The sequence below is a fragment of the Apteryx mantelli genome, chromosome 4, assembly GCF_036417845.1.
Source record: "Apteryx mantelli isolate bAptMan1 chromosome 4, bAptMan1.hap1, whole genome shotgun sequence".
In the NCBI taxonomy this organism is placed as follows: domain Eukaryota; kingdom Metazoa; phylum Chordata; class Aves; order Apterygiformes; family Apterygidae; genus Apteryx; species Apteryx mantelli.
In genome coordinates this window covers 59,894,544-59,966,632 of record NC_089981.1, presented here as the reverse complement: position 1 = coordinate 59,966,632, position 72,089 = coordinate 59,894,544, and the positions used below count along the sequence as shown (strand labels likewise).

General features: G+C 36.3%; 1 protein-coding gene across 2 annotated transcripts; it reads right to left on the bottom strand.

Annotated features, from left to right (window-relative positions):
- Positions 1-22,104: 22,104 nt before the first annotated feature.
- Positions 22,105-71,519, bottom strand: ARHGAP5 (Rho GTPase activating protein 5). 2 transcript variants are annotated; one of them, XM_067296716.1, is made up of 8 exons: positions 71,306-71,519; positions 63,932-64,038; positions 56,872-60,770; positions 46,159-46,306; positions 34,496-34,573; positions 32,785-32,916; positions 30,385-30,490; positions 22,105-24,103 (listed from the first exon to the last, which is right to left on the bottom strand). In XM_067296716.1, the coding sequence occupies exons 3-8, from the start codon at positions 60,592-60,594 to the stop codon at positions 23,773-23,775; spliced, it is 4,518 nt and encodes a 1,505-aa protein (XP_067152817.1). In that variant the 5' UTR covers positions 60,595-60,770; positions 63,932-64,038; positions 71,306-71,519; the 3' UTR covers positions 22,105-23,772. The 2 variants fall into 2 exon arrangements, with proteins under 2 accessions (XP_067152817.1, XP_067152818.1); XM_067296717.1 differs by having other exon boundaries at positions 46,159-46,303.
- Between the last annotated feature and the right edge of the window lie 570 nt (positions 71,520-72,089).

Genomic DNA, 72,089 nt, shown 5'->3' with positions numbered 1-72,089 from the left:
TAAAGAAACAGCGATCAAGATGAGAGAAAGTAAACAGGAAAACATTAATTCTGAAGAATAATGTACTCAGATAAATGGTATGTTCAGTGAAAGCACTAAGTTTAACTGGACTAAAGAACTAAGTATTGTCAGTAAAAAACAAAGTATTCTTATATTAATGGAAAGATCCTGAAAAGCCAAATAGAAAAAAACAATCTATTATTGCAGATCACAAAGCAAGATATCCTCTGTAAAGCAGAAACACAGTGAAGTAATAATCCTGAGTAGAATACAGGTATTGAAATGCTGTCCAGGAAAGTAAGAAGTAAAGGTGTTGGATAGCTTCTTCATTAATGGTGTGCTAGATGCAAAAGAAAGAAGAAAGGAAGGCTCAGTATAGGCCGAGAGGTGGATAGTCAGGTCTGAAATTTATTCAGAGAAATAACAGCTACCAGGAGTTGCCTTACCATTGACAAAGATTATAAAATAAATCTATTAACATAACTGAAGACACATTTATTGCTGGATGAGATAGTGGTCAGACTTTATAACTAAACAGTCACTTTCTCTCAGTAAGAGCAGAGAAAAGCTAGAGGAACTGATTGTAGGAGATGATTTTGAATTGAATAACCATGAGTTAATTCAATACATTGAATAAAAGTATAATTCAAGAACTGCTGGAGTTTGAAATTTTCTATTTCCACAGGGCACACTTAGGAAGTACTTAGTTAAATCTATTGGACAGGAAATGTTAGGGACTTAGATAAAGGTGGCATTTGGAATTTCTTTACATCAAAGATGGACAACTTTTCTATAACTTGTGTGTGAGTCGGGGGGGAAAATCTCCTATGGGACAAAGGATACCAGAGCCAGCTAGATAAACAGCAACTATTGCTGGAAGGCTGGGAAGGAAATGGATACCTGGGAAAAATAAAGGCCAGGCTGCCAGTCTACATCATCTTGTCTGGACAGCTCAGAAAGCAAAATTGACCGGATCCTTGCCAGCAAGTAACCTGGAGGCAAATATTCATTTTCAGGCAGCTTCGAACTGAGTTTTTTTTGTCTGGAAAGCTCCTCCCAGTGAAAATTTTCATGGAACGGAATTTCCTTTCCTGGCCTCCTCTGCTTCCACTTTAGGTCCTGAATTCAATTTGTCATTTAGCTTCTCTGCCTCATTCTCCCTATATATATTGTATTGATAATAAGGCTTAATAAGGCTTATTGTATATGCTTTTTGTGAAGACCTGTCACTTAATTAAACCATGCTTCTCATTCATTAAACATTATTACTAGCTAAATCAGTTGCTGTTTCTCTCTTTTTTTTTTTTTTCCCTACAGAGAAAAAGGAGGAGATGTTCTCTCATCTCTACCTTTTTCAGGCAGCTTGGGGTTATTTGACTTTTGTGTGCTATGAACAGTTTGCTCCAGAGGACCTTTGAGAGTGACATTCTGATGAAAGAGCATGTGGAAACCTCACTTCTCTTAATGGATGATCCTATGTTTGAATTTTGGAGAACACAGTGCCATTCTGGCAAGAATATCTCATTACACATAGAGTTGAGGAAAGCAGAGAAATAAACAAGGATCCAGTTAAATCCTATTTACTGCAATGATCTCCCTGGGTATTTGGCAGTAAGAATGAAGGATGTCCACCTGGCATCCAACATGAATTTGCAATGACTGGAGTTGTTTCTCAGATCACTTCCAGTACATCTTTTGGAAAGGCAAGGATCACATGTTCGTGTTCTTCATCAAACTCTTAAGCTCAATGAGGTAGCAACTACGTCTTCCTTCTCGTCTCTTTGAGCTTGCTGCTGTTGCTGCCAGTACTGCAGAAGCTGGGCGCGTGGAGCGCAGCTGCTCTGCCTAGTTGGATGACCGGAGCGCGTTCGCAGGCGGCCTCGGCCGGCAGCGCTTTGTGAACCGTTTGCTCCTCTATGCCCCTGCCAGCCACGCAACCAAAGAGGAGGGCAGGGAGAAAAGTAAAACTCCAGGAAGGAGCCTGAGAGAAGCTGCAATTAAAAAAGGACTGGCCAAATGCCAACCCTGAATACTTCTAGATACAATGGGTCCTAAACCTAAATTAGGCCGACTGCCAGGCTTGGGGACCCATGCACAACCATGATCTCCCAAGAAGAGGCTGAGACAGCAGAAACAGTGTAATTAGGTGTTCTCAGTTCACCAGTCGCTTCGAGCAATCCTCGGGCATTGCAACACTTGCCAAACATTTTCCACGTAGAACATGACTAGCACAAAATAAAAGATTTGATTCAATTCCTATCACTTAGGAGAAAAATAAAGAGAAAAATCTGAGATCCGTGAAGGAAAATATTAATAACTATGTTTGGACAGAACTGGAAAAGAAAACATATATCACAGAAAAGCAAGATTTTAAAGCTATTCTTTGCATGGACGCATAACTATGCATGAGTGGCATCGATTTACTTTTCAGGAACAAGGACAGTTTCCAAAATGTTTGTGAGGAGACAATGTCATACAAACAAACAAACCACACACACACACACCCCTGAATAGTATATTTTGGCTATTGGCTACAATTTGTCGGTGGCTTGCAGGAGACAGACTTCCCCTCTTTGACACTACCACCATGATCCAGCTTATTCCCCTCATTAGGCTCAGTTATTCACCATCTATCTGTGCAAAAAAAATAAAATTAAATTAAAAAAACCTCATCTGAATATTATTTCTTCATCATAATGTGGAAGCAATAATGAAAAACATCACATGAAAAGCAAGCTGGAATTAGGATACTTCTCAGTTGGGGTGAAAAAGGACCAGGCTCCACGCTAAGGCTGCCAGAGTCCGAGGCTGCTCCAGTCTTGTGCGGTAGCCAGCTGGCGGGAACGCCAGGGAGGGAGGAAGCGTTAATGATGGCCAGCATTGGTTAGGTCAAGAGTCACAAAAAAAGAAAGTTTTAGTCATGAACATTGCGGCTGTAAGGAAAACAAACTCCGCAGGCATACACACACGCAGGAGCCGAAATCGGTCCCTGTGAAAAGGGGGTGCGCCGGGCCCCACCGCCTGCCGCCGTGCCGGGCTGTCCCTCTCGCCCCCGCCACCCAGAGCCGCAGCACAGCCGCAAGGTCTGGATGCCCGGGCTTGGCGTCCTTCCCCTGCCACCGCAGACGTGCACTGGGATGGTCGGAGCGAGGCGGCCCTGGCCCGTGGGGCAGCTGCCACCGCCCAGGGCACCAAACGGCTGGAGGCAAGGAGGCGCCCGGCCCGCCAGCGCAGCTGGGCACCGTCGGGGCAGCCGGAGGCAGGTTGGAGCTGGAGCCCCCGGCAGCCGCGGAGGCTGCGCTTCCTGCGGTACTGAGCAATCCCAGCCCCGCACGCGCCACGCATTGTTTTAGGGAGCTTCATTCCCCTAAGAACTCTACTAAAATACAGAGAAAAGTTGTTCAAACAGTTCGTGGCTTCCAGTTCTCAAGCTGAAAAACCTGACCTAACCAGCAAAGCTTTGAAATAATAAAATCAGTCTTGCCCTCCTCTCCCGATACTCATTTCAGTTCCAGTAACTAATACTCTTGTGCTTTCTTCTATACACAGCAAGTGTGTGGAGAACCTCATAAATAAACCTGAGGGTAAATATTGACTCTCACTAGCTAGTAGCTGAAAAATTAATCACTATGCAAAACTGTTTAGCTACTCATCACGAACGTTTTTAGGGAGTCAGAGATACCAAGAGAAAGAAAGAATTACACAAAGATTCCTGTATACCCTTTCTCCCTTCTTGCTAAAAAAAGAACCACAGGATATTGATTGGCTCTTTTTTTTTTTTCTTTTTTTTTAATGATTGACAGGAATGAAAAAAGTCTCCCATAGGATCTTATAAATAATTTAAATAACACATGCAGTGGTTGTCAGTACCCAGCCAAATTCATCCCGGCTATAATTTTGCTTGGGTCTACGACTTTCCATCTGCAAAGCAGATAAAATAAATGTGTAAAAGAGAATAAGGAAAGAATAAAAAAATACCAGTAATCCTCTCTAGCAGCAGTTAAAATATGTCTTGCTGTAGAATTAAAATCTAAACTGTATTTTCAGAAAGGTTATAAGGAAATTATGCCTTGAACTGCTTTGGGATCTTTGGATGGAAGACGCTACATATATTGAAATTTGCTGGTAAGCTAGCAGGACCTGCATACTATTACTTTGAACACAGCTAATCCAAAGTATGTGTAAAAGAGATGTTATAGGAGTATTTTAAATCAGGGAACCAATCCAGAAAATATTAAAGTATATGAGCCGCCTCCTTGTCCTTATTGTTTTTAATGTGACAAATGTTTGAACTCCTGTTAGCCTGGTTACAAGAATTATGACATAGTTACTATTCATCTGAGCACACTCCATCCATTGTAAAGCTAAGTAAAATTGCTGCTACCTTCAGTGAAAACTAAGCTTTGTTTGCCCCTCCTTTGCTTTGTTTTCTGTTTCTTCCTTATAAAAAACATTTGAGTTAAACTTTTCATTTCAACTCTACAAAGAAGTTAGAAGATCTTGGTTCACCTACTGTTTTAGACTAGGAGACTACATCTTATAAATTACTCAAAATGGAATATTTTCTTATATTGAGGGAGTTAAGGGGGACTTTCTTGCTCCTGTAAATATTCATTTCAATAGGGAACCAACTATCTACACAGATTAATTTGGAAGCTGAAATAAATTTCATTACTTTATGGAAATCATGGTTTGCTACAGAAGCCCAAGGAAAACCTATGATATTGATTTTTTCCTTTGAACATCATACCAGCTACTATCTGAAATAAGCTTGTGCTGGGGGAGGAGGGATAGATACAATTTTGTCTATCAAAGTCAAAGCACAAAGCACAAACATCAGAGTTCTCAACACCTTTGTCTGAGCAGGAAAAGAATAAAAGAAAGAAAAATTACTCCCGTTTAAATTTCTTTTATGGGATTTTAAGTCTTTTAAAACTCCCTCCTAATCCACCGTTATAGAGGCATTTCAAACAACAGAACTCAAGGACTAAATGCTCTTGCGACTTATTTTACATAGGTAATCATTTACTTAACAACCAAATTGCTTTTGGTATTAAGAAATTATTGCATGTTTTCTCAACACTTAGGTGTCAAGAAGGTTTTTTTTTTTTTCATGGAAAAGTATTGCAACCCATAATATAGTTCCCCGCTGTGGGTCTGTATAAAGTTAGCCAGATTTAAGTGTCACTCCTGAACTTGAATGAGATCTGCGTGTACAAATCAATGGGCAGTCCTTAGCCATGTTATCTATAGAAAACTGGGTTTCAGAAAGTGCCAAAGAGCGCGGCTGCTTCTGGAGCGGTCACTGCTAGTGGTCTAATTTCCTCCGGCTGTTTGGGGAGAATTGCATTCTTCTCATACGGATACATCTATACCGCTGTCTTAAACAGGAGAGAGAGAAATCACATCAGATTCGAATCATCTTTGCTGATTGTGCAGTTGAATGAGATCTCGCCTAGGTCTTAACTGTTGTGTAATTATTTCTGTCACATGCACTGTCTGAATACGTATTTGGTCTGATCTATGGTTGCTCAAGCTCTTCGTGTATTTGCATGTGTGTGTCTGTGTGTAAACTATAAAAAAAGGATCAAATGAGTGACAATCACCTTCTGCAAGTGCAGTGACACAATTAAACACACACATATGGTAAAAATTTACAGTTATGTACTAAACCCTGTCAAAAATGAAATCTAGCACAGATAAAAATCACCAATGACTTTAGTGGGGAATGTTAACCCAGAAAACTCTGCAGAATTTGCTCCCATTGAAAATCCAATAAAATGAAAACTACATGAAACAAAAGTGATTTTGCAGAATTTACAGAATCTGGTTTACAAGTATAAAGAACAAGTATTATTTATCTGCATGTGAAAGTAATTAAAATTCAAAGCATTAACATGAATAGTAAGAATAACAAGAATTATAATAGGCCCCTGCGGAACACGGGCTAAGCTGGTTTGTTTGGTTAAACTCTGTTTCATAAATATAACTGCAGTGGAATTATGCACACAAGAACAATAAAACTAATTGCCTTCAAAGGAGAACCAAATAAAGGTGAACACAGCAAAAGTACAAATGAAGGTAAATTCAGTGTACCAAATATAAATAAGAAATAAAGACAACTGTGTCAGCATGCAGCGAGGAAGGCAGCTAGACACTGCTCTCACTCATCCGCTACTTCAATCTCCTACTGCCTGCCTGCTTCTTGTCACAAAACCAACACCAAAGCAGTAAAAATAACTTGTGAAAAATATAAGATACATTCCTAGCGTTGTACTGACATGTCAGCATATACAAACTGCTTTTGCCAGATGACAGCTGAACAGAGAGTAAAAGTTTCCCCGCAGTCCATCTCTCCTGACTCTGTAACACACCAGAGGTGGCTGTTTGCGAGGCAATTAGTTTGCTTCAAAGCAAGCAGTACTCTCCAAAAGGAGCACCTTTTAACAACGATTTAGTCTTTAAATGGACAATTTTCCAAATGTGCTGCAAGTACACAAGGGAACACATGCACCACAATCCTTACTTTAACTGAAGGATTTGATCATCCATGGAGAACGTGTTACTTGGCTCAAATGACAAGCTTACATCTCTCTATCTCCACTGCATGGATTTTCAGGCTGTTTGTGAATCAGCTCCCAAAGGGCTGTGGATTACAATATGGTTTTAAAGCATATGGAAATGAGTGATAGTTCTCCTTAAAATGTTACATTTTAACCTAAAGCGTAAGCCCCTGAATCACAAACAACTTAGACACGTGGATGGAGCAGGACAGGAAGAGTTACAGCGACAGTTGTCCCAAAGTAAACCTTCACGCTTATTTTCAGAGGCCTGAAAAAAGCCCTTCATTAACCAAAGTTAGATCCACAGCCAGCTGTCAGAGCACCTATTTTTAGGCACTTCACAGTCTAGTTCAATGCACAGCCTTTAACTGGGATTTAGACTTCCATTATGGTGCCTGGAGAGATTTGGTAATTAAAAGGAGATCTACAAAAAACACAACACTGGCAGAAAAAATACAGACTAAATTGAAGTGTTGTCTCTACCTGGAGGTCACAGGCTTGAGCCCATTCCTGGATTTTGGTGTCTCCGACAGCTATTGCTCATAAAGCACAACCAGGAGGCCAAGTTGTTTTTTTTCAATTTTGCCTAGTAATTAAATGACTAAATGCTTATTTAGGACACAGAGGAGTTGTGTCCGGATCTGTTCTCCTCTTGAGACAATTTGGAACTTTCTTGTCCTACCTCCAGTAGTGCTCCTAGTGCAGGCTGCTTTAATCACTCCTTTTAAAATTAGACTTTGAATCTATACTGCCATTAATATTTATGTACATAACATGCATTAGAGCAGGGACAGAAAGGAAAACAGCAATGACTTGGTAATTTTTTAGATGTTAAATATTTTAACCTATTGGAAGTCGAAATATTCAAATCATTTCAACGTGTAGCAAATATGTACACGTAGACACAAAGCAGCAGTAACTAAATGTCTGCAACAACAAAACAAAAACAATAATATTAATTTCAATTACCTGTGGTGAATTGCACTTAGGCAACATTGGAAATCTTCTAAACAGAAATAATGTGGTCAGACGTATCAGTTAGGCTTCTCTTTATAAACAGTTTTCTGCAGTATTTACTTTCATCAGCATCAGCCTGTCTACTTACACTTTTGAATCACAGCAGGTTCCTGCAGGGTAAGAGCCTTAAGAATAATAAAACAAACGGCTTTCTGATTCTAGAGATTAGCCTCCAGCACATGTGACCATTATTCTAGCCATAATACAATTCACATCTGGTTAAAAGAGATGTAATGGGCAGAGACAGTCTGTCCATCATGCAGGCCTGATGCATTAAGCCTTTATTTTTCTGTTCCTATATATTTGCTGTGCTGTAAGGTTCAATGGTGAACTTGAATGCTTTCCGATAGCTCACAACACTTTTTTTTTTTTTTTTTTTAAGCAGAAAGGTCAAACCTACTGTATGAAATATAGAAATAAAACCTTTCCCAAGACTTTTCCAAGATAAAGATTATTATTTGTTATGTAGTCTATTGAACAGGGATAGTCAGGGCTTACAGTAGGGCCGCTACTCAACCCAGCGTACAAAATAGCCAGAGATATTTTGGTAAAGTATGTGCCTCCACTGCTTTGCAGACAGAATAAAGTAGCAGTAGCAAGTTAATATTTGTTTTCATAAAGGTAATTATTTAAAGTATCAGTAGCAAATTTCCCACAATATCTGTAAGCTACTAGTAGAAGAGTTGCTTTCTTTACAATGTATACCTGAAGAACTATAGGCACGGTAAGGATGCCTAGAGACAACAGCAAACACAGGAATCAGTATTAATGCTGTGAGTTCTGTGTTTTATGTCCTAATCACTATATATGCTCATTTTCTGACCATGAACAGATAGACTTTAAAAAGACAGCTTTGCTCAAGCAAAGACTTTTGTTTGCCAGAGAAGAGCAATTATTTTGAAAACATGAAAATATTTAATTCTCTGGCTTTACCCACATTCAAAAATAATGCTTAGAATAAAACTCAGGAACAAGGGAAAATCTGGAAGAGGATAGAGCTGGATGAAGTTCCATATGTTGTTTTAGAAGAAGGGTAGAAATGCTACTGCTCTGAGAAGTGAAAGTACAGTACTAAGTTCCTACATTGTTTGAAGGATTAGACTTTGCCTAGCTATGTTAATGGCAAGAAAAAGTTATTTTAGTGTGAGCAGGACTATTGCCCATCCTTCCATAAAAGTGAATGAATTAACTCTAAATTCTAGATAGGATCGTTGATCTAGAGTAGCTAAATGGGATCTCACAAGAACATCAAATCATGATTAAAAACTGAAAATATGCTGAACACCAATGAAATATGAGAATCAAAGAAGTGAACCCCACCAAAATTGTTCATTAATACCCATAAAATAGTGCCATGTTATCCGGTATTTTACTGGGTTTATTGATGGTAAAGGGAGAAATCAGTACAACTTCACTTAATGACAGGGCTCTGTACACTGGCTGCGCAGAAATTGCCCACACTGGGAGACAGAGTCGCTCAATAGTAAATCTGAGATGATGCCATGTTAGCAGGTTTTTTCTACAAATGAACATCAGAGATGAAGAGAATGCTATAAATGTCTCTGATGAAATATTAATAAAACATTCAATACAGTCATTCTGGAGTCTTTAATTGAGGGCTGGTTTAGCTATGCAAGTCACACAAATGACCAGTGTGGAAGCATAAACAAAGGATAATGATAAATGACAACATCAAACTGAATACTTTATCACAAGAAGGCGTCCCAGAGACTTGTATTAGTCCAATTCTGTTAAACAGCTATATTGATTAATTGAAAGAGCTCACCAAGAAGAGAGCAGCATGTTGGTCAAATTTGCAGGTGATAATAAATCTCATGAACTTCACCATAACTGAGAAAAGAGATTCAGAAACGTTACAATATTGGCCAAATAGAGATTTCTAGTCAGGAAAAATACAAAAAGTAACCCATCTGTGAGAAAGTAATCCAAAGCACAGAGATAAAATATGAGCGAAATATTCAGTAAAGTGTTATGACCACAGGGGAAAAGTGAAGAAAGGGATTTAGGTGCGCGAACCCTGCCAAGGTCAGTTCTCTGGAGGCACTCTCGCAGCCCTCTGCCGCTCTGCTGACAGGGGCTGGCAGCATGCCAGAGCCCAGATGTTCACCTGGAAATTTGAGTGATGATATTGAACCTTCGAGAGAAGGCATCCTACCTGCCTTCCTATACAACGTATGCAATTGGGGCTATGTGACCTCCTGGTCCTTAGCTGTCTCTGGTGAACTTCTCGGCTGTCTTCTTGCACACTTCTCTCCTGAAGCACAGACTCAGGTGTAGCCTGTCCCCTAGCAAATATTTTACAGCTGGCGGCTGGCAGCCAATACAAATCTTCACCTCAAAAGAGTGACAGTTGAGTGCCTGCAAGAAAAGGAATTTGTATGATGTGGCAAACATCATACGTGCGAAAAGTCTGCAAGAGCTCTGCTTCATTTGCTGTTGCCGTTGTCAATCGGCATTGCTAAGCAGAAGAACCAATTTCAATAGGTACTCGCCACTTGTGCTCCCCCAAAAATGCAGCAAGATGGAAGGAGAACAAGCAGGCAGGCGTCTGGATTGAAAAGATAGTGTGAGGATCACTCCAACGTATAATTCAGTGTCAGAAGAGAAGCTGGTGGTAGGGATGGTATGCACAAGATTTGGATCAATGCACAGAATTTGCAAACATGGCAGTTTCAGGAAATGTCTCAGGGACTTCCAAGCTCTCTACACTTCCTTGGTGCATTTATAGGGAAGAGCAAACAGTATTTTTAACTGCATGTAGCAGAGTAGCCTATCAGAGTTAGAAGATAGTGTCCCGGTGGTGAGGCAGAGTAACTAGGACACACTTGAATATGCTAAAGGAATTTGACAATTTGTAGAGAATATGGAGAAAAACAACAAAACAATATGATTTAAGGTCTGGAACTATTGATTGTCCTGACACGAAGTGCAAAGTCAAAATATGCAAAAGTCTCGTTAAGAGAAGGAACGTCAAAACTGGCTGAAGTATTTTAAACAAGCACGAAAATAAGTGATAAACAACTAGTAAGTGACCAGGAGAGTAAAGAAAGTCAGGAAGGAGAGGTTCAGACAGGTATGTTTTTTAAAAATAATAAATTAAAGGGAGAAAATCTCATAGATCAACAATCAAGCAAGTATTTTAAAGAAATTAACATTTCCCTTTGAAAGCATTATAATGAAAGGCCGTGTAGTGAAATATTTGCAAAATCTTATTGTTCCATTGAAAAAGTTATGATATTTTCTAAAGAAAAGTAGGCTAAAACAAAAGAGAAGTCATCTCCTATCTTTCAACAGGAACATTGTGGGGTTTGGTTTTTGCTTGCCTAGTTATTTGCATTCTTTTTGGCTGTTTCATTATTAAAAAGAAACTTTTACCGAGCCCCGAAGCCCAGCTGTGACTCCCTCGGTGAAGCACCAGCTTCCTCGCATGCCGCACGCAGGACTGTGCCTGCAGATGGAAACCCAGCAGCCCTCACAGTGCCTTGTCCCGTGTCCCCACAGAGTGCACATTAACCCACACTGGCTCAGGGCCACCTTGCTGCTGAGACCCAGCAGGGAACAGCTGGTGAGAATAGGATAACCTGGCCAAATGAATAATATTATGTCCATATTTCTAGTCAACAGCTCCCCAAAACCATTCATCATGAAAGAAGGGGGAACCCTTACGAGTTCAGCTTATGCAAACCACATTCGCAGCAAGGCCTTTGCTAGCCAAAAGCATTCACATGTCACTATTACAATGAAATTATTTGAGTTCTTACTCAAAGCTGTGTGATGGAAGTAAATGGTCTAACCCTGAGTGCACTGGTGACCCTGCTGTACCAGTCCAACCTCAGAAACACATGTGTGGGTGATATCCAATCCCGAGCGGGGACTAGGCGAACGGAAGATCACGCGATGTGACAAGCAGGCAGGGGGCATAGACGAAGCGTTGCGGTATATAAGGACACGTGCAGCATACAATAAACGCCATCTTAGTATCCCTCATATTGAAGTCTGTGCTTCATGGCCCTGGGATCTGAGGGTCCCGGTGCACCCTTAGGTGGTAACACAGAGTTGCTAGATTGACAGCAACACACATGGTCTTTGATAACATGGTCAATACCCTAATAAATTCCCTCTTGCTTCTCAGACATACCTTAATAATGTTTTTCTTGAATACTCATGACATAATTTGGGTAGAAAGAGAACAAACACACCTTGCATTAGTACCTCAACAACACCCACACCTGCTAGCTTGGGAAAAATAAATCTATTTCTACATTGTGTATGGTGTACACATTATTGTTTTCAGCAGCATGTTTGCAACCAATAGTCCTGTGGTTATCTCAAACTTTTGTCAATAAAACCCTCACGTTCATGCCACAATGTACTGCATTTCTAGAACAGTATACAGTGTATTCTATGTCATATCATATATGTGTACCTGTATCTATAAATATATCATGAAGAACATTAGAGAAATATGCTTCCTAATAAGATTGTTTTAAGAAAAATATCCTATGTTACTACCTTTTACAGATTTACTATAAGTTGATTGCTTTGTCATTTAAGAAACTGCTGCTTCAATATTTTGGAATACACTGTCAACAATAAAGCCTGAAGGGAAGGATATTGATATTGCAGTCAGAAATCAGCTGAACTTGATTAATGGTCTCTATTGCTCAGAACTGCAACAGCAAGTCATGCTGCAGTGCTGTGGATTTAGCTTCCTATGAATGTAATGAAGAGCAGAGTGGAAAGTGAGAAGAATGAAAGCAAGAGAGCTTTGTGTTTGAAAAGCCAGATCACATACCTTCAGACAGTGGTATTTCTGTCATGAATTAAAGGGTTTTTTTTTAATCTAGCCTTTGGAACTAAGGAAGGCAGCCATAAATTTAATAGTCAACAAACCTCTGGAAACATCACATTAAATCTTAAATTAGCATGTACTAAATGAGATCTTTATTACAGGATTCACTGCCAAAGATATTTGCATTATTTATAGAACAGCAAAAATCTCATTGCAGACAAAGTCAAAAATGCTGCAAGAAAATCTTCATTTCTTTCAATTTTAGAATAAAGAGTTATAAAGTGTTAACTAGGTACTCTGAATAACAGGAAGTATTTTAACATTTTGAATACATCAGAGTAATACAGAAGCCAGTGAAGATGTCTAACTTATGTCACCAACTATATTGCTCCTGTGTATGTTAGAAGCACCCACTAAAGAAAAAAAAAATCTTAATCCTAGAATCCTCACTGAAAGAAGCCATTTTAATATTTTTTAAGAAGCAAGCATGATAATTGAGGAAAACAGCACATCTGCATGAAGTATATATGCTTTGAAAAGAGCATTTTATGTTCTTCACCACTTAATGCAGTAACCATTTTGAAAGACTGTCTTTCCTTTTATCCAAGTTCATTGTGCCTTTTGTTTTCCCTATCATCCTTCTGCAATGACAATGTTGGATCACAGAGCTCTAGTATGATTTAATAGCTAGTATCTCAGGAGTGACTAACGATAACAATGAATGCTTCTTGACTTCTTTGAAGGACAGAATCCCAGAGCTCCTAATGCAGCAGGTTCCCCTTGTCACCCCAGCATGCCCTGAGAAGGTGCCCGTTACTCCCCGAGGAGCTGAAGTGGTGGGTCCCAAGCGCATGGAAACACACACTGATCTGCCTAATAGAAGCACTTGGCTCTTGTGAGCTTCAGCTCTGTAAATCACTTTCACAGTTTGAGTGGTACCATTTTAAAAGTATGCGCTGGTAATAAAGTTTGGAATTTATAGTGTAGAGGCCATGGAACTAATCAGCCTTATGCATTATTTATAAGATATAGAAGATTTTGTACTGTTATACTCTGCACTAGTAGAGTGGTCAAGACTGTGTCCAGGTTGGACCACCAACATTACAGTATATTCCTATAAAAGAAAGACCACAAAAAGCAACAAAAATCCTGAAAGGTTTATAAATACAACCTGTAAAAAAAAAAGCTTCAAATAATGTTTTACCTAGTCAAGGAAAGGACAACTGTGGAAAGCAGTGGGAAAGGAATGGGACATAACAGTCTGCCAACATCTAAAGGACAGTGATCAAATATTCACCATGTCCACTTGCAATAGAACTAGAAGAAATCAGTTTATCTTGCAGTAAAGAAGATTTAGCTTAGTTATCAGGAAAGTCTTTCTTCCAGTACAGATACTGAACAACTGAAATAAGATACTGAGAAAGCTGTGGAATGTGTTTCATAGGTTTTGAAGAACAGTATAGAAAAATACGCAGAGATACAAGAATGGCCAAGGCCAACATTCTTATGTTCCAGGATAATATTTATCTTTCTAATACCTCTTGCAGGCCAAGACTTGTTATATCTCAATACCTGTGTAAATTTTAAAACCTAATGAGCATTTGTTTTGATTAAACAAGCACAAAAATTTAAATACAGAAGTCAGCTATAGACAGAAGTCAAGAAAACCCACTTGCATATTGCAGTATCTTGAGCTAGAACCCCTATGTTAACACCTGCAGACATTTCCCTCTCTGAAGTGGTTCACATTTGCAACTTTAGGTGGATCTTCACGTTATTTAAAAACTAAGCTCTTTTTCCTTTTAAGACTTTTACCTTAATTCTAATTCTTATCCATTTCCATATTTGGTCTCTATTTTATATTTATTTATTTCTCTATTATTATTCTCAATGTTATACAACTTTCCTTTTTGTTTTCTCTGGATTTTTTTTTGTTGTTGTTTTTTGTTTTTTAAACCATAAAACATACTCATACATTTCAGAAGTATCAAGGAAAATTTGCAGGATTTGCAGGTCTTCCTCGACTCCTTGAAGTCCCTTGATGTAAAGGACAAATACAAACATTGCTGATGTAAAACAAGAGGATTGTTTTCTAAACTGATAGACATAAAGAAAGAATTTAATAGGGATATAAGACCAGGTTTAAAATATTCTCAAAAACAGAGGGGAAGGAGTTATGTAAGCAAAATCATCTTTCTCTCTACAGTATTTAAAGACGACAATACACAGCAACGTACCACACTCCAGTTTTCAGGGATACTGCTGCATTCGAGCCTCTGCCCTGCCTAGAAACAAGGCACCAGCTACCCACAGTGCATTTGCAAGAACTGCACAGCAGGATGTCTTTTACAGAGAGCAAGTAGGGGCCAGTTCACAATACAGAAACTCCCAGCGCTTTCTCAATTTCACAGAGGTAAATACTAGAAAAGACTTCTTGTAAGCAGACATTTCTTCAAAAGCTCTTAATTTTTTCATTGCAAGGAAAAGACTGGTGCAAAGTATCTCCAGTGTCTCCTCGTCAAGGATATGACTGGATGGCACTTAAGACTGCTGCAACACTAGAAATAATGTGTTGGAAATATCTTCATATTATGACAATGCAGTAGTCAAGACAGACTGAACAAGCAGGCTAGGCTGCAACTGCACTTCTGCTCAGCCACTGAAAGCACTGGAAGGGAAGAAACCACTCATCATAAATATTTCCTTCAATTTAGTTTAAATTTTCTAAGCTCTTAAAATTCCCATTCTTTCTTAGTTTCCTACTGATGAGCTAAACTAGTCTCATGTCCTGCGTGTTGATATTTGGCACACTTTCTAGCAGTCCTCCACTTCAGTTGATAATTATGCATGCAACATTTATCTGCAAGAAAGCAATTGCTTATATGTTGCTTTTTTAGTGGACAATTCAGTATAGAGAGACATTTATCATCCAAATGAGCTGGGAACATACTTTGTACTAGTGCTCAGTGCAAGAATAGCTGTAGGCTTCCTTAACTAGTGCATCAGAAGAAGAGGAGGGGGGAGGGTGAAAGGGGAGAGACAAATCAGCCTCAGAAATTGTAAGCTAGTTTTTTCCTTTATATTTCTGAAGAAATTTTGCCATTCTAGGGCTCTGGCACCTGTCCCATAAATTAATGAACAAAGACAAATGCCTGTAGAAATTCACTTCAGGCCACTCCTATATGTAGGTTAACAAACCTACATTCTTGTAGTGCAAAGGATAAGAGGTGAGATCTAAAGCCAGCTACTGCCACCCGAGAACGCCCTGCAGCAGAATCCCTTCATTCATATCGAGGGAACTCTAATTTCGCAGCTCTGCTGTGTCCCACAAGAGTTAAAAACAAAAAACAACAGCAAAAAAACACAACCAAAAAAAACAACCCTCAGGAAATCAGACTCTGGTTAATAGTTATTTACAGATCAGTAGCTTTAAAAAACATGTTACAGCCAATGTTTCAGGTGGAAAGCCAGTATTGGGGCAGACATCTAAGTTCAAGAGGAGTTGTAAGGCCCTGCCTCTCAGTTTATGGGAGGAGAAGCACATGGTCTCGTGAGAAAAGCAGAAGCACCTAGTTCCTCCAGATACTTTGAAGACTAGAATATGAATAGATCTCTACAAGCTCTTTTAGTGTGTCGCTAGTGTTAAATTGTTTGCTCATTTTCCTGCTGGGTCCTGAGCTCTGACAGACTGCACTACGTGCACACCAGTTTGCCTCACTTCTGGAGAAAAACAAATTAGTTCCCTTCAAAGAGGAAACACAGCCATGATTAAGGGGATAATTTGTTCCACAATTCAATTACTCTGCCAGAGACAATCTTTCCAACTATTCCAGCAGGATTCATGTCTTTACACATCCTCATACAATGATCTGGGCATTCACTGCACTGTCCCACTATCAAGCTATAAAAACACACCTCTGACAGATGATAGTGCAGCTCTCATTTTCCTTGGTAACTACCTCTTTGAAAGAGGAGAGGAGAAAAAAAAAAAAAACACACAAAGCCTTGATAGCACCATGTACAAGCCCAAGGAGAACAGAGCTTGGTTTCTACTTGCCTAGAAGTACCTTAGGCTAGGGAGGCTTTGTATCCTGGTAAACAAACCTGGCCATGTACGAAGAGGCGGAAGGATGGCCTAGAACTGCAGATTATGGGAGTAATATTAATTAAAACCATTTATATTAAAAAAATCCACAACAGAAGAAAAAGGCTCTCAGGGCAATATGCTTAAGAGACAGGCATGCCGATGAGTAGTCTGAAGACACTTGGCATGTATGTCTCTGTTGTTTAGCTGTACCAATTGCTGTTGAAGGCCGCATACTAATCCACAACCCCCCTCTCACAGGATGAAACTCCACATCAGACATAAGCCATTTTGAGCCTCAGCCTCTGCAAGAGCAGAGCTGGCCCTTGACATTAAAGAGAAGGAAATAGGGAAGAGCTTGCCCATCTCCTCCTTCCTCTACACCATCACTGGAAGGCAAACTCTAAAACAAACCCCTAGCATGGGAAGGAAGCCCAATCCAGGTGTCTTCACCTCACTGACACGCTAAGAACTCTTCACGCTTATCCTTCACCATTTTTACACAGGCTCCTAACTGCTCTTTCCAACAATCCTTTTTAAAATGAGACCTCAATTTACAGGTTAGGGTATGGAAAAAGGATCACAATGATTTCTGTGACCTAGCAATTCCAATCTCCAGACACAGAAAAGGGTCACACTGCCCTAGGTCCTGCATACACATAGACCAAAAAGACTACTTCCAACCAAAAGAGAAGATAAGTGCATACAAAAAAGTGCAGACTAAATGGGACATAGGAATACTGACAGACTTATAAATTTTTTGTGGGTCCCAGGATGCTTTACAAGAAACTAGTACTATGATCATGTTACAAATTGTATGTTTTGACTTTAAGACTAATTAAGTCAAACAGAAATATCAAGAGAAGAAGCAATGCAGCAAGCTGTCATATGTGAAAGGATAAGGAAGCTTTTTTACCTCTAACAGAGCTAAATAAAGGACATAAAGCAGTCTTATTCCAGTGACCACACAGCATAACAAAATTAGACTAGACAATGCAGAGATGGGATAACAAAATTAGCTACATTTGCTTACATTCAGTTTTCAAAACTTAAAATCTTGACTGTAAGTACCAATTATCTGTAGCAGGCTGGCCACCTGTTACAATTTTACTATCTTAGAAGCACTACTGTCAACATCTAATTTACTGAAGAATATGTATGGATATTATATGTGTGTGTGTGTATAGATAGATAGATATGTGATACTTCAATTATGAACTATGGATATTTCATTCTTTGTAATTTGTTTGCTACATTCCATCTTTAATAATTTCATCCAAGTACTTCAAAAGGCAGTTGTTCAAAGTACATTACTTCTCCGAGGTAAGTCTCTTGATGTCTTCTTCATTTCTAATGCTTGCCCGGTATTCGTATGATTCAGTAAAGGCAGTCACTGCAGAAACACAGTTATCACTGCCAAGTACCAACAGTAGAACCTTAAAGGAGAAACCATGCTACCTGTAATTTAATAGCAACTCGATTTTTTCCACAGATGCTTCACCAGCTCATCTCTCTTGGTGTCATCTGACCAAACAATTTCAACTCATATAACTTACCACTCCATACATTTTCTTTTTTTAATTCCATAAAACCCTGCAAGAGTGACTCAGGAGTCCCTGACAATTCTCTCATGAATGGCAAAGCTGAGAACACTGCAGGAAAAGATGAGAATGGCTAGTTTGCTTTCTGCTTCATAAATGAAAAACTGAAGAGAGATATCTTACAGGGATATAGTGTAAAAACACATACATTGTGATACTATAAATGCTGGAGAAAATACAAGCTACACTATTTAAGTCTGCTGGTCCCTTGAGCAGCCAGAAGTGCTCTTCAACTCAGTGCATCTGTCCCCACAGCAGTAACAAGGCCTTCTTAAGGAAGGCTCAACCATCTTGATCGCTCAATAGTTGTCACAAGTCGCACCAAAGGCAGATAAAATACACAGAGAAAACCAGGGCAAGTATAACATGACAAGACTTGCACACTCCAAACAGGCAGACCTCTGCATCTCAAAGATCTACGTGGAGTGTCCTAGAGATCAAATACAGAGACTGTTTTAAAATATCACAAAGACATGGCTAGAGGTACCATCAAGAGATTCCCTTCCCATCTTTTCTCCATTCAAAGCAGCCTGTAAGTAGAAGTAATAGTGGCTTTTCATTGTTACCATGCTCATAAGATTGAAAAAAACCAAAAAAGTTATTGCTGTAGGCATTCAGTGAAAGTATTTAATTCTTCGTATTTTCTAAATCACATCAAATGAAAAACAGTAAAGGACAAATTATTAATAATGTACTCAGGTGTATTAAACCCTATTCTGCAATATAAGATCACCAGAATTTTGGCTAGGCATCAGTAACACTCAACTCAGCACGAAAAATGGCAACTCCAAGCACAAATGCATTGTATCTTAAAAGATGAGAAACATATGGGTAAGAACCATAACATGCACCATCTACACACCTGCAAAAAGAATGTGTTGATAAGAAAAGGAAGTGTTCTCTTTCAGTAGTCATGATGACAGATCAAATTCATCCTTTCTGATTCCCTGGAAACTCTATGAATTAGCTGAAGGAATAAATTTGACCCAGTGAATATTAATTTTACACTTTGATGGTCTAGGAACAGTTATTCATCATGAAATAATATGTTGTAGAGGCCAAACACTGCCATATACTTCAGATTTAGTAAAGAAAATGGTTTTTCATAAGGCAGTCTAAAAAATTCAGATTATCATGCTAGGATATAGACAAAGATGCATTCCATTTGAGATGAAAGTGACCAACAGCTGAATGCATTGATTTATAATAAAACCTAACAGTGTTCAGATTTGAAGGCTCCCAGAAGTTTCTGCAGTTATTTCTACATTAGGTATATAACCCAAGACACTTTGAAGAAACTCTAAGCATAGATGTTGCATGCACAAGAACTAAAACCAGGACGAGTATCAAGTCCTGAACTGATAGCTGGGTTTATCCCATACAGTCAGCAGAAAATCAATAATATACAACTCTCAGAATTGAAAACTGCCCTCAAAACACAAAGTTTTTATTTCAGGTTTAAAAATTCTGGGGGGCAGGAGATGGGGGGAAGGAGGAGGGAAGGAGGAAAACAAACAAACATGCAAGCAAGCAAAAAAAATAAAAATAAAATAAAAATAAAATCTTTTCACTTTCAAACCATTCCTCTAGCAGGGAAAAAAATCTGAAAAAAATAATTTCTGTAATTATAGCCTATTTCTGGCTGAGCGGCTCAATCAAGTGAAAAAGGTAAGAGATCTTAGGAGTCACAGAACATAGCATGCAGTGCATAGTTTAATACAGAACATCGTACAGTGCGTCACTTTTGAGGTCTGTTCTCCAGTGTATGCATGTATCCATCTTGAGGGAGGGGTACAATACCTGCAGAAGTCTTCACCATTGTGCGAGTCAAACGTTTACCCCATATTAACATGCTTTTGTTCCTAAATATTCAGGCAACTGAGTAACTTCCAGAATTCAGCAATCTAAAAGAAGTATGAGATCCAAAAAGAGAGACGCCCCTTCCACCCCAAATGAATTCCTAAAGCATTTGGTGTACTCAGTTTAGCAAAATTTACTGCTAAATTTCATTTCTGTGTATGTGAAAGAGACAACAGGCTGCTTTTGCCTTTAAAAATTTAGCAGGCAACTAAACTGAACATTATACACAATAAGCATCTTAGTATTTTATTCATTGCATCTTTTATACAGAATAAGCTTCACTGATATTTAATTCACTGCAGTATTCTGTTGGTGTAGCAACAGAGGATTACATCATAAACAAAGAACAAATAAGTTTGACTTTAAGAATTGTGTATATATATATATATATATATATATATATATATATGTAATTCTTCAGTTGACAAACAGCATCACAATTACCATAAAAAAAATGAAATAAGAATGGAAGCTAAGGGCAATTTTTGCTTCTAGTCTCCAATTGATAATTTTTCTATGATTATCATAAATATTAGCAGCTAAATTCCAGCAACTAAAAATAGACATATCTATAATTTTCTAGCCACCAGTATTCAAATAATGGAGAAAACATACAATTGAAAAAAAAAAAAAAGGTTATTTTCACTTAAGTTGACATCTGTGACCTATTTACACTATATAGGTTAAAAATCCACAAAATCATGGGAGGTAAGGAATTTTAAAATAACCAGTTAAACATTACTTGAAATGGCACTTTTATAACTCAAGTGGGGGATTTTAAAATCATTGAAACAACACTGAAAAACAATACACTACAGTATGTCTATAACAAAATTACATTTAAAAAAAGGCAAAAAAACTGCTCCATAAAGTGTCACTGAGATGCTCAAGCCAAATATACATCTGTATTTTTATCAAGATAGTTATTACTGTAAAAATGCTCACATTTAAAAATAGAGTTATTATCGTTTGGATTTTCATTAAAACAAAACTATAAGGGACTACATTAGCCAAAGTATGAGGAATCTGTACATAACAACATGCTTCCTCATTTTATAGCACTAATAAAAATAGTAATAGAGAAAGCTCTATTATAAATCTTTAATATGGATGGCATAATTTCCTAGGTTTTTTTGTTTTTTTTTTTAAACTTTTACTACATGGGTGTATGTGCATGCAAGTCTGTGCACATGTGCTTGTGTACAGGAACACACAAACACTCAAAAATTTCAAAGTGTATAATATATAGCTATAAACACACACATCCACATTCCTGCATATAACACTTCTATAATGCGAACAGTATGCAGGAATTCTTACACATGACAGTCAAGTGTCACATGCTGTGCTTACTTCTTAAAATTTTTCTTTCAATGTTTTATCCAGTAAATGTAACAACACTTTCACATTTGGCCAAATGCAAGTACTGAATTTTAACAATTCATAAAATAAGCGATTTAGTCATAACAGTATTCACATGAAGTAAATGATACTGCAAATATTTTTGAACATATGAGTTCAACATGGAAGTTCATGATGAAATGGAATGTAGAAAATTATTCTAAAAATTTTTAATCAAAGATTAGTTAAATATTATGGCAAACGACTTGGAATTTGTAGAAAGTTTAAAAGGTAATTCACATTACAAAGACTGGAGATACTTTACTAGGTAGAACTTTTAAATATGGATATGACTGGCATTTATTTTTAAGCTTACTTCTATAAGAAATAGGCTTGTTTCCTGTACAGGTGATACTTTGTCTATACCATTTATAGTAGAAAAATAAATTCTTTAGCAACCTAGAAATAAGTTTATAAAACTCTTGAAGTTTAATATTCTTTGCTAAACATGCCAATGTTAGACTGACAACTATAAATAAAAGCTATATAGACAACAGATGTAAAGTAGAACAAGTTAGGAATACTACAGTTTTACAGGACAGACTTTATTGTACTATCAATTCCTGTGTGCTTTGCAACAGGAATAGGGTTGGCTTCTCTTTTTTTGTTTTGTGTTTTCTTAGAAAAGATAATTACTTGCAAGAATATAACACAATATCAAGAATTTATAATATACATGTACTTCAAACAGCAGCCGGGTTTACGGTATCATAGTAATCTAGAATGATAATCCAAGACATAATTAGAAGTACAATACCTAGGACATTAAGTGGGAAAGGCAATTTTTATTTTAGGAAAATGGAGCAAATCAAACTCTTAAGAGCCTTAATTCTCAAAACCATCTATTTACTATAATACATACAAGACGATCTTAAATCTTGTTATAAGTGAAGATTACAACAGTGACCATCATAAAGCCTTTTTTTTTTTTTAAACTACACAAAACATTCTAGCAGCTGTATGAGCCAAAATTGTTTTTTCTTTGCAGACCTAAAAAGGCAGATTTTGAGCATGAAAGAAAAAAAGCTGCTATGAGAAGTCTCACAAATAGTCTTCATCTATGGTCTCCCCTTTGCTACAATTTGTAACCTTCTAAAATTTTTTTTTTTTTAACCACTAACAAAATATTTAACCAAAAGATTCGTTTAAATTAAGCAGCATTGTTTTACAGCAAAATTGGTACCAACATAAAAGGAAAATAAAAGAAAAAAGAGATCATTAAAAAAATGGTGCAAAAACAAAATCAGTCATTTGAATTTTTAGTACAACATACCACAGGAAAAAAAATACGAATACAAGTTTATGTGATTTTATATATACACACTCCAAAGAGGTTAATTGTCAGTACCCAAAGTATTTATTGCTATGTATTAGCAATGCATTTTTGTATATCTTTAAAGGGTCACACAAAAATAGATTTAAAGAATAGATTAATTGAAGTCCTAGATTAAAACGTTGTTTGGTTTAGAGAATTTTACTACAACAAAGTTCATGTTTATGTATGAAAAGTTATATAACCTTATATGAAAATGTCATGAACTATTTTCTAAACACTAAATGTATTCCCAAGTGGGAAAAATTAAAATATCTAAAATATATTAGATTAAGTTTACAAGACCATCAATGATCTTTTAAACATGCAGCTGTTTACAGAATTAACAGTTTTACAAAATGTTTAGTTCAGTAATGGAACATAAAAGAAATAAGTAGGCAACATCAAAATTTTTGTACAATATTTGAAACTCACTTTTACAACAAGCATGTCCTTGGTATTGTGCTGTAAGAAATAATAAGCAAGTTTATCCACCCTTAAACTCTCCACAGGTTTACTTACAAGTAAAGATGGAAGGTGAGGGATTGTAAAGTTCTCAACAGTGCATTTTGCATTCTTCCATAAATCATCCTAAGCATACCATCACATAAGTAACCAGGAGATTACAAAATAAACTATAGCTGGGCTTTAGTTGTTTACACAGAATGCTTGAATGTGAATAAAATTGCCAAAAATAGCATGTTAAATAACAAAAACAGCCACAAAGCCGGCTGTAAGCATTGAATGTTTCATAAATGTAATTTTTTTTAAATCATTAAATTTCTATAGAAAAATTTTATTCACAATATATTGTGACAAACTGTCACAGGAATGATATAGTGATTGCAATAAGGTATCATGCAGCAGCAGCTTTGTACTTTATAGCTATTTTTGCTTTTAAAAATTAAACCTCTCCAGTCATGCTTATCTTTTTTTTTTTTTAAATCATCTGCAGCATGTACAAATGAGGAACACAGTACAGGATATAACAAAAACATGTCCGATCAGTTGGATGTGAATTATTTTTCATAAATATGAAGTACATTACTGTATCCTGAAACATGCATGTCTATAGCTTTTCCTTACTGTCCAATGCCAGGCTGCCTGCAATCATCTTCTATTTATATAATACCAAGAGGGTCTGCTGGTAATTGTGGCTGTATCAGCTGAGGCTGCAGTGGTGGCGGTAACTGAAGAGGTACCATTGGTTCCACCATCTGCACTGTGTTGGAAGGTGGCAGCTGACACGCCACTGTGTTAGGTGCTTCTACAATCTCTCCGTTGTAGAAAAAAAATTGACATTGTTGAATGAAGGTCTCTATTACAGACTGGTGGATCTTGGTGGTAGACAAAAACGCTCTGTTTTCAAAATCAGGTCTCATCAAAGTAGGCCAGAAACAAATTGATAAGTTATCAGCAGTCATAAAGTTGGTTTTATATTGCTGACTAACCCTGGAACAAGAACAACATGCATATAATTAATTTAAAATGGTATACAACCAGCTAAAATTTAACATGTTTTCATAACTCCCTAACTGTAAATGTTATTATTAAACCTCAAGAGTTTTGTTACTTGTCTCCAACTATCCATTAAAACAATAATCCTTGTTTCCTTTAAGCAATTATACAGAAGAAAATCTAGAAACCATAAGCTTTTTCAGATTTTTGATAGCTAACAAATGAAAATCTGATTACATTTTGAATCGAGAGAAATACAAAAACATTCCACCAATGTTTTTGAAGTGACAATAATAAATACACTTCAAATTCCTCAACCAGCTACAGAACTTCATATTTTACTAAGTTAAGCCCATTAAAACATCCAGAAGAAAAATGAATGAAACTGCTTCTTCCTACAGGACAGACAGATATTAACTGACATTTATGGTACTCAAAGGAAAAAAAGGGATCATATTTGATCATATGTTAAAAATAAACACAAAACTTAAAAAAAAAAATCAAATATTGATTAAAATACATCTCTGCAGATTTTTGTACTGGCTAGCAATAGAATTTGGCCAAACCATAAAGGACGTTATCAGTGGAAATTCCACTAACATCAAGACACAGAAGTTGAAGCAGATGCCCCTTCCTGAGTCATTTTGAGACCAAAAAAAACAAAACAAACAAACAAAAAAACCCCCAACACACTAGTAAACTATGTAAAGCTAGGTCATTTTATTGCGTTCCTACTAGTTAATATGAAAAAAATACAAACAGAAGAGTTCAAATGAATCTTTAAAATAGCTTTAATGCAGAATGGAAGTTCTCTGGCAAAGGGCTTCAGCAATCATTTCGGAATAATAAAAAGAAAGGAACAGGATGCTTTAATGACTGAATATTCAGGTGTTTTAATTTATACAGTAATACAGTTATTACTGTTTATTGAATCACTATCTTGCAAACAAAAAAAGAAACAGGTTTTTTTGCTCCTCATTTGTTACCATGTTACTTTTTGCCACTGTAGCTGTGCAGTCAGAAGTGTCATAGATTGTGCAAAAGAAGCAGAAGGAACAAGCTCAACATCCAGCTTTTTCTCCCCTCCTAACTTGCAGCTTTGACCTTATTCTTCATTGCTGACTCTTCCACTGAAATGGCACTTCCTCCTTCTATATTTCTTTTTCCCCATTCTACCTCCTGTGGTATTTAATCCTTCTGTGACTATGACTTACCACTGTCAGAGACTTCTGTGCTTCAAAAAAATCTCTATTTTGCCTTTATGGTGTAAGCAGTTAACAATGCAACTCCCATAATTAACGTGGTATTCTCCCAATGCAATATCTAACCAAAGCACAACCTTGGTATACTCATTGGCTGCTTATTAAAATAAGCACAGATGGGTTAACTTTTGATTTCTATGCTTACTTTCCTCCTCTATTCACTTGCTGTCTTTTCAACATACTAAGTTGAGACAAGAGAACTGGGTTTTTATACCTATATTTACTAGGCAGCAGCAACTATTGCAAATGTTACCAAAATCCAATCGGGAACTTCATGAATAGAACATACATTAATTAAGAAGGGCAGAACAAAACAAATCAACTGAAAGAATTTTTGCAAGTATTTTAATCAAGATTAACTACTAATATTCATCCATGAGGATTTTGCTTTTCATGTTCATATCAGCTTTTAAGCAAATTTTTCTTTTGATTTTTAAAAAGTAAAAGAATATTAAGTATATAAACTATTAAAGTAAATTCATTCCCTGTGAGACCACAGATTTGCCAATACAAGACTTAAACAGTTCCATAAGACAGAATTAACATAATACTGCCCATTACCATCAAAAGGAGGATTTCTCTCTCTATTCTCTCACTTCTCTAGGTACATGCTCCTCTGCTTACACTGGTTAGCTTTGGCCAATTTGTTTCATTAAACAGCAGAAAACGCTCCTAGCAAAGAAGGTGGGGTGTTGTTTGTTTGTTTGTTTTTGGGGGGGGAAGGGGGGAAGCATTTTAGTAAACTAAATCACTTCAGCAACGGTTCCAGAACCTCAGAGGACCAACTGCAAGGGAGATTGGGTAACTAAGAGGTGGAAGGCAGGGAAAGAAATGACAAGTTGTTACTTTGTGTCAACTGTCAATTAATCCACAGGTTTATACACTGGATTTAGTACTACCTTTTCATGAAAAAACGTTATTCAATACCAAAACAGTAAGTTAATCAGTAAGTTGTAGTCAGTAGGGTGTTGCAGCGATCAATTCCTGATTCAATGCTGTTCATTATCAGATACCTTAGGAAAACATGAAGCCACTCCTGGGGAGTTTTATTACAATTATTTCATGCATTAGATAAAATTTTGGAATAGTAGAAAAGATGTAAAGTCTACAGAGCAATAAATTTTTTGCTCAAGCTAATTCGTTAGAATCAAGTAAAATGCTTTGATATAAACACCCCAAACCCAAAATCCTGGAAACAAAAATACCAGTTCCTCTTACAGCCTGGGGAACTGGTGTTTGGAAAACAGTTAGCTCAGGAAAGAACTGACACTGTTTGAGGAGCTAATAAAATACAAGTTCCCCAAAAGAGACGTGTATCAGAAGTTAAAAGTGATCTTGAGACATAGAAGCAGAGCAATTTCAAAGTTACAGCACAGGTACTAGATTCCTCTGATAAGCTCTTGTGTTCAAACTTTAAACATTATATTGACAACTAAAAAAGTTCATATAAAGAACAAGTGTAGTTCTGGAAAGCCTATCTTTCTGCAAGAGAAAAAAGTGGAATTTATTTAAATTATCAAAGCAAGGATTAAGATGAAAGTTCATCATAGAGTATAAATAACTACCCGGACAGATTTTTTTTTTTTTTTTTTTTTTTTTAATAGAAGGCCCTTTAACATAGGAAAGGCAACAACATTTGAAACCAGTCAGATTCAGGACTAGGTTTGAAAAGCAAATGTAATTGTTCATTGAAATTATTTTCATAGGTCAGTGCTGCATGAACAACCAGGAAAAAAAAGAAAAATCAGGCCATGGGTTTGTTGGTTGTTTTTTGAGTTGGGGGGGGGGGTTGTTTTCTTCATATTTTCCTCACTGAAACAAGCAGCAAAGCATTTTGCTCAAACTAGAGAGAGAAGGCTCCTTTCAGCTTTGGCATTTTGAAACAAAAGCAGGCAAATCAATTAAAAGGCTAGTCTTAGGCATGATTTGTAATATTAGTAGTACCGCCATTATTAAACATTAATAATATTTATTTAATATAATGTAATATTATTATTTTAATAATAAGAGAATCTAACCACTAGGACACAGCCATCCCCTCTCTCTCTTATCCAAAGAATATTTAAGCATTATATAGTACACAGAATATCCTAAAGAGAGAGAACAAAGTGACCTATCCCAGAATGCTTGTAAGCATGATGGTATGGTTGCTCTCCTATCAAGTGAATGATGTGGATTCTTCTCAGGCAGAGGAGTTATTTGAACTTGGCTTTCCCATAGCTCCCCAGAGCAGTTTAATATGTCTGTTGGGTAGAGCGCAGGTCATGCATTCTTCTCTTCTTTACTCACATTACAATTCTGCTACGACTTTTTCCCCTCCCAATAAACCTTGCAAAAACCTCTGCTAAAACTATCTGCAAGTAAATAAGATGTCCCACACCTGAAGAAAGTTGAGCTGCTTCTATAAACTTCATTAAACTTGAGTGATATATTGTAAAAGACATGCTCTTTGAAATTCTGCAGGACCTGTGTTAAACATAAAATCAGTCTATGGATCACTGTGACATTCTAGGTTATCATTTCCTACCATAGAATCTATGAAGCTCACTGACACATTTAGCATTTAACCTTCATGTTTTATTGTCCAACAATGCTAGTTTTTTATTTTTCACAAAATTATTGTAATGTAAGCTCTCGAGGGCAAAACAGAATGCTATTTAAAATATAAAACTTTCCTAAGTATTTTTCCTTCAGTTGCTAGGGACTGAAATAATAATATATTAAGACCTCTAAAATAATTAAACTCACTACTGACATGAGAAATGCTTGTGATCTATATCTAGTAACTTTCTAATGAAAGCAGAAACTAATTTTCTATATTGTCAAGTTCTAATTTAATTTTCTGTTTCTACATGTGTTTCTGTAATTGTCCCTATATAGTATTACTACATAATTTAAGATTTTTAATCTTTGTTTTATTTTTCTTTGTTTTATGACATATGTCTCCAATCACGTTTGTTGACTTTAATGTTTCTTGGTTTTTAGCAGGTGCTGACACAGGTTCTTCACTTATCATCTAAATTCATTATTATAATACCATTGTAAGAAAACATGATTAAAAAAACAGCAATACTGTTATCATCTACAATTAAATGCCTCCTCACAATCTCCATTGCTTTTTACAATAATAGTCTAGAAAGAGTCAGAATATTTTGTTTTCCAAAAATATTTTGGTTTTTAAATTAACATCACAATTTTATCTAGCAGTAACTAGTGAGATATACATTAGAAATTACATATAAATATTAATAAATCTAAGAGAGAAAGATTCCCAGCTAAGATACTCAGCTGGGAGTATGTGATTCCTATATTACACTAGACAGGACAAAGGTAACTGAGCTACAGTTGTCCTGCAGAAAGAGGGGGGGAGAGGGGAGAGGGGAGAGGGGAGAGGGGAGAGGGGAGAGGGGAGAGGGGAGAGGGGAGAGGGGAGAGGGGAGAGGGGAGAGGGGAGAGGGGAGAGGGGAGAGGGGAGAGGGGAGAGGGGAGAGGGGAGAGGGGAGAGGGGAGAGGGGAGAGGGGAGAGGGGAGAGGGGAGAGGGGAGAGGGGAGAGGGGAGAGGGGAGAGGGGAGAGGGGAGAGGGGAGAGGGGAGAGGGGAGAGGGGAGAGGGGAGAGGGGTAAAATTACAATACAGATTTTGCTCAATAATTTTACCAAAGAGTTTTTCTTCCTCTATCAAATTTTCTATGTATAATTTCCCTCTAGACTATACGCTAGAGATAAAGCAATGAATAAGACTGTTACCAAGAATTAGATAAAATTTAATAATAGCGTAGAACATTGTGATTCAGTGGTGTAGAAGAGCTATGTTTTTCACTAAAAAAACAGCTTCTCATCATGCATGAATTATGACAAGCTGCAATGGAGGGCACCTAAATTTGCACTCTAATTTCTCTTTGTTGACTGAATAGGAAAGTTAAAGGCCATATTTCAGCACGTACATTAAATGTCCAAAGTTAAATTATTACAAATACTACAAAAACACTAGTCTGGAACAATTTAACAACTTAAACATCATGAATAGCTTATTGAAATATTATACAAAATTGTTCAAAATGCATAGAAAAAACACTAAGTACTTTTTAAGTGGTAGGTTACTGGATAACAATGCTTTTCCTAAACAAGTTTACATTTGTTTTAGCATTGGTGATACTAATTCTGTTATTAAAGTTTGTTAGGAATCTGATCCAGTGGATTTCAGAGAATAATCCTGTTTCAGCTGAATAAGAAACATGAGTAAACTGGTCTTTTTATTGATTTTTATGATCTAATATTGTACACTTGTGCACATAAAGGCTCAGGTTATGAGATAGTATACATCTACTAATAAGAGATTATAGTAAATTTAGAAACAATCTTTAAAGTGTGAACCATTAGATTCCCATGTGACAGATAAGATTTTGGAAGCAAACAGAAGATGTTTACTCCAAGCAACATATTTACATACATATTTTCAATTAGCTTTTCTTAAAACAGTTCTTAGAAATAAAAGGCAAGTAGTAAATTCAGAACTTTCCTTATTTTACTGTTATGTATAGCTTTGTGCTACATTTTAGCCATTCAGCACAGTTTTTGGTGCTGTATTTAGATGCTGACTTAAGCTGGCCCTACTTTGATTGGGGGGCGGGGGGGGAATGACCTCCAGAGGTCAATTCAAGCCTATATTAATCTATGACTTTAACACCTACCTCCTCAAAGAAATCTGCAAACATGGTGTACATTTATCCTTTCAACGTTTTTATTAGGTATAGCAGAGATTCTTACATCTATGCAGTAGTGATGATACTAGATATTTACACTTCAATAAAATCAGAGAACAGAATATGCAGTATTTTCTTGTGAGACCTTTCTGATCAGCCTTTTTAACTACTAGTTTCAACATCTATACTAACAGATGAACAATGCAAAATGAAATTTTCAGTTTTGATAGTCCATTAATTGTTACTAATATAAATATTTGTTTGCAATTGTTACAAATTAAGTAAAATTTTAATAGAAAAAAATACTAAACCTGTTTAGATGTGTTATTATATATTTGAAGACATCATAGTTCACAGGATGGAATTTCTTCACAATTTCTTTTAATTCATGTAGTCGTTCTGTTTTATCCAGGATCTCTACAGAGATAAGTGACATTTTATCATACATTTAGAAAGAAAGACTGAATAAAGTGTTACTAAATCTTTTTGCTAGTATAAAGGTACATATAAAATAACCTCAGAGAAATATCAGTGAGAAAATATTCTATAAAATTCCTAACTACATATTGTTGTATAGATTAAGTTCTCCATCATAAAGAGGTAACGATACATGCAAAGATTTTTCTGTATTTAAATAGAATTATTTATCTGTGTTTAACAGCAGAAAATAATTTCACTCGCTCACTGCTGGCTTGTAGAATGATAAATAACAATGTGACAGGGTCATTTCCTGTTAGATTTTCGTCTGTTTGCAAAACATTGCTACTTAAAATATCCTGTAAGATTTATCCAAAGTGAAGTTCTATAAACAACTTGGGGAAGGAAGGCATTCTCATGAACTTAGAATATCTTAAGCTTGTCAATTAGTCAAATAATAAAAAACATGAATGAGCCTGATGCAGCTATTTTAAATACTTTTTAAAGGAGAAGAAAGATTTTCACAGACCTAAGGGATATTATTTATGTCTCAAAGAGTAATTAAGCCACACACAAAGAAAAGGACTATGGAATAAAATACCACATTATAAAAAATTACAGCAAATATAGCTACTTGTGATATCAAGTTATATATAATGAGAAGCTGATACCATTTTGTAACTTGAAATGAAACAACTGAGTTCAGATCCTGAGTTCAGGATCTGTCAACAAAAACAAAATTCTAGAACTTAGGAGCTTTACAGTGGAAAAAAAAAAAAGGGGGGAAAAACAGGACTCTCCTGCAACCAAGCTGTAGGCATAGGTATAAGGATTTGATGAATCCATATTATCCTAACAAATATTCATATATAGAGGAACATTATAGCTCACTCTCTCAAAATTATCTTCCATAAATTCCTCTTGTACATAATTACATTTTTGACCTATCCTACTGAGAAGAAAAGCTTGTTTCAATGGAAGGACTTCAATTCTTATTTAAGCTCAGTATATTACACTTAAGTAATATGTAACCATTAAAGCCTTTCCCACTCATCTCTGAAAACCTGAAACCTAAACGAGTAAAACGAATTATTACAGAAAACTAATGCTACTATTATATCACTTGTGGAAAATACCACTAAAACATTGACAAACTATATATACATTCTGCAGTTTGCACTTCTATTCCATGATGATTCGTATTGTAGAAGAAATACAAGCTCATCTCTATTTTACTAAAAATTATTTGCACGACTGCATTACTAAAAAGATATCTGGTGTATGAGGGCATAAAGTGACATTAGATATGCTCCAATACGTCCCAAATAGAAATGTAAAGCAATACTAATGGCATTTTAAAACATTAATATCCCACTTATATTCTACAGAAATTAAGTTATTGTATGTTTTGACTAAAATTCAACCAATATGCTTTTAAAAAAAAAACCCAAATTTAACTGTAATTGTAATAAACAAGAGATCTGCTTGAAGAGTATCTCAGAAGTATCACAAATACATTTTTATGGAGATCAACCACAAATATACAATTTCTAATAGAATATATATTAGTCATGTATGTTCATGGCCCAACCCTCAGATTTACACTGATATAGTCATGTTTTGAACAAAAAAGGATAACATTGTATTACTGTAAGTCACAGTTGTATCCTACAAAAATGCGTAGCTGTTCTTCTGAAACAGTTTGCTGCAAATGCAATTGCCTGAAATGATCCCAAGGAAAAAAAAAAAAAAGATACTCTTAAAAAAAAAAAAAAGGGACCAATTAAGTCATCTTTTCAGTTGAAGTGTCTGAAAAATATTTGTAAGAAACAGAATTAACCATTTCATCTTATAAGGAGTTTGAAAAGAATTTGAAAAAAATCCAAAGACAAACATTATAATATTCCACAGACACATCTAATTACTAAAGCCTACTTTGAAAGTAAGATTTCATGAATGCAAAATCGTTTTTCTTATTAACAACTGAAACACAGTTCCAAGAGCTTTCATCATATGCAGAGCAAATACATAATGGAACAAAGCAGATTTCTCCAATTAAATCTTCTGGGAGAATGGGAAATAATAAACTATAACTTAGAAAAAATAATGCCATAAGCTTATTTTGTCATATAGTTCTATTAATTTTAAGGATATCAATAAAATGCACATGCCTAAGCAATTAAAAAAACCTATTTCAATGCAACTAGTTATTTCAACTTACAATGAATTAAAAATTATAGTAAGCGCTATCAATACAACATAAGCAGACAATGACAAAATTGTTTATTACTTACTTGATGTTTCTAACAACTCTTGATGTAAAGAGTAAGGAATTAATGGATCTGGCAGATCTGCAAAAAAAGCTTTAAGAGCCCCAGCCACAGCATTTACTGTCACTTCCATAGACTCTAGACTGATACTACGATCTGTAAAACAGAATTAAACAGCACTGTAAGCAAAACCTACAGCTGCCATTCCTCACAGTATTTTATAAAAATAAGAATTTACTGAAAATACCAAAAATGAAAATTGCCAAACTTTTTTTTTTTTTTTTTTAAGAAGCACACAAAAAGGTGCATCAGTGGATCGACTGCCATCACTTTGATCCACGTGTAATCAAACAGGAGAAAATCTGACAGAGAAAGAAAACCCACACAGCACAAGATTAGGAAGTAAAGGTTGTTTAACTCTCTATGTGGACTTTAAGGATTTTCTATTTGACTTTAACTGGCTTCTGACTGATCAGTTTTGCCCAATAATAAGTTTTAAATTGCATTTCCCCAATTTTTAAAAAATAACTGGTGCAAAGTACATCAGTTTGAAGAATTAATGTGATCTTTCTTGTTCATGTGGCCATATTTGAAGCCTCTTAAGCACCGATAACAAAACATGCCAGTAATTGCACATGGCCATATAATTTACTGCTAGATTCCCAAATACCAGAAGCTATATGTTTTGTAAATAGAGTTTTAAAAAACTTGAAATTTAGAATACTACATAATTTTTAATCCAAAACAAGAAGCGGAGGCATCACAGGCTGTAGATCTTCCAAATGTTTCAACCACAATGTTTCAGAGTTGAATTTTTGAAAACAGGTTTACTTCTCAAAAAGTCCAAACCATCTGAAACTCTAGAACATTCTGCACTAAGGTGATTGAAAAATAGCCAGCATTTCACACTAAAACAGATCTAGAACAGCATAAATATGGCATGAAAATTATACATTTGGCCTATCATCTAGTAAGAATTTTACTAGGAAGAATTTTTTCAGGGACTTAACTTCATAATTAATATCCAACAGTATTTTTAAGGTTTTTTTTGAAAGATCAATCAAGAACATAAATTAAATGAGAAAACAGGATGGAAAAATAATGCAGGCCCTCTCTTTTAAGATATCAAAATGAACAGCATGATCTACAAATCATATTCCAATATATTCTAGCATTATGCTAAAGACTCTATTAGAAATTCATTATCAAGATTTAACTGTTAATCCAGGTTATTTCACTAAAGGAGGTATCAAGATTCTTTTTTTTTTAAACAAAAAGATGATGAATGCCTAGAACTTATGAACTACTAACCTAATATGCAACATTTCAGCTAGACAGCTAATAGTTGCAATCTGAGAGGTTACAGGACAAAAATGCCTGTTAAGTAGGTAAGAAATGCTAAACAAGATCAACCTGGTTCATCTGATTGAGTAGGTCTCCGATAAAACCAGGAGCAGTTTGGACTGCATTTAAACCCTAAAATATTAGGTAGGATATCCACAAACAACACTTAAAACCAGCTTTAACTGGCTACAAAAATCTTCCCCATCCTTTGTTTATACACTGCATCATTGGTTATAACCTGGACTACACCAATACAATATACCAAGGCATTAGGTATTCAGTGCTATAAAAGTCAATCTGAAATGCAACTCATTTATATTGCACTGTCTGATAAAAATCTATGGAGAATCAAAGTTCTGTTTTGGCTTTAAATAATAAAATATATCATTACCTTGATCAAACTGCTTCTGAATGTTGTCTTGATCTGTTTTATTTCCACTAACACGGTACAGGCCTTCAGTACATAATCCTTAGCAGGAAGAAAAAAAAATTCATATACAAGGGTATTTCCTACAGAGCACGACAAAGCTAGTCATAATTACTAGTTCAGAAGTCAAAAGTAGGACTATAAATGTAAATGCCTAAAAAGAAACATGTTAACCATTACAGAGATACTGGATTACAAAAATGCACAATATCAGTGGTCTATTGAGTCCACTATTCCATTCAGTGTAAACCAGAGGAAACCATGTCCTAGAATGTCGAGAACCTGACAGCAGGCGTTTGTGGAATAATTCTCATGATTCTCTTCCTGATCTCTACCACACCTACTATTTGCATTTTTTAAAAAAACATTAAATATGACAATTCTGGGGTTTGATATCCACAAAAATGTAAATTTAAAAGATCTTCTTTACAGTTTAGGCTCAACAACTTCTTATGACAAACAATAACATACTAGTAGAACCTCTGCAGAAAACCAACTACTTTGATATCATTCTTAATTTTTTACTTATTAATTTCATGGAGTAACACACTTCCATATAACAAAACAAAGAATCTTCTAATGCACTTTCCCTTTTATCACTCTTACAAGTTTGGTATCCGCTTTTCTTCACTTCTTTTCTAAAGTAAATTATCACATAATTTTCATGCCTATCTTTATGGGGTGGGGGAGGAAGCCTCAGGAAACAGAGGTTCTCCAGAGTTTTCATCATTCCCTTGTTTTACTATGTGTTCTGGAGCCATTGTAATTGCAACTGGCATTCTAGGTAAATGACATTACCCATATATCCATACTTTCCTCTGTGTGTGTGTGTGTGCATGCGCGCGTATTCTGTGCGCACACACACACACACACACGTTCTCTCCACTCCATTGTTTATATGTCCTATCATCTTGCTACCTTTTTTTGCCCACAGCTACTGAGTGAATGAAAGGGTCCATTCTACTAATCACACTGTTACTATAGATCTTTTTCTTCATTAATCTAGAGTCCATTAGGGAACGCAAGCAGCTTATGGATCCATAATTCTCCAAGATACCTTTACAAGTGCAAAATTAGCTATATGCTAAGTCTCTATAGCAGTATATTTTTTATTCTAAAAATTCAAGTTTTGGAGCTCTATGAAATTTCTTAGCTCTTTACCATCACAGCCTAGTAACTGAATGCCTCTTAGATTACCAGGTTCATTCAGAGACTGTGGTGACAACAGAGGTACTGTACGTGTCCTAAGTTACCAAGAGATACTAGGAATCCTGTTAACATACCCAAAGATATGGAAGAATGCACAGAAAGCACTTAACTATTTCATGCTGCTAGGAATATTACACCAGTTAATTTGCTGGCTATCTGCTCTTCCAATTTAATTTTTCCATTTTAATGCCCCCACAATTCACACTTCTCTTTACTGGCTCCATCAAGACTTAGTAAATATTGAATATTTTGTCTAAAAACCAAACACCCAACCTTTTTACACCTTTCATTTAGCTTTCCAAATCCATAGCCAAGAGTCTTCTTGTGTAAGTATGTATCTAAACTGTTCTTTCAAAAAGCCTGAGCACTACTCATTGATACAATCAAAAAACACGAGGAATTACACTGTGGGGGCACAAGGCAAAAAATGGCTTCAGTGTTAGCGAAATTCATCGCCTTACAGTGAGTAATAACTTTTCACAAATGAGGCTCCACTACAACAGGTGAGATGATCATTCCCACACTTACTTTCGTAAATTGTATGATCTAGAACACTCCATGGCTTTATTCAGCAGATTAACCTGGTGCACCTCTTCTTAACCTCTATGTTACCCAGACTACACAGCACTAAAGGAACCTCTGCCAGATTAGTCCAGAATGATAATTCCTATATACACAGGGTAATTACAGTGCAAGGAATCCAAAGTCTTTTCAAGTAAGAAAACTCTAGCACTAAATTCACTTACATAGAACACATTAAAAAACCTACACACTCTCAATCTGTGCATATGAACACCAGCATTTAAAGATTCATGGGATGTTCAATTCACACACTCAAAAAGCAAACCAAAAATAAGTGTTTTACTACTGCTTCTTGTAGTGAAATAATTCATAGAATATTGAAACGTAAAAAAACCCCAAAACACTAAGCACTATTAAAAAAAAAAAAAAAAAACAGTAGTTTTAGAAAGACTCCCCAAAACCAGGAAGCTCTCATCTAAAGCTGAATTAATAGCTCTACAACTTACATTAACCAACTATTAAACAAGCTCTCAACCTTTTTATGAAGTGTTACTCTTAATCTCGTATTTCATGGCATGTTCACTTTGACAAAAAGAATAAAACATTTCAATTAATATGACATGACAAACAGCAATTCACTTTCTCCGTATCTGTCAAAGAAAAGGTAGGTGCATTCTTTATCTCATTAACAAATGGATGACAGATCTGAAGATACTTCAATTTCATTGTTCCCCAGCATATTCACTGTTTGGCTGCTTTGGGCCTGGAGGGAGGGAGAGGACAAAGAGGGGCAGCATAACCAGAAGTACTCTGTGAAAGACATTGACATCTTGGGTTTATCTTCATTGTTTAGAAATTATTTACATAATTCCCATGATGTTCCATTATGAAGTGATACCTTAATTAGCAATACAGCTCAAGTGCTCAACATGTGTTCATGAATATTTATTTCAAAACATTTGTTTACAGTTTTCAGCAATTCTCACACACTAATATATTAATGTGTGTGCTCCTCCTCCATCCATCAGGTAGTCAGTCTTACATTAGGAAACACAACTGATGCCTGTTTCTCATCCACTTGACTTTGGGCAGGGTTTCTTCCCTGTTGACTAATCCCAAAGCTGCAAAACACAAAGGGTGTCCTAAATACTGAAACTCAAACTTATACCAATCTTGAGGTGATCACAAACTCACTCATGTTGGAAGGGACCTCAGAAGGTCATCTAGTCCAACCTCCTCCTCAAACCAGTATCAACACTAAGTTCAGACGAGGTTGCTTAGGTCTTTATCCAGTCTGGTCTTGAAAACCTCCAAGGACAAAGAACTCAAAGTCTCTCTGGGCAACCTAATCCAGCATTTCAATAATCCTCCTTTTTTTTCCCTCCTTTCTATCCAGTTGGAGGACCTATTTCAATGACCATTGTCTTCTGCCACGTGCCTCATTAAAGAGCCTGGCTCCATCTTCTCAGTAACCTTTCATACCTATGGGAAGACAACAATTAGGTATCCCTTCAGCCTTTTTCTTTCCAGGCTGAACAAGCCCAGTACCCTTTGCCTCTCCTCACAGGTCATGAGCTCCAGCTCCCGACCCTCTTGGTGACTGCTAGACTCACCCAAGTTTGTCAAAAACTTTCTTGAACTAGGACGCCCAGTATTTCAGATGAGATAATAACAAGTGCCAACTACAGAAAAATAATCACTTCTGTTGAAGTACTGGCTACTGTACTGTTGGTACAGTCCAATACATTCTCAGCCTTCATCGCTAGCAAGATGCACTACTGACTCATGTTTAGCCTACTCCCCAGACCCTTTTCATCAGTGCTGCTATCCAGCCAGTCAGTCCCCTTGTACCATTGAAGGCATTTAATCCCTGCACCCCCAGTTGCAGGACTTTGCACTTGTCCTCACTGAACTTCATGAGGTTCCTGTCATCCCATTCCTCCAGCCTGTCTAACATTCCCCTGAACAGCAGCCCTGGCCTTGAGTGTATTAACTCATCCTCCCATTATGGGATTGCTCACTTGATGACGGTAAACCTTGTACTGTAATGGTATCTAACTCTACTGTGCCTGTCCAGAACCACCCATCACAGAATCACAGCCCACATATAGTTGCTAGCCATATACCTTCATGGGCACCTGAGCCAACTTAACTGATCATTATGACTGAAAGATGTTAGTCTTAACTCCCTGCTTCATAACTCACTGTTTCTGTTCTTCACTTGCTTCCTGCCCTGCTTCTACCTAGCTGCATAGTCCTGCTCTCTGCCTTGCACTTGTTTTGACACTTAATTGATCCTTAACTAATCAGATGTAACACTAAACAGCAGGACTCTGATCATTTTTGCTGATGCAATATTCTAAGATAGTGAATTCCACTGATTTACAGAGAGGTCCAACAACCACCTGACATGAAGAGCGGCAGAAGTATGCAGCAAGAGAGAAACATCCCCTTTTGGAGGTTACTGGCTGTTACACTAGTTTACCCCATCTTATGAAACTGTACCCTCGCAATGCCAGGTCTCAGACACTTGGGCTAAGGGAGTGGCTACTCTTGTCCCATTCTGTTTTCTCAATACTGCCCAGAACTGACTGTTAAAGTTAGTTTCTAGCTCTCTCCAGCCCTTTGAACAAAAGGAAAGAGGAAAGAGATAATCCATCTTGAATTTCTGGATTTTGGGACCATTACGAATATGTTTTCAATTATTTACCAATCTTTTTACCTAATGTGGCTCCAATAATTCATTCACTCACACAGCTCCTTCCCTATTTCTACCCCCTCCTCTCTCTCTGAATTCTGCTCTGTCCCCTTCTATATCAAAATCTGGCCTCAGGGCATATTCATTGGAAATAAGGGACCTGGGTATAACTTGGATGAGAGGGAAATTCAGAGAAGGCAGTAGTTTTCTTACTCAAATTACCTTTGAAATTGCAACTTTAACAGTGTTACAAAAATGTATGAAACTTCAAAAGCAGTAATTGTGGTACATATACAAAGTATACAACATCTGATTTCACCTATAGCTGTCCTCTGAGACTTTCCATCAGACATCAAAACAGACTTGTCACTGTCAAATGCGCTTTTCCTACTTTATGGCCTTCCTTGTCTCACATAAATTAAATAACTTAATAAATTATTAAAAATACATTTTTTCTAATAAGTTCTTTCTTCAATTGTTTCATGTAAAAGGTCAACACTATATTATTACTAACAGTTATTTACAAAATACTGAATCTAAAATTTGTCATTGAGGCACATTGCTATCAATATTCTACCACAACAGGAATTCTCTATTTTCAAAAGCCCAAAAAAGCATATTAAAATATTATTATTGCAGTTGCACAGAGTCAAGCACTGAATTTATGAAATGTGAAATTTGAGCTAGTCTTCATAATAGTAATTTGATGCCTCCTTACTTAGTAAAGAAAACTGAATAAGTCATTTACACCAAATATTTCTACAAGGGCATCCGAGTCACTTAACAATACACACAAAAAATAAACCCACAACACCAAGAGAGAAAAAACGAAACAAACACCTTAAAAACACAAGAAAAAAAAAGAGACTTATCAGTTAGCATGAGTAATTTTAACCCAAATAATTAAAAGTCTAGGAAAGTTACAAATAACAAGTAACAGTTGCTGTTGGATAAACCCACACGTAAACAGTACTTGAAACTAAACTGGTGGTATGTAAAACAGCATGAAACAGTCACTACACAACTATAACAAAACACTCCAGCTATAAACTTGCCATAAATATGTTAAATTTTTACACTTAAAATACTTAAATATAAATGGAATTACATTCAATAGATATTTTTACATGGTTTTGAAATATAAAACTCAATCATACCAATAACGTTAGGGCAATAAACATTATATTTGTTGGAGTTAAACACTAAATAAGCCCTCAGAAACCTGTGTTCTTGTCTCAAACAAATCTGACTACTTTTGAGACTGGGTAGCTATCCAACTTTCATGTAATATTAGAGAAATTTGGCAGATTATCCTCCTTATTGCCTACATGATAATTCGTAAGAACTGCAGTGCCACAGAATTTCAAGTCATAATTCATGATATTGATATTGTTAATGAACAGTTTGGCTTCAAAAGTTTTCTTTATCTCAATTCTGTTGCCTACGTTTAGATAAATGAATTTGGAAAAATAAAATATACTAAAAAGTGTTATGACCTACATTGGCTAGAATTTGAAAAAAATTAAAAGCTAAGGGTTTTTTTGCCTCTTATCATAATTACCATTTGCTTTTTTACAAGAACAGCCACTATGATTTTCTTAAAAAGCAGAACAGGGCTTTAGTTTTGTTGGTAACAGTGTTTCTCTGCTGAACACATTTCCATAAATCTAGCTTGCAGAACACCAATGTAGTTGAAAAGTTTATTTCAAGTGATGTAACAAAATGACCTTGTATTCAGTCCACCAGGATAAAACAGCAAAATACACCAAAAATAACTGTATCACCAAAACATTCTTTTGGAAGACCATAACTGAAAAATAACTAATGTCAAAGAATTAGTTTAAGTAGTCCCCCTCATTAGCAAGTTACATACAGATTTAAGAAGAATGTAACAAAGGTAAAAGCATACAAACATCAGCACCATACAAACATCAGCAACTTTTACACTATTCCAGGTCATCAGTGATATAAAAATCTATTTTCTGTAAAAAATTACAAATACGATCACAGGATCTTTACCAGAAGGTAGTTTTTTCTGTAAGCACTATATGTAAATATTTTAGTGCAAAGTTTGATAGTTCACCACTACTAAGTTACTTACCTGAGAGTTACAAAATTATTTTATCTTGGTCAATGAACCTATAAGAAAGAGCTCTAACAACCAGATTACTCATTCTGCTAAATTACAAGGAAGTCAAAAATTTAAATCTTGGATAAATTAAGCATTTTCCTATGATCATGGACAATGTGTTAATATCCAAATAAACTTGTTTATGATATAGCCAAGCCTTCCTTATTCCTTACCCAGAAGTGACAGAGTTATTAAATTTAGGGTAATAATTACATGGTGTTGCATTTTTTTTTTTTAAATCAATACATTCTAACAAAAGAAATAGTATGTGCTGTTCCTGCTCTGTATTAGTAGTATCACAACAGTACACTTCGCTGCTGAAATGGAGGCTGTAATATAAATTTACTGCTTATTTGTTTTGGATCTGCTTAAGGATTAACCATTTCCCTCCCTCAGAGTTTCTACTTCCACTGCCATCCAAGAAAGAATTCAAGGGGATGCAAGCACTAGATCATCTTTGAAAAACAGAAATTATTTGATTCAAAAAAAAAAAAAAAAATCAGTTCAGAATAAAACTTATTCCTGGAAAATATCAACCTAAAGAGAAACATTAAAAAAAGTCTACAAGTGTCCTGACCTATGATCCCTTCTGTCCACTAGATCTCTGCTCATCCTGCACAGGATCAATATGCTCCTTCAAAAGAAAAATGTGTTGTTTCAGAAAAGGCTAGAGAAGTTTTTCAGCTCCTTACTTTTTCCAGATTGTCCTTTTTCTATTAAGGCACACATTTTTCTATGTGAAACTATTCCAAAACAGTATGACAAGACAGAAAAACTTGATGGCATTTTCTGTATGCTCTTTTTTCTTTAAGGTTTACGTTGAAGAACCTTCAAGGACACTTTCCTATCTTATCTTCCCATCTGAGCACCCAATGCAAAGCAGAGAAAACCATGTTCTGTACTGCATTATTTTTAACCTCAGTCACAACCCAGAAGAGAGGGTACAAAGCACTATTTTATATAATTTCATGAGGTGGACATAGGGTATTTTAAAAATTAATATTACCCCTTCAATTTGAGATTAACCATATCTTCACACAAAACCTGCAATTCAGCCACAATACATACTATATGTGATAATACAAACAGAAATTTACCCCAAAACCTGCTTTTCCCCAATAGCTCCCCTACCTCTAGTTTCATCCAGGTTATCTGAGGACTTATTTTCAAGAAAGAATAATTTTGGAGTATAGAGTACCTGAGGTAAAGATTATACATACAAAACCTCTTTTCTTTTTTGTTCTTTTTAATAAGCAAAAAAAAAAAAGTTTTGACCTTATTTCAAAATTATTTTGATTTTAGAGCCTTTAACTACTTTTTTTTAATCAAAACTATCACCTCAGAGAACCGAGGCACACAACATGTCAGCAGCTACATATCAGACTTGACCACAAGACAGCAACTGTTTCTTCCTAATTTGTAAAAGACTTCAAGAATTAAAAAAATTCTTTAGAAGCCTTACAAGTCACATTTTCCGAACTCTATAAGATTAGAACTAAGCTAACACCAAACATCACAAGTATATTGCTTAGGTATAAGCAAAATACAGGAAATGCATTATGCTTCAAAATGTGTTTTAAATAAGACTTTCTTACTTTTCAAACCCGAAACCTAAACCTTTGCTTGAATTTTGTGGAGATACAAGCAGCTCTTGAAGATTAAATGAATTACAACAAACAAATGGTTTAAGGACTACTTATCAAAAATGGTAATCTGATGTTTCATACTCTTAGAATTTAAAAATTCTGCATATGATGAAAAAATTAAGGCATTCAAATCAAATGCTAGCTTTACCTCCTGAGATTTTGATCTAGTCAAATCTGAGATTTGAAAATGCTTTTCAATTCCAAAGCCTTGAACATGGCTGAGAAAGAGACAAGACAAGGCAAAAAAAAACCAGAACCCCCCAAAAGCTATGCTCTTCATGGATCTGAATGTCATGAAAGTACTTTAAAAGAAAAAACTAAACAAGTAAGTCCTCTGTATAGAAGTATAATAAAAATATATTGATTAGCCTCATTCAAGTAGAGTTGGAACAGACTGCAGTCCCTGATTAAAGAGTATTGAAAAGTGATTACTAGAAAACAGTTACACCAATACTTTCTGGGGAGCAACCCTGAAAGAAAGATGGTTATCTCCTTTTTTGAGCATGTGCATGTTCAAAAAGATGTAAAGCAGCAGACAAGAGAAAGGGGAGATGTTATTCTGACAGGACAGGTCCTGAAAAGTAGGACACTCAGCAAAGTTGTGGTAGACTAAACGCTGGTGTGTCTGAAGGTTCAGTTAGTACTGACAGCAGGCTGACTTGCTAAGGACAGCTGAAATGCAGAATGACTCCCCAGGGCCAAGGAGCTGATACAGTAACTTTATGACAGTGGGACTGGCATCCTGGACTTTAGTCGAAAGTTAATGGATCCTGGCTTGCCTTCTTCAGACCAATCGCATCCAAAGCTGTATACGTGGATTTTACTATCAGACAGTCCCAAAATCAATGCTGTCATTCTATTTCAGTACAGGATATGAAGGCATGCAAGTGAAACATTCCCTTGGAACATTCTCCTCTCTCAAAGCCAGAGAGGTTCTACCAAAAGAGGAGGAGGGACAACTTCAATACAGGGTTTGAATCTCACCAGAAATCTACAGAACATTACCACTCCTTCAATATAGTATCAGTATAAAATTAAGATATACCAAAAACAAAGCTCCCACAGCGAAGTATAAGAGTTGAAAAGAGCAATCAAAAACTTCTTGCACAGAATCCAATGTAGGAGAATAAAAAAAAAATTGTGACATGCTTCAAAAAGAGAGGTTTTATTTCATCTTTACCAAGTGAAACAGTAGGACAACTACTACTCTTCCAACAGCCACACACAAAGCATACAGAATGCACAATATTTGTGCAGCTTATAGGTATAGCTAGAATTAAAAGTTCTCCTGCTTTCAGTACCTGCATAGCAACATTCCACAATGAAAAACATACAAGCAATCAGCTAAAAGAAAAGCAGCACATCCTGAGTCAGCACTTTTGAGAAGACCCTGGCAGTTTGAAAAAGTCAGCAGCTTGACTAAGCATCTTATACCTCAAAGACAGGTCATTAGAGGAGAATAAAAATGTTAAGTCTTCTGGCTGATTGAGTTATTTGATGATTTAGGAAAAAAAAAAGAAGAGTAATCATGTTCCCACGCTACTATAGTTCTCTCTTTCCCATGAGCTGGTGAAACAAAACCTTTGAGATTAAATACTGGACTTTTTGAAAGTCTACCACACAGTCAAAATGGATAACAGACAATAATGCATTTAAGCAATTTTCTTTAGATCTGGATTTATAATTTTGTTGTTTGAAAGTATTCTTACTAAATTAAACATTCTCAAGCTTAACATGCTACTTCTCGATTCTACAGACTCTTCAAAAAATCATTTTGTCTACTGCAACATCACTGGTGAACACATTAGCCATTTTTAAAGAACACCAGAACTGAGACAATGACTCACCCTTCTTTTCTTTCCCCCTCTACAGACAGCAGCAAACCCAAGATATATCTACAGTGATCTATACCACTATATTACTCCTTTCCCTTCCTTCTCCTTCCCACTTTTTCCTGGGTCAGGTGAGGAAAAGGAAAACAAAAGGGAGGGGGAAAAAAAATTCTTACCTTCAGGCAAGGAATCAATAAGAGATAAAGGTTAAAGGTAGATTTATACTTACATCTCTGACTTCCAAAAGATCAGTGCCTGAGGTTTCACCAATTTTTTTTATTGTAATAATGCAGTATATAAGTCTTCAGAAACAGCTATTAGGCATACCACCTGTAGTACTTCTGGAATTACTACTCTTAGACATGGCAGTAAAACTGAATTTTAATTAAAGAAAGAAAATCCTTCAGTTTTACTCCTGCTAAAACAGTCACCTTACAACCAAAATCATATTACAGAACTAAAAAAACATTGACAAAAAGTACTTTATTTTATGCTCAGCTATACCTAATAGCATGCACCCACCAAAAGAGAATGCCCTGCTCTTTCTTCAGCTCCAACCATTCATCTCTACTCTCTCCCTTGCTTCAAATCTAGCAAATATGCAACTTCAGAGCAAGCAAGATCTATACACTAAGTGGAAAAACACCACACAGAGGTCACACCCAAACCTCAGAAGAATTCCCCACTGTCAAATGCAGGCTTCTCTGTTGGATTAGCACGATGAGATCTTACTCGCCTCATGGCCACATAGTAAACAGACTGAAAGCAAGAGAGGGATCAAACACATGACCATGGAGAAAGAAGAAAGATGAGAAGCATACTGTGAAACTGCACCTTAATATGAAAACATATGCATTAATATTTTACTTGCAGTGGACCAAGAAAGTTATAAAATAAATGAAGTACCACAAACCACACTGTATTAAACAAACAAAAACCCAACACACATTCACAGAGCACATTTCATAGTTTTTCACAACAACACTAGCAAATCCTCACAGATGTTAAGTTGGAATTTACACAAATTGCTTAGCATTTTTCATGTAGAATTCATTGTTTATACAAGGCACAATATTTACAGAAGAAACTTTTCTGCTTTTGCAACACATTAAAATGCAAGTCTAACTTTACCAGCAAAAAAGAAAACCCCTTGACTGATTAAACAGTATGAAATACCTGTTTTCTAAACTTGGAAAAAGTGGATTTCAGAGCTTTTTAATATATTAAATAAAATATACTGGAAATGGCAAGAAATGCAAGATCAGAATGCCATTGGGTTAAAATTCAACTGGGGTTAGAAAGCAAAGTCAGTTCTCAACATTACATTACATAAATGTTAAATCTGAAATGTTCATTAAAGGCAAATCAAATATTTGTATATATGAAGATAAAAGACAATCACAAAGTCATATTAAGCATACAATTTACAAAAATTATTCCCTTTTCAAAATAGGCTTTTCCCACAACAATTTAACATTCTAGAAGTAACATTCTAAAAGATAACATTCTAAAAGTACTTTAAAACACAAAATGAGAGGCATTACTTGTTATGTAATTGCAAGCTCTTTCTTCCAAAAACGCTATCTTACCTGTATCTTCGATGAATTGCACACATTTTTCAACAAACAGAGGTATGGGTTTCTCAGGTGTAACCAGATCCTGTAGGGGCATGCCAAAGTAATTACTTTCCCAGTTTCTACGGATTGGAGGATTTAATGCCTTTGTTTTCTTTTTCTGCTACAACAAAACAGAGTTATTTAAGTAATAATTAAGTAATACACAAGTAATATTGTAATTAACTTATATTGCAACCATTCAGTAAAAAACAAACAGATCACCCATCTACTGGACATGCAATTTCCTCTATGGCAAACTAAGTAAAAATAAAAGTACTTTTACAATAGCATACACTAGGTAAAAAGTACTCAAATCATTTCTAAAAGATTTGGTCATTTTTGCATCACATAAGGAATGGGATGACCCAGTGCAGTAGTAACTGAAACAAAACAGGGACAAAAATAAAAACATCCTACTTGTTTAGAGTTGCTATGACTAGTCTTCATATATTAACGTTCAGCACCATTCACAAAGAAATCTTCATGAACCAAATTATAACCATTTCTCTACGGAAAATTTTAGAATAAGATTGTTAAAGATTCTCAACAAAACTTTAGAGTCTCTTCTTTTTTTATTAAAGATACTAAACAATCTCTATATTGCAACTATCCTAGAAACACAATGTTGCAGAACACACAGCAAACAATCTGAAAGTAAATGTTGCATATACTTCTATTAAGTATGAATGCTTTGCAACAGGTCTAGGATTTTAGCCAGAAGGAGATTTGCACCTAATGAATCTTAGTATTTTTGATAAACAGCTTTTTGGTTGTTTGATTTTTTTTTTTTTTTTTTTTTTTTTTTTAAGTGAGAGTGACTTTTCATAGTTGAACTAATAACTCCACTTTGGATGACTACAGGAATTACATTGCATCAGACAGCATGTTTCATCTTTGAAAGCTGATGAAAACAGTCAGCTGATGAAAATTGGCTGCACAGCACCTGAACATGAAAACTGAATAAACACAATGAAATCTAGCACTTAATTTTCAGGTTTGTACACAGTGAAACAATTAGTTAAAAGCAGTTATGTTTTAATATAAAAGCTATTCAGTCAACTTCCTAATAGTACAAATAGCAGAAAACCAAAAAGCACAAAAGTCGATTTAAATTTAATCTCTCCCCAATATTTTATAATTCCTCATCATAACTGTCTTGATGTAACACAGAACAGTCCTAAGATTACACTTCAATTAACAATTAAAAGAATATGCCAACAGTTACTATGTTTTCCACCTTAAGACTTCTATCCAATTCATATTTATTTTCTGAAAGCATTCTAAGTCTTGAATTTCAATCTCTTTGGGCAAAAGAATGGCTCACCCTCCAGATTTTTGTAACATAAAATTTACTTAATCAGTCTTTACAGACTACCTAGAACCTGAAGTTAGATAGGTGCACATTCATGATTGACTTGCCCACTGAGAAGGCAAATAATAAGCTGAAGTACAACTATGAGGAGTACAAGAAGTATTTCTATGGGGAAAGAGTGGAAACTACAACTTTAAGAACATTTCTCCAACATTTACCTAAGCAGCAATGTGGAACTTCTCCCAAACTGGATAACAAGATTTATTAACCAAAGCCTTTTAATAGCTTAATTTAACAAGGCTTTTTATATGATGTGTTTTTTCCAAGAGGGTTTCTTCTCCATGAATTCAGCAGTCAGAGTACCCATGGCTGACCAGGGCAACAGAAGTCTAACAAAAATTAAGAGTTAAATTTCAAATTTGGCCTTCCTGTAAACGGTTCAGCACTGAGAGGGAAGGAACATAGATTACTGAGTTCTTCAAAACTTTAGAAATTGCCCTCTAGCAATTTGTTTCTCCAAGTTTTATGGTAACTAAAAATTCAATATAAACTTCTAAAACAGTTTAGGATAAAAGTTTAAGATAAACTTTCTTGGCTAAAGCAAACAGCTTCTAAAAGCATTCTCTCCAATAGCCAACTCTTTGCATAACTTTAATTCATTCTGAAGAAGATATCTTTCCTCCTTCTCACTTCCCTCCTTCTCACTTCCTCAGTCCCCTGCTTTCAGGTCCCCAGCATTCAACCTAGCTTATTAAAGGTATGAATTTCTAGGCCATTTTCTCCTTAGTGACAAGATCAAATTTATTTAAGCAACAAATGCATCCAGTCCTGATGAGCAGCAGCTGAAGGGGCCAAGCTGAATCTAAAGAATATGCGAATCTCACTGAAGACATCTGTTACAAATGCTGAATGGAAGATGATTTTAGAGGTATCTGCATCAAGATAATGAAGAAAGCAAAAACAACTTGAAATGACTATCTTCCAAAGTGTTCAGTGTGCATGCCCACCATTTGAGAATAAACGAAACATGACAGACACTCAGACAACAGATCTCAGACCCAGTAGAGGAGAAAAGACTATGCCACCTCTCCAATTAAGATAATATTAGAATAACATGTATTAAATATAAACAAATTTTGTTGGTGCAATTGGAAAGCTATCTGGTTAATGAAATGACAAACTAGGATTTTTCAGAACTTATGACAATTATAACAGTAATGGGTATTATTGTTTATGTAGAATACTTGAATATGATATGAAACATCACATATGTCTGTAAAGAATATTTTTCTAATGACTGTCCTACATTTAGAGGAATAGGTTTAAGGGACAGATATCAAATATGACCTTATACATCCTCAAAAAAGGAAGTTCTGGGGGAACTGTCTACCTGAAACAGTCAGTTTGATCTACAATCTGGGAAGTGATAATTTGTCTAAAGAAGATAAAGAAAAAACAAGAAAAAAAAAAGCCATAACTCACATAAAATTAGAGAGTAGGAGAAGAGATGATCCTTGGAGGGCTACTCCATAAACATAAAATCAGACCTTTGTCAGATAGACATAAAGCTACAATAATTTTTTTTTTTTTTTTTTTTTTTTTTACTATTTGCCATTACATATTGGTGTTCTCTCTCTCGTCCAGTACATATTAAATTCTCTTAGTACTTCCTTTTCTCGGTGGGTAAACTCTCCAATGACACATAAATCAAATGGTTGCTTCAAATCATGCAATCTGCACTTCACAAAAAATACTGTTACAAACTGACAATACAACTTTGAAGCACTAAAAGAAAATTAATTTTTTTTAAATGTTATTTCCCAATTTGAGACTTTCATACTTTCCTTAAGTTGTATGTCTAGACTTTGTAAGCATTCACTAGTTCTGAACAGAAAGACATGTTACTGTGCAAAAAACCTGCTTTTTGTCAAATTGTTCAATTGACTTCAGAAAGAAGTCCAGCTCTTATTTCCACCAAAAATAAACTTTAGTAAGAGCTAACTTTCAATCCCTCTCTCCTGCCCTGGGAAAATAGCAGTCAGCTGTTCTATTCCATCAATCATAGCACAAAGCTTTTGAATCAGCTAGTCAAGATAACAACATGCATAAACTTTATCCACATAAAATCAACTTTTAAAAGTTCTTTAATGAAACAACATTTGAAGAAAAACCACTGTTTAACATTAAACTATTCATTTAGTTAAGGAGTACCTGAAAAAGCTGAAATTTTTCTAAATTTCTAGATTTAGGTGGAGAGATTATGATTTTGTTACTGATATTTTTAGTTCAACAGACAGCTCAGCTGAATACACCCACTCCGCACATGACACTAATATTGAATATAGTGAGCATTAATTTGGGCACAGTCAAAGAGTTTTATATGCTCCTCCTGACTCATAATAACAAAGTGCTAATAGGCACCAAGTCAGGCACCAAGAACCAGCACAAAAGTTTTGTTAGCTAATCCTAGCACAAGGTTCAAGTATGACAACTATGCCACTGTTTCATTTTCTTAATTAAAACACAAGTTCAACACCATAAAGCTGAAATCCTCAGTTTTCCTGTAAATTTCACAGAATCAAACAGACAGTCAAGGTTGGAAGGGACCTCTGGAGATCATCTAGTCCATCCCCCCCGCTCAAGCAGGGTCACCTCGAGCAGGCTGTCCAGGACTATGTCCAGACAGCTCCTGAATATCTCCAAGGATGGAGACTCCACAACCTCTCTGGGCAACCTGTGCTGGTGTTCAACCATCCTCACAGTAAAGAAGTATTTCCTTATGCTGAGACAGAGCTTCCTGTGTTTCAGTTTGTGCCCGTTGCCTCTCATCCTGTCACTGAACACCACTGAGAAGAGTCTGGCCCCATCCTCTTTACAGGCTCCCTGCAGATATTTATATGCATTGATAAGATTCCCCCCCCTTCAGTCTTCTCTTCTCCAGGCTGAACAGTCCCAACTGTCTCAGCCTCTCTTCATAGGAGAGATGCTTCAGTCCCTTCATCATCTTAGTAGCCCTTTGGTGGACTCATTCCAGTAGCTCCATCTCTCTCTTATACTGGAAAGCCCAGAACTGGACACACTACTCCAGGTGTGGCCTCACCAGGGCTGAGTGAAATTTGATTTCCTGTAACTGGCAGCTGTGCTAAAGCAAGTTTTCCACCATTTCCACCATGGGTTGCACCACTCGCTAAGCAGCGCTCATCTAGAGAGAAACTAGTCTGAGGCTTCAGCCAGCTGTGAGACTTGAGAGTACAATACACTTAAACATTATCTTTCAAAATCAACTTAGAAAACTAACAAACCCTCCAAACTGACAACCAAACCTCATTACAGCAGAGCCACTTACTATAGCAAGTTCTTTCTGTTTAAGAGAGACGCTCCTTCTTTTCCCCCCCCCACCTGTTTCCCATCAGGGCTCCTGTCATCATTTGCTTATCCAAGGGGAATTCAGCCACTCCTCCTCTACCTCCCACACATTTCACTCATACTTTTAATATAAAGGAAACTTTCTGCCTGCTTCATTTGCATTCAGTCATCCCTACAGTCATGGAGGGAAAAAAATCAATATTTTTAGGACTATTAAAATACTTCATAAATAAGGCAGATGATGGTCCCTATCGTACCCTCTCATTCTTCCCCACATGCCTTCTGCAACTTTTAGAGTTCCTGCTTTTTACAGTAATTTTTAAATTATAGATGCCCAATAAGATGACTCCAAATATAAGCTGTCTAAATGGCTAAACTGATGAAAACTTAAAAGTACATATTTCGATTTTTCTCATACTCCTCAGGAAAAAAAAGAGTCACACTAGAATATGTAGTGAAAATTTTGAGAGTAATTTGCTAAATCAATCATTGAGTTTGTTTACACAAAAACAGTTGAACACAAAAATACAAGTTGATCCTCTGTCACATTCTTACCGTAGTCTTATTTAAACCAAGATCAACATATGTGGTATATAAGTTCCTGACACTATTTCAGTGTTTTAAAACACGTCAGAGTAAGAGACTTAAGAATTCATGTAAGTGCTATTGTACTTTTTTTGCTGAAATACTGAGATTTAAGTTTTCAGATGAATTTAAAGTCACTTTAGAATCATCCTAATATAAAGGAAAAATTTTCAGTTTAGTAATCAGTTTTCTTTGCTTGCAAAAAAAGAGATAACTAGATTACAAGGCATATCATTTTAAAGTGTTATTTTTTAAACTTAATTTGTCAATACAGCTGGACACTTGAACAGCTTTTTGTAAGTGCAAAAAAAACAGAAAAACCAGAAGATGATTTGACCTTGGTTAATAAAACTATACTTGTCAACGAACAAAAAAGTGAAATTTTTTCAGATTTAATAACATTTAAAAATGGCATGTCAAAGAACTCTCACTGAATTTATTCTGATCAGATAATTTACAATATCGATTACAGGATCTCTGTCATCAGGATTTGTTTTCAGGAGTACACTGAATAATTTCTTCCATACAAAAAAGTGAAAGATACCCATACTAACCTGATTCCTACTTTTAGAGATGTATTACAAGCTAATTTTTCCTACAAACTTTATAAAGTAGTATTTATAAATATTTGTCACAAGGAAGGGGGGGGGAGAAGCCTGCAGAATTTACTTCAAGATGAGGGTCTATCTTCCCCTTTGCAGAAACTTATTCAAGATATTTGCTGTTCTTGATATTCTGGGAAGGAAAAACTCCAGAGGTGTGTGTGAACACTGAAACAAACACACTTTTTTGGGGGGTAGGGGGGGACGAAAATCAATCTAAATTAGGCAAACAACCTGTTTCAAAAGGTGTTCAAAAGATGACAGCTATATTTTTTTAATAGTCCTCAATTCCTCAATAAATGGGTAATACCTCAATAAATGGGTAATATTTGTAATGGGTGATACTTTAATAATAATTTAATAATTTAAATGGATATTAATAATAATTTAAATGGGTAATAATTGTAACTATTCTGCATGGCTATAGATTCCCAGACTAAACAGGCAATAAAAACAGTCTTCCTGCTGTACAGAGAAGTACTAAATTAAGACTAAAGTCAAAGACAACTTTCAGTTATTTAACTGTAAAAAAAATTTATATACACATACATATATATATAGTTTCTACCAAACTTGTTTACATGTGAGAACACAGGGAGAATCATGAAAAAGCCAATAAGCAGTTGAGATTTGTACCCTAAATATTTGTGGTATCAATGCATAAACAGTGTGAAAGTTGTAGCTTTGGATTATTGTACATGAAAAAGTTCCTCCTGTCTCAGATGTAAGAAGGCTTCCTCCAGCAAGATCCTTATCCTTTAGGAATGTTCACTACCCTTTTACTCCTTGAAATTTCCTGCATTTCCTTTTTGTTGCTCCACACCTCCAAACTCAACAAATTAAACTGAAGAGAAGATTATTTCTTGCGTGCCTTGCAAGACTGCTGCTTCTAAAGAGACCAGGATGGACAAGTGCACAATACTACTCTATTCTAGAGCTCCTTAGAATTCTTTCATGAACTTCATTATCCTAATACTTATGACTGCAATTCCTATTTGTACTTTTCAAAAAATACAAGGAGATGAATGAGCACAGGTATATATCTCAGCTGGAAAGGTCAAATTAGACAAGGTGAAAGAGTAGAGGTAAAGTTGCATATGAACATTGTTCTCTTACCATTGTTCACAGACCTTTGAAGAAACTAAACACAGAGTACAAATAGCCAAACGCGGAAAGCATGTTTATATAAGGGAGAATTCACTCTGGAAAATATATTTCATCTGCGAGATACTTTAAAGAATAACAGCACAAAGAACTAGGTGCTCTTCCACATGAGAAAATTTGACAGAGACATTTCAATAGAAGAAAAGGGACATCATAGCTTTACAAATATTGGCACACAACATGCACTTGAAAGCTTTCAAGTACAATAGTACCTCAAGCACAGGGTGCTCCACACCAACCTGGCTAAGAAGCCCTATGAGTGAAGCCAGCCTGCTTCCCCATCACCACCTTTTTTTTCTTCATATACTTCTCTACCAGAAAAAGGTTAAGGCTCCACATGTTAACAGTATATGCAAGGCTAGAGAACAAGTTTTTCAGAATATTTGAAGATGGTAATAACATAAAATAACATAAAGGTGGGCTATCACAAGTTAGACTATGCTAGAGTGATTCACTACCTTCTCCTTTGAAAACATTTTTTTTTTCTTGAGGCAAAGAAAATCCAGTGATCAGCTGGTGTTACCAGTGTAGACTTTCGAACAGCATTTGATAGCAACATATAGGACATTACCATGACAACTGGAGACAGAAATAGGACAATATTCAACAATATAAAGGACAGAGTCATGGACTAATGAAAAACAAGCATGCATTCACAAACTACTGAACATCTGCGCTATACGGTAGGACCCCATCATTTGAAAATTACTGAGGACAAGGATGGACCAAAGGACCCTAAAATGACAATAACTGCAACTATGAAAAAGGCACATGCAATCACACAATTGTATCAGGGAGCTACTTCTAGTACAGAACAACAAACATCAAGATTATATGACACACTGTTATGATCTTATCTGCAATACACTTTTTCAGTCATGTTCATTCACAAATCTCACTTTAGAGGGAATTACAAGTTTCCTTAGTCTTCTATAACACAGGTCAAGGAATAAGAAGCAACCATACTCTACTTGTTTTGAGCTAACAAGACACCAGAAAAGGAAAAACCATTTCAGCAGGAGGGTTGTCACAATAAAGGGTGAAAACTGGAAACTGTAAGAAGTTCCATATCAATGGAGAAGAAAGAAAAGTTCTGGAGGAGTTTTAAAGAGTACTGAGAATAAGAAAAAGTTTTCAGATCAATTATTTCTGCAATAATTGAAAACAGAGCCCAAGAACAGTTCCTCCAGCTCTGCCTATTGGTATATAGAAATGAGATGTGAGAACACAAACGCTTACGGGGTTACGGACAACAATGGACTAGTAATTCAGGCCAAAGCACACTTACTCTATTGGCCTCCATTTTAAATTCTCTAATTTCCTTTGGTAGTAAGCAATGTTAGAGGATTTTGCAAGTAATGTTGTCTGCTTGCCACAGGTTTGTCATTGCTGTATTTTCCAAAGTAAAACATTTTTATTTTTGTTTCTGAATAGCAAAAAGCAGAACAATTCTGAATATTTATTTCTGCCTTTAATAACATCTCAAGTGTCCACATTAGGTTAAAAAAAGTTTGATACAAACGTGTTTGATAAAGGACCAGTCAAACTAGGGCTATTAATCTTGGAATTGTAAAATGAACTGTCATTTTTCTATTCTATTGTTTGCCAAAACTCCCCTCCTCTTATCTACCCATCCAGCTACATGCCACTCTTCCGTCTCCTTCCCTTCATTTTTTCACCTTAATCCTACAACTACTTTTCATCCATCCCCTGCCTCCCCATATCAGTCCCAGTGCCCATTTCCTTATACCTCCTCATCTTGTAAGTTGGGAGACTGGGGTCTGAAAGCACTGTGACAGAATGAGTATCCTTCAGCAAGGTAATGTCTCTTTTTTGAAACTCACTACTTTAAAATGTTTTCTCATTCTAGGCTTGCTCTCAAGATATTTTCCAGAACCTCCAAGAGGAAAGTAAATACCACTTGAGAAACTTTTGTTGTGTTTAAGTTTAAAGTAATTGTCACAAATTAGAAAACCATAATTCAAAAATAAAAATCTAAATGTAAAATTTACATAGGCTAATTCTGTGTCCAGATGAATACTGCTTTGCATACTGAAGACCGAAGTGCAGAAACACTGACAATTATGTATAAACTGCTTTATAAAGAGCTTTCTGCAATATCATGCAGTAAACCCACCCAGAAACACCCCATCTCAAACTCCTCAAAACAAAAAAAGTGGTAAGGAGTTAAACTGTATATCAAGAACATTACAAGTGCATCCTATGTGGGCTTTCAAAAAGCAATAGAAAGTATAGCAAGCTGTGAAGCAAAAACAAAAAAAAAGTCAAGTTGCTTTTTGTTGTCTCTCTCTTTGACAATGAGGACCTCTGACTAAGCAGACTAAACTAAAAAAAACAAACGAACAAAAAAAAAAACAGCAAGTAATCTCTAAAATAACAGTGTATTAACATCCCTTACATGCACTACATTACACTCAGGAACGGAAAGATCATTTTTAGTTTTTATAGTTAAAGACAGCTAGCTGTTCTTAAAAAAAAAAAAAGACACACACACACAGGAAAACATGGTGAAAAAGTTCTGAAATAGAAAAATTGCATACATCTTCCAAAAAGTCAAGATTTAAAAAACCAAAGGGGTACATTACTTACAAACTATAATCATTCATCACATGATCTAACTACTCTTCAGTATAATGCAAGTTAATTCAACACACAAGACTTCTTATAAAAGCACTAAGCATTCAAGTGTTTTAGCTATCAAGTTAAATTTACTTTCTCCATCATTAAGATAACTTGTATTCTGCCACTAAAAGTGATGTTTTCTCTGAATAATTTTAAAGTATCAGCTGTAGACCACAACTTTGAATTAAAAAAAAAAAAAGTATGTCAAAGTAATCTTATAACTATTTTTGCACTCTTCTAACACTTAAAACTTTTTATAGTGTTTAAGACTTTTAACAGCCTGAAATTACCAACTCAGGCTGGCTCTCAACAGGCCAAACCAAGCAGCAGAGAGGTTGATGAAACAATGCAGGGAAGGTAAGATCTGCTACACTAGTTCTACACAGCTTCAACAGAAATAGCCAACTCAGGACCTTTGTGTCAAGTCAACAAGACTGTAGAAGAATTAGAGATATTATATTTCTATTACTATATATAGATCATCATATCTATATTGATATATCATTTCGATTCAAAAGTATTTAAATTACTGTTTTTCTAAAACACTTTGAAGTTTCTCAAAAAGAGTAACTTCAAAGTATTTTTTAAACCATATGATTTTGTATCCACAAGATATCATCATTTATGCTTACTAGTAAGCCCTAAGAAAACTTAAAGTGCCCTTTAAATCACTTGTTTATAATTCAAATCACAGCTGCATGTTAAGAAGTGCAATTCAGAATATAATCCATCAGTAAAATTTAACCCTTATATTTGAACAAAAGTCACTTCTAAAAGTTACTCACTCCCGCACGTTTGCTGGTTCTGAGCAAGCTTAATAGAAGTCCGGGACAAAAAAAAAAAAAAACAAAAAACAAAAAAAAAAACACTACATCAAAATTTTCAAGACACCTGTTTCAAAATAAGGTGTAATTCTTACATACTTTGACTCCTCCCTTCTCACAATACACCAGAAGTTGTGAAAAAAAGTGTAACAGGGCTCACCTAGCCACATCTTCTTGAAAATTGACTTACCTTCTTTTCTTCTTTCACTTTGTGAGTTTTCTTCTTCATTTTTTTATCATCCAATTCTTGATCTGATGTAATAGCAGGGTTATCTATGCCTCCCTTCCATGTTTCTACAGGTGAAAGAAGTGGGTCTTCTTCACTTCCACGATGTCTTCCTTTTCTTTTAGTTTTAGAGGTGGTAAAAGCCTCATCATCACTTGCATCTGAATGCGTTCTCCTATAGTAAGATTTAGCTTTGCTAAACAGTGTCTTAGACTTATATTTGTATTTTGAAGGCCTTCTTTCTCCGTGACTTCTAGATATTCTATCAGAATACCCATTTTCTTCATCGCCTTGGGTATTTATAACAATTGAGTTTCGAACTTTTATAATACGATTCTGACTATCATCCGGAACTGCGTAGATATCATCTGCAAAGCCTTTATGTTTGAAAATTGTGTCAACAGGGTCAGCATAATTATCAGATTGGTCTATATTTTCTGGTGGTGCTGTAGGCACTCGAGAAGGCTGTTTCCTGGGATTTTTACAAATACCTGCCTCAATTGTTTTCAGAAGATTGGGATCCAGTTTTTTCACGTTTGTTTTTGGAACAAGTGGTTTCGGTTTTATTGGGGGAGGCACTTTATGGTTGCGTTCATGGTCATGACAATTGAGTGGTGTACTGTGAATAGGATACTCATTTCCTTCCAGGTCCAATCGGTACTTTGAACGGTCACTAGGTGTTGGAAGCAACCTTACATCATCACCAATTGGACTGTAAGGTGGTGGTCCTTCCGTATCATCCTCTGAATCTGGATAATTATAGTCAAGGGAACTTCCTCTGGGAGATCTTGGAAAAACATCTTCACTTGTATGTGTTGTTTCCCTTGTGCTGTCTGACATATAAGAATTTTCAATCATGTTTTTCTTCTCTAATACATCACTGAAGAACAATGTGAAAACCTCAGTTTGACGATGATATTGAGATAATGAATATAAAGCTGTAAACTTCGCAGTAATCTCTGTTGCTATGTGTTCTCCTTCAGTCATGAGCTCCTTGATTGCTTCATTCTCAAAGAAGTCTGCCTGGCTATCAGTAACAGCCACTAACTGGACTGGAATTGTATCCTGAACTTCAGAAAGAAACGCCCGAAGCATTCCCATGGATGCCTTCCGCTTGGCAGAATAAACCAGTATATATCCGTGAACGAGTTCATCTTTCCTTACACCAATTGAAGAATGGTATGATAAAATAGTTATTTGTATTCGCCGCCTCTTTTCTCCTATTATTTTATCAAGCATCAAAGAATTACTCTGACCAGCCTGAGCAGCACTACAGGAGTGAGAATCAAGGAAGGGTGAAAGAATGAGATCCACGCTAAATGGATCACCACACATGGCACACATCACAATTCTCAAGTCGGCTTCTGACAGATCTTTAATGGTAGGAACTGGACTTACAACATCAAAATTGTGTTTAACTGCCTCCAGTACTCCCCTCAAAGCTTGTTTTATTTGGGTCTCATTAAACTTGCGTGGGTATGTACCAGCAGGCACATCTACAAAAGGACACTGTAATTTGTTGGCCAACTGTTGACCTTGGTGTCTCAGAATAGGTAGATTCTTGCTAATGCTGTCCCTCTGGTTAGCCAATATTAATGTAAATGGAAGATTAGCCATATACTTGTCTCTCCTTATCTGAGATGCTTCAGTCCTTATTTTTCCAATGCACTCTCCAATAAAGTTTAGTGATTCAATAGAGTTAAACACACAGAAACAACCATGTGGTTTGAAGGTAGAGGTCCATAGCTGAGTCAACAGGTATGGGGATTTTGCATCAACTGGCCTAAGATCTAGTTCATATATTTTTCCATCTAAGGCATATTCATCATCAGTGGATTGTGTGCGAATTTCGTTTGCCAATTCTTGTGCAAGGCCATCTTTGCCCAAAATGAAAAGATTAACTTTATCAATGTTGGCACTATCATGGTATAAATTTGAGCGGCCATGGTCCAGTTGCAGAAGACTGTTGGCAAGTAACTGCTCTACTTTAATGTCCATGCAATTTTGGCCACTGAGACAAGTTTCTTTAGTTGGGTGATAAACAAAACCTATGTGTTTAAGCAGAAGAGATTCTCTATCAGGTGCAAGTTTCTGTAAAGCTTTGTATCTAGGCTCTTCACTCAGAACTGCATGAATTTCACTCATTTTATCTGAACTAGGCGTTGCATTAAGATCCAAGTCATAAAACAGCTCTGAATGTTCAAAAAGCATTTCCTGAAACTCCTCTTTGGCTTTTTCAACAATCTCCCTCTGATGCCTGCTATACACTTCCTTACTATCTGCATCAGTGATGTATTTGAACGCTTCATCCTCCATTACAAAACATATAACTTCCTCCCACGGCTGTCCAGGTGAAATGAACTGGATTTTCTCAAGAGTTTTTTTGAACTTCTCCTTCATTTCAACCCTTCTTTTTTCAGATATAAGATGCTGTACATGGTTTTGATAAACTTTTTCTGCTTCTAGTGTAGTAAGAAGGTCAAACGGAATCCTTCTGTCATTCACTTTATCTATATGGTCAGTTTCATCCCAGGGTGTTTTTTCAAGCACCACAAAACATGACTGGAAGTCAGGCCTTTTCTCCATTAACTTCAAGGCTTCTGACCAGCTCAAGTGTTCAATCTCATCGAGATTTGACAGAAGATTATTAAGAGCTCTCGGCAATGCATTAACATATTCTTCTCTTCTTTTTCTAATATGTTCCTGTTTAAGTTGCTCTATGTGTTTTGAAAATGTATTTTTGGCCTTTTTTGTTCCTTCCAAGTTTATGTATTCCTCATAATCAGGATGATTTTTCAGTTTATTACTAACAGTTTTCCAAGTTGCATGATAGTCTCTCACAGTTTGGACAAGTTTTTCAAATTTATCTGTTGCAGTAACAACTAGTTGTCTTTGAGTTTTATAGGCATCCAGATAGGGTATTATTTTAGGTTTACCACGAGTTTTATCCATCATTTGTACCAGTGCAGTAAAACACGTTTCAACATTGACATTGAATCTTGCAGATGTTTCCACTACCACAAGGTTCTTTTTATTCGAAGCAAATGCCTGAACCTCTCGCAGATAATGATCCACACATTCATCACATTTCGTTGCTGCTATTATGATGGGTTTTTTAGATTTTGATAGTTGAATATAGAGATTATTAACAAATTTAAGTTGATCATCAAACTTTCTATTGCATCCTTGGCTGACATCAATGCATAATAAAAATCCATCTATGCTTAATTTCCCTTCAGGCATTTGTTTTTGCTCAAAGTCTTGCTCCAAGCCTAGCTGATCTGTGCAAATGTACATTAGTTTTTCTGCTGACTGCAATTTGGAGGCAGCTGCACGTTTTATATATGGTTGTAAATTCGTACTCCGATGAGGCAAGAAAGTCTGATCATCAATGAACTCAGTCTGTTCAATTACATGAATTCTGCATTCTATTCCATCCTCGCCACTTTGCGTTACGTCACCCCAGTACAAAAAGTGATCATTGTTAACAACTCTTCCTCCAAAGTCAATTGTGCTAAGCACAGAGGTATGCTCAGGGTAATATTCATCTGCTTTTGAACGAACGAATCTATTGCACAAACACGACTTTCCAACTCCACAGTTACCTTTATCCTTTTCAGTTCCAGATAGTCCAACAACACTAACAGCATAAGACGGGGGACGTGGCTCTTTGTTTTTTGCCATCATAACTTTCCTCTCATCCTTCTGCAAACATCAAGGTAATTGTATGTGGCTTTCATTCTGGAAGAGTTCCTACAAATTAAAGTTGTATATCCAGGGTTCCAGAAATAGCTTTCAGTTTTTCTTGCTTCCGCTCATCATGGAGAGAACCTCAAATACTCAGGATGGGCAAAATCATCTTCCTACAGAAAAGAAAAATATTGTTAAAAAATCTGCAGAAATTTCCCTCTAATATTCAAGATAGAAAAGAAATTTTTTGCTTGCTTACACTGAAACCGATTTCAACATATATGAAAATTTCCACAACTACTTCAAATGAGATCTTGAATTCAGATTTCATTCAAGTTAATGTTTTTTCTATCATAAGTTAAAAATAAGCAGTTTTTAGACACAGTTTAATAGTAGTTTATCACCTACTAGAACAGAATACTTCTGGAAAAAGAAAAATTACTGTTTTCCTTCATAGCTTATAGGCACTAGACATTAGAAAGCATTTTATGCTTTAGCAGAATTCTCCCTATTACCTGTAAGGAAAGGCAAGTGAAATTTTACAATAGTTAATTCTTACCAAGGATAAATACAATACAAAAACCTCAAGACCCAACTCTATATTCACACACACACACACACACACACACACACACTTCTATTCATGCATATAGCTCCCCTGAATAACACACTTACCTGCGTGAATAGTGACTTGTATGTACATTTGTAGGTTAGGTTTTAGGTTTCAATAAAACTTTCAAAATAAAAAGCTGTAAAACCAGGAAGTTGACAATGTGACTTAGTCTATACCTATTTGCAAAAGTAAATTACTGTATTTGTATATTAATGGAAAACTGCTTTTAAAGAGAATTTCCCAAACCTGATTTCTAAAGAAAAATACAAACATTGGCATACAGATACTGGAACATAAAAGTGACACTTAATTTTGAAATTTCAAAATTGCAGTGTAGTACCACTCCTACTGTCTCTAGGAAAAACAAAAGCTTTGAGTAGTTCTAAACAAAAATTAACATATCTCTGCTCAAACTTTCATGGAATTATTACAAGGTCCCAGTGGTTTTACTGATGCTATCATCTGGTATAAAGATTATCACTAACTCTCAGCTGTTGTTTTTTTTCCCCTGAATATATTGCATACATGCTGCAAATGGAGAAATATTTGCTGTTTTAGAAAAACTATATTATAAGCGTAATATGTAATATATTTTGATAAGAATTCTTCTCATTCTCATGGTAAAAAGAGAGCTCTCATATATAACTATAAATGGAAGGTACAGATTGCGCTTACCATTTTTACATGTATGGAGTACACAGTCACAAGATAAATGCATCTAAACATATGCATCTGTAAATAACTCAAATGTGAAGAAAAAAATTTATAAGGTCCATCAAAACCAAAATTTTAGTCTTGGTAACTCAGTTTAATTATTGGACAAATTTTACTTTCATTTTTGTCACTCTAAGGAATACCTTAGTAACAATTTGATGAGAATTGTTCTGTACTATCTTCTTTTAGTTTTAAAAAATTCATAAGATCCGCCACCCACAACCCTCTTGAAGTCTACTTTAATACTTCCCAAACTAATTCACGACTTTTAAATCTAATTTGAGCTTAAAGTAATGCTGCAGTAAACAAAGTATTTGTATCACTAAAAGTTATAATAAGAGATAAAAGTAGTGAAACCTTTCATATCTTGTACAGAATCAATGCCTGGTCAACAGAGCTTACCAACCGACAGTCTGTTAAAACCTGGAAACAGAAAACCAAGTTCTGATCAGAACCAAAATACTTATGTAAGAATCTTTGCAATGAAATTCTTTGAAATAAAAATACAAATATCTTAAAAAAATAGCTTCTGGTTACAGAAATATCATAGCCAAGAAAACTAAGTTCTGTTTTTACCAAAAAGTATGAATTTCATTGCAAAATGAAGGGGAAAGTAAACTCAGCTTAATTTTTATACTTGAGAGAGTTTTTCTGTTGCAAAAAGTGAAACTTTTATGATGTGTTTTAGGAATAATCTTTTTTTTTAAAAAAAAAAAAACAGTTTACAAGGACATATTCATAAAGAGAATTTATATTTTAAATTGTTTTAGTTTCTCCACTATGTTTTTTTACATTCTTAAAACACAGAGATTTTACAGCCAACAGAAAATGACTCTGGGAGCAAAACTACTTAGCAAAAACAAATCCTTTGTGAGCAGTGTTTGTATTACTACAAATAAACCCAGTGTTTTCTTTTCCTTCTAAAGTGAAGCTTACTATTATGGCATCATTCAAACTATTAAAATGAAAAGTTTAGCTAGCACTTCTACTATAAACTATTTTCACAGAGCAACACATTTGACATGGACTAAACTGGAACACAAAATCTTCATCCACAAGATTATTTAATCTGGAGGATGTTATCAATTTGCAACTAGTCCATCAGGAATAATTAGTACATTCACACATCCTGCACCCTCACATAGCAAAAGTTATTTCTCCTCCAGCAGTAAGCATTTGGTCAAATTGATACATTTTTAAGACAGTAAGTACAAAGAATAAGGTGAAATGGGACACTTAAAGGAAAACATACACACGAACCTCATAAGATTTCTGAAATAAAAAAATTTTCAACATAATGGAAGTTAAGTCACTTAAAGATGTTTAAAACCAAGTTGATTTTTTTTCTTTTAAATATGATTTCTACTTTGCACTGATTGTATACTGCAAAGGTACAATGTTTCACAGAATGAAATATATTTTAACTAAGTAATAAATCTGGTGAATACATGACTTCATAATGCCTTCACATTTACTGCATAATCATATCAACTGGCTCCCTAAGAGGAAGATTTTTCTTTCCAGCATACCAATAATTTTAAGGTACTATATAGTTTTGTGCCATTGTAAAATACATATGCAAGAAATTCACGATATTTTCATTATCTTACTTTAATCTGCTTAACTGTACTATAGCATAACAGGACATGGGAGAAAAAAACCATAAATTCAAAATATTCCAAGCCTCCTCTCACCCCAATATTTTCTGTTTGTTACAGCTGAGGAGGGGATAGGGGAGTTAGATTTCCCCAATTTATTTCAGTCTTTAGATAGAAATACTCTATTATTCTCTATCTGTAAACAGAAGGATTGTGAAGAACTACAGAACACAAAAACACATCACATCACTGCAAAAAGAATCTCTGAACTACAATCTTACCTTAGGACCTTGTCTCTAAGGGCTTTAAAATTTCAGAATTTCAAAATTTAATGTAATATACACTAGTATTCATTCACCCACCTTCCCCCTTAAACACAAGCTTATAAAGACCTAAAGCCCAGACTTACTCTTAGAAAAACAAGGTGCCAAGCAAGATGATTATCCTGCTGTGATCTTCCTGCAGTGATATCACACATTTAAGCAGTGTCCTTCAACAAGTCCTTCTGTGAGGGATCTGAAAACAAACAGTAAGATCCATTAATAACTTCAAAATTATGAAAGTGCACCCAGCAATCAGAGAAGCTACAGTTATGCATCAGAATCATATTCTTCATTTTAGATCTGCAAACGTAAATCAGAACTGAGAGCCCAAGCTGGATCTTTCTCTTAACTTATACCATCTAAATCATTTAAACACAACTATTAATTAACTGTAATTTCAGAAATTCAACCTGGTATTTTAACAGGACCTTGGTTGCAGAAGCCTCTCCTGAAAAAATGAATACAGTGCCTCAGATAACACAAACAAAACATGAGATTCCAAAAATTGCCAATCACTTGTAGAAAAATTTTTAATTCTAGAATATCTAGAATTTAGTTTTATAAGTTTAGTCTCATACTCGGTAAGTACAAAATATATAAAGTGAATATTTGTCCAAACATAAAATCTTACCACTAACAAGTACAGTTACTTCTACCTCAAAACCCTATTACCTGCAGTAAAGCACTTATAAATTGCAAGGTCTCACAGGCTGTAACTAATTGGAAATTGATAGCATAATTACATCTGAATATGGTGAACTCTGAACTAGGATACAAATACATTAGTATAGCCCTGATAAGTTCTGATTTTACCACAGGGATGCTGCTATAAAGTAATAAAAATGGAACAGGTGCTGTACTGGTAGAAACTCTCTTTTTAAGTTTGCACCCACAAAGCCAGACTTGGAATGCCAGGCCAATGGCACACATGTTAAGAAGCAGAAAAAAAAATCTGAGGCACTTGTCCTGGGTTATGATTTAAGCCACTTTTAACCAGGGAAAGGTATCCTTTTTTTAAAAAGCAAGATGCAAGCACCATGCTGTAAATGCACTACAGATGACATCAAAAAGGTAAGGCAAGGCTTCTTTTTTGTCAGTTATGACCATAGTCTCGGTAATTTCACTTTGCTTTTTGAGGAAGAGTATAGGTGATAACAAAAATCTAAGCCTCAGCAAACTTTTGGACAAAATAGGTTTAGCAAACAATAAGCAACATAGTAATATCACAGGAAAACTTCAAATCTCAATTTGTGGTAGCTAACACCACCAAAATTATAAGGGATCAGGTTATCAGCCTTGCACTAAGCCTAGCCTAGCTGCAAAGCTAAATTCTAGCACTTGAATGAGAAGACTACAGGCAAGCCACATTCCCCACCCTTATCTCCTAGCTATGGCTCATGGCTAGGTGAGCAGAGCAGAGACATGGCACACACAAGGGAAAAGAGTATGGATCTCTGAAGAAGAGCATGTGAAAGAGGAGACAGGATGAGAGAAAAGAGGTTCCACCTGCAAGTGTGTGTCAGGGAGAAACTACCATCCTGCAGCACAGGCTTTACTACAAGACAAACCTAAAAGACAGGCCCCATGAGATCAACTAGAAGCATTAAGAGGTCAGAGAAAAACCCTACTTTGAAATACACATTTCTCAAAGTCCTCCCTCTGAGCAAAATTCTAAACGCTAGCATGGGATACCATATATTAACAACTAATAAACATTAAAATGGCATCAGCTATCATTATTTACTTTTTGAGGCTGCACAGGAACTTGCAGATGCATTCATAACCAAGTCAGAAATTTTCTGATATTCTGAAAATCAAAAGTTTTCTTCTGACTTTCTGAAACTGCTTTCTGAACCTCAATAGATTTACCATCAGCAGACCCAACACAGATCAAGCACAGATGTTGTCCACAAGACTCTCCCAAATTGCTCATGACTACAACAAATTGAGAAGCTGAAAACACTGCCAACAGGGAAAGTAAAACATGTTTTCCTACAGTCCTTTACTAACTCTTCATTTTGCCAAGGTAAACATTCAGTTAGGGACCGCTATTTTTCAAGGTTAGTTTCAATTATCAGAGTGTCTTGTCACAGCATTTGTGCATTAGTTGGCCACCGCAAGCCCTCCAAGCAAAGAAAAGCACACATGAAAAAAATTGGCCGTCACATCCCAGTCTGCTTTGTAGGTTATGTGAATATAGCAACTGAAAGTCATTGAGGCCTCTGTTGTGGATCACAAAAATCAAACCGAACACACTAAATATCACTGAAACGGTTTGTAGGATGTTTTTTTTTTTGAGTGTACAGCATCTTCAAGTATCAAGAATCTTGATTTCAAGAAAGATATATCTTTGGATTCAGGTTACTGCTGACAGTAAGTTTGTATACTGTCATCCCTTACTTCACACTTTTTGAGAACCAAAACTTGGAATCAGAAAGTACTTAATATGGTATCTGAACTCCAAGACCTATACCTACATCAGTAACTGCAACTCTACTCAAAACATAATACAATAAAAATTTAAATTAAGGACCAATAAAATCCAATGTTGATGTAACTTAAAAGTTGTTACTTCTCATTCAGTATTCACCAAGAGGTGGTACTTTTTTTTTTTTTTTTTTAAACTCTCTTAAGCTTAAGAAGTGCTCTCTTCAAATCAAAACCTTTTTCAGAAACAAAACCAGATCTGGAGTGCATTAACACCATCTTGCCAAAAACGTCAATTCACCAAAGTTTGTGGATGGTCACTCACTTAACATTTCCAGTCATCTTTACTAATAGCCAATGCGCTTGCATTCACAAGCGCTGATAGTCTTAGCAAAGTAGCTGTACTTGAAATCTTATTTTTAATAAGGGTTAATGCAATATTCCCTGGTAAAATTCTGCAAGTATCAGCCAACACTAGGAAAAAAAGATTCAAATTGCTTATCAGAAAATAAGCTTAACCAAGCAATAACAAGACAGTAAGGGACAATGTCTTAAAACATCTTCAACGGTGATGCTCAAGCCAAACAGGGGTCCGGTCCAGTGGTATGGTGATCAGTTGTGCTAAGTAAACAGAGGATGAGAATGGATTACCCCAACCGTTGTTCATTTCCAATTCAGTTATGACAGTCAACTACCATCCTTAAAGCAACTGTATAACCTAGAGTTTTTTCTCTTATTAACTGATTACATTGCTTTTGTATGTGAAAATTTGACTGTCCAACTTGATATTACAAATCAGTGCAACACTGGGTTTCAAAACATAAGCTCAACATTCTTAGTTCTCAATAAATTTACTAAGTTTCTCCTATTAATAATAATAGTTTTAAGACCTCCAGCGTACCATACCCAGAATTAAATCAAGGCCTAAACTTTATTTCTAAACTCAGAACAGAACATCATTCCTCAGCTGGAATCCTGTATTCCAGGAGCATCTATTATGATTGTTACTGTTAGCAAAGAAGAAAAAAAAAAAGTTTACACAAATTATATCAAGATACAATACACAGGTAAACTGCAAATGTTCCAGTTATCATCACTACACAAGTCTGAACTTAGGGCTTAAGTTATCTATCTACAGATTTTCAAATACCTGAGAGCATTCAATATAGATACAAAGCCTTATTTTAAAGGCAAAATAAATAATAAAAGCTTCAGGAAAAAATAAATTCTTAATCCCTTTTGCACAGGAGAAGCTTCTACTCAAGATATTCATATCTCTCATGGAAGTTTCTTAGTGTGAGACTACCTGATCATGCTATTTACAAAGTTGTTCAGGAAAATCACAAGAGAACCAATAAGTATTGCAAAGGGCATCCAAGACAGAACTGATAAAAATATAAGAAAGAAAATGAAGGAGACCAGGAGAGAGGGATCAAGGTAGGCACAGAAACAGAGCTAAAAATGTATTTGCCACAAAAGAAAAGATTAAAATCCTGAAAACAGCAACTACAACAAATTTCACTGATACACATATCTGGATCATTAACATGTTATTTTACTTGATGAGGAACTGCAGCATAGAATCTAGGACTTGATACTAGAAGTTTTGAGACTTAATTCAACTAGTGAGTTATTTGACCTTGTACAAAACCACGTCTTTCCCCTTAATTTCCACCTGTGTAAAATGAGAATACCTGCTATCTCCTTCTTCTTAAATTCTTTAAGAAATGAGCAAATGAAAAGCCATACAGTAAGCAGCAAATAATATTATGCATAATTAGCAAATTTACATAAATTAATGCTAAGATGTAAAAATACATACATGCCCAATATTGTGCGTGTAGGCATTTGTTTTACTTTTATAAAAGCAAACATACTTCTGTTATGCTAGTACATCAACGGATGCAGAACTAAGAAACAATTCCAATTTACCATAAAATATCTAGAAATAGTCACAGAGTAATTATTTAACTTTCACATGGAGAAAAGCACAGTGAACATTCATATTCAAAATAATTTCACTACAATTGCTTCATATTTTCCTGCCAGGAATTTTGAACTCATTTTTCTTTACCATAAATATTCTATTAAAGATCCACAAAAATAATGAAGTGATGAGAGGATTCAAAGAATAATCTGTAAAATGTAATACCCTTAAAAGTACTTTCTAAAACAGACGAAAAAACAGGAATATTCCATCTTAATTACACTGACCTTTAGTCTGAGAATTCTCAGAAAGAGAACTGATCAAGTGTTGTGCTCCCTTTAAGTTATTAATAAACACAAGTAAAAGGAAAAAAAATCTTGACAGTTTAATATATAATTCCCAGTGTTATCTGGACTATTTGAAACTAAAGATTTTTTTTTTTAATTATAAGTACAGCAGAACACCTTAAGAACAGTAGTTAAGTAAGAAAATCGTTATTTACTTCAAACATCTACTTAAAATGGACAGACAAATTAAGTTAGTCTGCACTACAAAGACGCAGATAGTTTGACTATCCCAGGATAGCCATGCTTACAAAGCCCCCTGGTGGTGATGCGGCATATACTAGCAAAAGGAGTTCTTGCCAGTGTAGTAAACTATCTTCGCAAACAACATAAGCTCCACTGAAAAGCATTCTTTCACTATCATATGAATACATTACAGGTCTTACTCCCGTAGGTGCATTATTAATGGATGTGATATTTTCAGTTTGCTAACCAACATAATTATGCTAGCAGAACTTAATACTGACTATTTGGCTTCACAAACTTCCATTCTTTCAGTAAAGGTCAGACAGTTTCATCCCTGAAGGATGCCTTACACATATATAATTTTAAGAACACACTACGTAATAGTCTATTAAAAATAATGATGTGGAGTATTTTAAAGATCTATGCAAAATATTCCTGAAGGATGCCAGTACATGGGATTTATCTTTTGTTAAGAAAGCACCTTTGGAAGTCTTAATCCACTGCCAGCATCCTTTTAATACCTTTATTAAACAAAATGGAAATATTTTAGTACCATCTACTCAAATAACAACTCCCAAAGGGGAAACTTATACAGAACAATCCATCATTATGATTAGCGCATTTTTTTGCTGTAAACTTTGCACATGGAAAAATGACTATGGTTTTAAAAAAGCACATTTCATCTTCAAACTCAAAATATGTACACCATTTGACTCTATTCATGCTAAATATAGGATTTTAAAACAATTTAGCCTGAGCATTAAGTAATTATTTAATTGGATTATTTTATACGTGCAACACCTTTAGGTAAAATAAAGTCCAGTATCAGTTAGAGGTAGACATTTGGTTGCAATTATTTACTTTTATTACACTGCTGGCAGTTGCTTTATATAGGGATACTTTTAAAAAATGCATACTATTTATGTTCAGTATGTTCCAAGTTTAAAAGCAACTTGTTATAATGCAACAAGCTAGTGATAATGTAACAAATGCTTAAACAATTTCTGATACTTGAAGTATTATACAGACTCTTAAAAAAAAACCCTACTATATTAACATCATACTTAGTTAAGCTATAGCAATACTGAGTTCCAGCAGAGTACTATTAAAAGATTTTAGCACATCTTAAAAATAATTTTCAAAGAAGGCATGAAGGAAAATATATACTCTTAAAAAATGCACCTGGATGCTTATTTGTAATACGCTCATTTTAGATACATACTACAAGTTTTAAATATGTACAGTTTTCTTGAGAAAACACGTAACTGGCCACTGATGTCACTGCTGAAAACAGCTCCCATACTAAAAAACCTTATGAAGGTAAGACAGCACAACAGGAAAATGCTACCTATTAACTCCTCATTCATTTATAAAACAAGTATACAAGTATCAGTGTTGTAACTGGCTTCAATGCACAGGTTTAAAATGGATGCGCGCTTGATCAGCAAATGCTGCTTTACTGTTTTACTCTGAAATGTAGAGTTTTTAAATGTCTGTTGAGGATTTTTATTAAGAAAAAAAGAAAATCCTCGAGTTATCTGCATGACATTAAACTCAAGAATACACACATACCCCCACAGGCCTATTTTGGTCTAGATTAAAAACGTTTGCCTCCTACTTATTAAGGAAATCTTCAACACTAAAGATACCAAAAGCAATATGAGAGAGGGCAAAGGGGGATACAGAGGAAGGGTGGAGTGGATTCTGGGGGGAAGGTGGCAAGTGTGTCTTCCTTTCCTGAGTAAACAGCCTTTCTTCTATTTTTAATATAACAGAGTTTTACAACCCTTATATCCTATATTTAACAAACTGTGGTGTTATATCTGTGTATCGCTGGTGCTTTCCTTGGGTGGAGAGTCTAAAGGTTATGCCGGTTGAAGGGATTCAAAATGCTTGAAAGCTGCAAGACTGCAACTGGCTACCCTATTTCAAAGGCTTAAAATCCACCTGGTGGAAAAACAGAAATGCACACACATCATTAGGAGAGTGAAGTTTTCTGAGATTTAATTTCCAGCAATATTTGAAGGTGAAGAGAAGGAGGAGGAGAACTGACAACTGCTCAAATCTGTTAGAGAAGGAAAAGAACAGAGAACCCAAGAATGAGTAAAGAGGGGAGAAGAGGAGAAAAAGAGGCACAGAGAAAGGGGAGCAGAAAGGATAAAAGAGGCAGGAGGAAAAGAAGGGAGGAAGCCAAAGGAGTAGAGAGGGAAAAGGGGAATGAGGAAGGAAGGAGCGAGGAGCAGGGAAGCTCCCCTTCCTGCCTTCCTCCCTCCCCGGAGAGCCGTGACCAGCTGGCAGCCTCGTACAGCAGGCTCAGACCCTCCCATTGCTCAGGCCTTCATCACCTGTCTGGGACCAGGCGCTCCGCTCCCTGCCCTTCCCGCCGCCCCTCCCCGGCGCGGAGGCACCCGGGGGGAGCCAGCTCCCCTCTCCCCGCGCCGTTCCCGGCCCTCCGAGCCGGTTACGGCCAGCGGCCGCCGCACCGGCTCGCCGGCCGCCGCCTCCTCCCGCCGCCGGGCCGGCCCGCGCCGCTCCGGGCCGGGCCGAGTCCCGGGGGACCGGATTCCTCCCCTCACCTCGCGCCGTCGGGATGCGGCTCCTCCGCGGCGGCGGGAGCAGCTGCATTCCCGGGACGCTCCCTCCGCGCCGGCGCCCCCGGCGGCTTCTCCTCCCCGCGGGGCTCTCTCCGCTCTCCGGCCCGCGGCTCCCGAGCGCTCCCGGCCGCCACAGTCTCGTCCCGCCTCTCCGCTCCCTCCCCGGCGCTCTCGGCTCAGTAATGGCGGCCGCCGAGCTTCCCCGGCTCTCGCTTCGCTGACGGAGTCTCTCTCTCCCCCTAACTTTACCTCAGCAGCTTCCCTCCCCTCCCCCTCCCTCCCGCCGCCGCGGCTCAGCGCGCGCCCGCCCGACCAGCTGCGCGTGCGCGGGGAAGAGCCTCTTCCTGCCGCCGCTGGATTCCCTGGGAAGCCTGGGATGGTGCGCGCGGCCGGCCGCCAGCTGCGCGCGCACGCGCGCCGTCTCGTCTCCCCCTCCCTCTCCCAGCCCGTGTGGGCACGCGCGCCGGGAGCCGAGGGGCAGAAGGCCGCGGGTTCTAGTCCCGCCTCAGACAGTGAGTCAGGCCGCGAGCTCGCGGCGTTGCGTGAGCGAAACTTAAAGGTGCCTGCGCGCGGCGGGCAGGGCGGGAGCGTGGCCGTTACACCCGCTCTGTCGGGCCGGAGAGCCGCTCCGGGCTGCCTCCCCGCGCAGGGTCCTGCCGGACAGGCACGACACGCTGCCTCTCCTCCTCCCCCTCCCACCTGCGGGGTAGCAGTACCCTTGAAGGTGGCTGCCTTCTGCCAAGGCTACGAGCAGGAGAGCACGAAG

Coding starts and splice junctions, on each gene's coding strand:
- ARHGAP5 (XM_067296716.1), bottom strand. CDS start 60,594: ATGATGGCAAAAAACAAAGAGCCACGTCCCCCGTCTTATGCTGTTAGT. Junction 32,917..34,495: donor TCAGAAGCAGTTTGATCAAG/GTAATGATATAT, acceptor TCTGTTTTACAG/ATCGTAGTATCAGTCTAGAG. Junction 30,491..32,784: donor AGAGTTGTTAGAAACATCAA/GTAAGTAATAAA, acceptor TTATCTCTGTAG/AGATCCTGGATAAAACAGAA.